The sequence below is a fragment of the Calypte anna genome, chromosome 13 (genome assembly GCF_003957555.1).
Source record: "Calypte anna isolate BGI_N300 chromosome 13, bCalAnn1_v1.p, whole genome shotgun sequence".
Taxonomy (NCBI): Eukaryota; Metazoa; Chordata; class Aves; order Apodiformes; family Trochilidae; genus Calypte; species Calypte anna.
The window spans coordinates 1,687,144-1,742,523 of NC_044259.1; the positions used below are offsets into that span (position 1 = coordinate 1,687,144).

At 51.7% G+C, this 55,380-nt stretch overlaps 5 protein-coding genes and 1 pseudogene across 5 annotated transcripts; all 6 read right to left on the reverse strand.

Annotated features, from left to right (window-relative positions):
- Window positions 1-3,074: 3,074 nt before the first annotated feature.
- Window positions 3,075-5,668, reverse strand: LOC103534309 (protocadherin beta-16). The gene is given in 3 exon segments (XM_008500257.2): window positions 3,075-3,539; window positions 3,541-4,070; window positions 4,073-5,668. Coding segments are annotated over 3 exon segments (2,508 nt in total). The 5' UTR covers window positions 5,586-5,668.
- Window positions 5,669-6,649: 981 nt separating this feature from the next.
- On the reverse strand, window positions 6,650-13,260 carry LOC115599045 (protocadherin beta-16-like). The gene is made up of 2 exons (XM_030458875.1): window positions 10,718-13,260; window positions 6,650-6,769 (listed from the first exon to the last, which is right to left on the reverse strand). The coding sequence occupies exons 1-2, from the start codon at window positions 13,175-13,177 to the stop codon at window positions 6,650-6,652; spliced, it is 2,580 nt and encodes an 859-aa protein (XP_030314735.1). The 5' UTR covers window positions 13,178-13,260.
- Window positions 13,261-17,238: 3,978 nt separating this feature from the next.
- On the reverse strand, window positions 17,239-19,799 carry LOC115599094 (annotated as a pseudogene).
- Window positions 19,800-23,080: 3,281 nt separating this feature from the next.
- On the reverse strand, window positions 23,081-25,689 carry LOC115599095 (protocadherin beta-15-like). Its single transcript, XM_030459376.1, has one exon. It carries the CDS (start codon window positions 25,604-25,606, stop codon window positions 23,081-23,083), a length of 2,526 nt encoding a protein of 841 aa, XP_030315236.1. The 5' UTR covers window positions 25,607-25,689.
- A 1,266-nt stretch (window positions 25,690-26,955) lies between these two features.
- On the reverse strand, window positions 26,956-33,524 carry LOC115599047 (protocadherin beta-15-like). The gene is made up of 2 exons (XM_030458877.1): window positions 30,991-33,524; window positions 26,956-27,150 (listed from the first exon to the last, which is right to left on the reverse strand). Exons 1-2 carry the CDS (start codon window positions 33,439-33,441, stop codon window positions 27,031-27,033), a joined length of 2,571 nt encoding a protein of 856 aa, XP_030314737.1. The 5' UTR covers window positions 33,442-33,524; the 3' UTR covers window positions 26,956-27,030.
- A 2,545-nt stretch (window positions 33,525-36,069) lies between these two features.
- LOC115599096 (protocadherin beta-16-like) lies at window positions 36,070-38,687 on the reverse strand. The gene has a single exon (XM_030459377.1). The coding sequence runs from the start codon at window positions 38,602-38,604 to the stop codon at window positions 36,070-36,072; it is 2,535 nt and encodes an 844-aa protein (XP_030315237.1). The 5' UTR covers window positions 38,605-38,687.
- Window positions 38,688-55,380: the final 16,693 nt, after the last annotated feature.

Here is a 55,380-nt window from a genome sequence, read left to right on the forward strand (position 1 = left end):
TCCGTCCCAAAGCGAAGCCAGAAGGGACTCGTGGAAATGTTTTTTCTCCGCGGTTCATACAGAGCCATTTCTTCCCAGGGTTTTCCTTTTTTGCGGTGTCGGCACTGAAAGTTCTGCCAGTTGCAGGGGAGGCATCCTGGGATTTTCTTTCTCTTCAGCACTCGTTAAGCAGCACAGTCCAGTTAACAAGTGGGGTCAGTCAGAGAAGCCCCGCTATTTAATGGGACATCTGGTGCCCGAGAGCTCAGAGAGAAGGGCCAGGGAGGAAACTACAACACTGACCCCAGCTCACCATGTTACACTCTAATAAGGACACACCATCCTAGTGCTGTTTCCTTGACCCCACCATCAGGTGTGTCACTCTATAATACATTCACCAAAATGTTTATGTACACAAACATTCCCATCCTGCAACCTCTTTCCATATTTCAGAGGGCTACAGTCCGTGCCCGTGGCAGGGGATTCGGACCAGATCATCTTTAGGGTTCCTTCAAACCCAAATCATCACAGGATTCTACAGTCCTTTCTACTCACTGATGTTACCACGCAGGCCTGGAAAAACTTGAGAGCTCCGTGCACTCAGAAATTAAACCTGAACCCCTCTTACTCTGTAAGGACAGGTGGCTGGAAACGATTTAGTATCAAAGGCAAGGAGAGGTCACCAATTAAACCCCTGGACACACAGGCGGGAAGGAGCAGGAGCTAATGAAGACAATAACAAACTCCAGGGATCTAACGATACTAATCAATTGGCATTAAATGAAGACTCAAGTGTGAACTGCAAGATTTTGATTCCACCAGAAGCACTGTTAACCATGGGATTACTACAAGTAACCATCAGCAAGTTTCTCAGAAATAAGTGCAACCTGGAAAACAAAATGGAGGAGGAAACACAATACAGGCTGCACAACTTATCTTCAGTCCAAGCAAATTTAATTCAACTTTTACCATACTAACCACACTATTTTTATAATGGGAGGTACCCTAACCTCATTTAACACCTCTACTTCCTTTTCTAGCTGTTGTCCCACTTTTTAATTTAACAAAAGCACTGACATAGTCACACAATATCCACCAGGTGAAGGCCTAGAAACGTGTCCATGACTTCATTTGTTTTAAAGTACTAACTTTGTGCCTGTACCAGCAGGAGGATCTGAACAAGGTGCAGAAAGAGGTGACTATATTGACTACATAGAGTACCAACAGGGTATCTGCCTTGTTGTCATTCCCCCTCACCCATAAGCACTTGAGATTAACACCACATTCACTCAGCTCCATATAATCAACACCCCCTAACACACACAGACACCCCAACATGATTTCTTCCTTTTCTTCCTGACTTTTCTCAAGAGCTTATAACCATCCATGGCATCGTTCTGGTCATCAGACTCATCCCACCACATTTCTGTGATGGTCACTAAGTCATAGATATCCTGCTGCACAATGGCTTTCAGCTCCTCCTCTTTGTTATCCATGCCGAATACACTGGTTAACATGCACCTGAGTCCAGGCTAAACATCTCTCTGCTCTGTTTTATTTCCAGCAGGAGTTCAGTAACTTGAAGTCCCCCATGAAAACAATGGCTAGGATTATATGACTTCTGCCAGCCACTTGTGGAATGTTTGATCTGCTTCTTCATCCTGGAGTGTGGTCTAAATAGGCTCCCAAGAGAACCTCTGCCTTGTAGGCCTTCCCCCCACCCATAAGAACTTGACTTTTTCAATCATTGAGCTCCATACAACCAAAACACAGAGAGCCACCCCACTGCTCCTCCTCTCCTGTCCTTTTTTAAGAGCTTATAGACATCTCTTGCAGCATTCCAGTCACCAGAGTCACCCCACCACGTTTCTGTGAGGAAGATTTAGTCACAGGTACCCTGCTGAACAGGGAATTCCAGCTCCTCCTGATGGCTGCCCACGTTGTGAGCACTGGTGTAGATGCACTTTAGCTGGGCTATCCATTTAACCCCAACATTGGCATGCTACCCATGGGTTCATCTATAATGAGCCTGGTTTTATCTCCCTCCCCCTCCCCTGATTTAAGCCCCCTTGATGAGCCCCACCACCTCATGAGCAACACTCCTTTTCCCTCTTTGAGACAGCTGAACTCCATCTGTCACCAGCAGGCCCAGTGCCATACAAACCTCACCATGACCAAAACAACCACAATTCCACCTATGGCACCATGATTCTCATCACTGCCACACTCCATATCCAGCAGAGGATATTTATCAGACTGCCATACCAGACCAGGGAGTTTCCTAGTAATGTTGCTAACCTAGGCACCAGGGAGGCAGCAGACATCCCTGTGGGATACGAGTCCCTATAAACAGATCCTCCCCAGCATTCTTGTACCCCTAAAACTACTGGCAAGTGCTATAAGATACGAAAAGAGGCTTCTCCACAATGAACAACAGAACAACCCCAACTTTGATATGTATTCATAGCAAAGGTCCTCCAGCCCTTGGATGATCTGCAGTTATGACCTCACCATCACCACTCTTCACACGCTGGTCCCTCCATGCTACCCCACCCCAATCACCTCACAGTGCTGAGATCCCTCACCTGTACAGCCTAAATCATCTTTCACTTTGTGAATGATCAGGACAAAAAGGACATCAGGAGAGCCAAGCAGGATCTGACTTGAATGAATTCATTTGCTGGCTTGGCCTGATTCCCTGGCTGTCCTGCACTTGTGGATGCACTCAAGATGCTCCTCTCCATAACCAGAGAGCTGCACTAGAGCAGTAGCATCCAAGTAAAGTCTCTAACGTCCTCCTAACCAGGGAGGAAGAAGAATTCCTCGTGAATGGGTCTGGTTGGTACCTCAGAAGGCAATTGCCTAATAAAGTTCCCCTCCTTTTCCTCTTACCAGCAGCAGTCACAATGCACAGGGCTGACTGATCAACCCTTTGCAGCCCTCTGGATGTGCCTTCATGTACATCCTGGTCCTCAAATTCCACACCTCTGTATATCTTATGTGAGAGCAAGTGGAGAAGTGAGGGAGCCTTCCCGTTTCCACATACAACAACAACAACAATCTCAGCCTATATTCCTAGCACAGATTCTCCAGGACTACCCCAACACCACCACCCTCGCCACGATACTCCTCCTCCCCGCACCACCGCCCCGCACCATCCCCCTCACCTGTGCAGCCCAGTCGCCTTCTTCCCCGAGGTTGGTCGCCTCCTGCGAGCACACGGAGCTGCGCTGCTCGCCCGGGCCCGGGGGCAGCCCGGCGGGGAAGCAGGGCAAGAGCGGCCTGAGGAAGCGGAACTCGCTGTTGACGCTGCCGCCGGCGAAGCAGATGTCGTAGACGTAGCTGCGGGGCAGGGAGCCCGCCGTGCTCTCCGACACAGCCGCGGGGAACGTGGGCAAGCTCTCGGACCGCGCCCCACGCACCTTCGCCACCACCGCCGCCACGCCCGTGGCCACCAACAGCGCCGACACGCAGGCCAGCGAGGCGATCAGGTAGAGGGTCAGTGGCCCCTCCGAATCCGACTCCGACCCCGCCGCCGCCGCCTCCGCCGCCTCGTCCTCGCGCGTCCGAGAAGCCGTCCACCAGGGCGATGCCCAGCGTGGCGGTGGCCGAGCGCGGCGGCTGCCCGCGGTCTCGCACCAGCACCACCAGCCTCTGCCGGGACGCGTCCCTCTCCGACACGGCCCGCGCCGTCCGCACCTCGCCGCTGTGCAGCCCCACGCGGAACAGACCCGGCTCCGTCGCCTTCCACACCTCGTACGACAGCCACGCGTTCTGACCCGTGTCCGCGTCCACCGCCACCACCTTGCCCACCAGGTAGCCCGACGGAGACCCGCGCGGCACCACCTCGCCCCACCACACCCTGCTCTCCGGCGACGGGTGCAGCACCACCGGCGCGTTGTCGTTCTTGTCCCGCACCACCACGCGCACCACCGCCTGCGCGCTCAGCGACGGAGAGCCCCCGTCCGCAGCCACCACCGACACCTCCAGGGCGCGCACCTCCTCGTAGTCCAGCGCCCGCACCACGTAAACCTCCCCGCTCGCCGAGTTCACCGACACGCACGGACGCTCCTCGCCCTCCTCGCCGACACCCGGTACGTCACGCGCGCGTTGCTCCCCGCGTCCGCGTCCCTCGCCGACACGCTCCCGACACGCACCATCGGGCTGTTGTTCTCCACCACCCACAGCGTGTAAACCTCCCGGCTGAACTCGGGCGGGTTGTCGTTCACGTCCGAGATCTGCACCGAGATCACTTCCCGCGAGCTCAGCCGCCTCCTGCCCCAGTCCCGGGCCCTCACGCTGATGTTATACTCCGCCCTCCTCTCCCTGTCCAGCGCCGCCGTTGTTCGCACCTCGTAGTAATTCTCAAACGTCGGCGTCAGGCTGAACGGCAAGTCCCCGTCGATCCAGCACTCCGTCCTCCCGTTCTCGCCGGAGTCGCGGTCCCGCACGCTCAACAGGGCCACCACGCTGCGCGGCGGCGCGTCCTCGGCGATGGAGGCGCTGACGGACGTCAGCGTTATCTCCGGGGCGTTGTCATTCACGTCCAGCACCTCCACCTGCACATTACAATGTGCAGACAGACCCCCGCCGTCTGTGGCTTTTACGTCCATCTCGTGGCTTTTCGCCTCCTCGAAGTCCAGGTTGCCTGAGATCCGAATCTCCCCGGTTTCGGGATTCAGCTCGAAGAGCTGCCGAGTTTTCTCGGATGTCTCGGTGAAGGCATAACGCACCTTCCCGTAGGAGCCTTCGTCAGGATCCGTAGCAACCACTTTCACCACCAGGTGTCCTTCTGGACTGTCCTCCGGCACCCGCACCTCGTAGACCTCCCGATCGAAGACCGGCGTGTTGTCATTGGCATCCAGCACCACGATGCGGACCCGAGATGTGCTCGACCTGGGTGGAGAGCCCCCGTCGGTGGCCGTCAGCAGTAAATTCAGCTCTCGCTGCACTTCCCGGTCCAGATGACGCTCGAGAACGAGCTCCGCGTATTTTTTTCCATCTTTCTTTGTCTCGAGAGAGAGAGCGAAATGTGAATTGGCCTCAAGGCTGTAGTTCTGCAAACCATTAATGCCCACGTCACGGTCATGGGCGCTCTGCAGACGGAAACGAGACCCGGGTGGTGTCGCTTCCGGAACCTCTAAAACCATCTCCTTTACTGGGAACACGGGGGAATTGTCGTTCACGTCACGAACCTCCACCTCCCCTCGCATCAGCTGCAACGGGTTTTCAAGGAAGATCTTAAAATACAGCGTGCAGGTAGCGCTCTGCGGGCAGATCTCCTCCCGGTCCAGAGACTCCTTGACTGTCAGGACGCCGCTGCTTGGATCGAGCCGGAAAAGCTGCTCCTTCCCCTCGGACACAACGCGGGCCTTGCGAGCCGACAGCTGGCTCGGAGCCACCCCCAGCTCCTCTGCAATGTTGCCCACAAACGAGTCCCTCTCCATTTCCTCCGCCACAGAATACCGCAGCCTTTCCGCCCCGCTCTGCCACACGCAAACGCACACAAGAAACAAGAGCACTTGCCTCTGCCTGCCTCCGCTCCGTCTCCCACACGCCAGCAGCCTCCAGAAAAGCCATCCACCCTCCTGCGGGGCTCCCACCATTCTGCACCGGCCTCCGACCCACAGCGCTCTTGCTCAGCAATCCCGCGGCCGGGGGGCTCAAACCTCCCGACCAACCCCTTCTCTGCCCCTGCCTCCTTCCCCAGCACCTCACAAAGCCTTTTGTTTTTTTTTTCTTGTCTCCCGGTGACTGCAAACGCGGTGCTGGGAGAGGAACCTTCCGCTCCGTGGCCAACACCCCCACCCAGTGTCGCAAGTGGGAATTGTTCCTCTGCCTAGTTCAGGGAAATGCTTCTGCTTTGGACTTTCCTGCTTGAACCTGTGGTCTCCGTCCCACAGCGAAGCCAGAAAGGTCCCGTGGAAATGTTTTTCCTCCAAGGAACATACAGAGCCATTTCTTCTCCTTTTCTGTGGTGTCGGCATTGAAAGTTCTGCTAGTTGCAGGGGAGGCATCCTGGGATTTTCTTTCTCTTCAGCACTCGTTAAGCAGCACAGTCCAGTTAACAAGTGGGGTCAGTCAGAGAAGCCCCGCTATTTAATGGGACATCGGGTGCCAGAGAGCTCAGAGAGAAGGGCCACGGAGGATACTACAACATTGAGGACCCCAGCTCACCATGTTACACTATAATGATAAGGACACATCATCCTGATGCTGTTTCCCTCACCTTGTGAATCACATCTCTCCCAAAGGGCACAGGACTCTTAAGCTTTTCTGTAGGATAAGCCTTTATCTCCTTTAATTGACTATAGGATGCTGCCCTTAGGGATGCTTAACCTTGACCCCACATTATGGAGTGTGTCACTCTATAATACATTGACCAAAATGTTTATGCACACAAACATCGACATCCTGCAACCTGTTCTCATATTTCAGAGGGGTACAGTCCCTGCCCGTGGCAGGGGACTGGGACCAGATGATCTTTAAGGTTCCTTCAAACCCAAATCATTCCATCATTCTACAGTACTTTCTACTCACTGATGTTACCACAACAGGCTTAGAAAATCTTGAGAGGTCCCTACTTTTTAGGTGAGTGTTTGCTCTTTTGTTCTCTTTTCCCCATGAGGACATCACCAGGGAGGACAGACACACTTGTGTTTCTCCTCACTTACTGAGGGGTCAGCCAAGTGTTCTGATCAGAACTGACACTTAGCTCCAGCCCCTGGTTTTCTGCACAAGCTGCTCCTGCAGCTCTGGGCCCTGGGTCTTCAGGGAGGGGAGCTCTGGCCTCCAAAGAACAGAGAGTGGAGGCTGTCATTAGGAGGTAAGCAGGCACCAGAGAGAACTGCAGAGGACATGTCTTACACCACTGGCTGTGTGACAATGCTCTTCTCCACCCAGAGCCCAAGAGAAGATTGCACCAGGTGGTGTGTGCCTGACCTTGATGGGGAAAATCTACAGCTGGAAAATCTCCTTCACTGTGAACATCACAACAGCACTACTAGAAACCTTTCATGACTCTGAGGCATTCATTTCAGATGGTAAGAGCCCAAAATAAAAGTACTTTCTCACAAACAGTAAATGGAGTATAATGATGTTTCAGGTTGCATTCTTGTCTCCCCTGAGGCTACTGGAGCTCTGAGCACCCGTTGTCAAGTGAGCCCATGTCACCAGTGGTCATGAAATTCAGAGGTTAAGGAATGACTATGAGATACAGTCTGTGGTTCTTCACCCTCATGTTTGCTCATTGTCCAAACTCCTGTGAAGTAATGGACGGATCTGGGGAAACCTGAGAGCAGCTTGGGCTCAGTGAGAGTGAAGAGAGAAGGAGCTCTTTCAATTATCATCTCAGTTCCCCCTTGCTCTTTGAGCTGAGGGAGGTTCATGGGCACCTCAGACACAACTCCTTTGACGTTTACAGCAGCACTGAGGAGAGAGGAGCTGGTACTGCCTGGGGTTAGATAACAGGTTCATGAAAGGACTGGGAGGGTGCATTGTAAAGTCACAGATTCACAGAATCATTATCAGTGGAAAAGATATCTAAACTTCCATCAACACAGCACCACCATGCCCCCCCAAAAAAGTACCAAAGTGCCACATCTACACATTTTTGAAACAGATCTCCATGGATGGTGACTCCACCAATACAGGTTGTGTTGGGACAACCTGTTCAATAGCTTGACCACTCTTTCAGTAAAGACATTTTTCCTAATATCCAATATAAACATCCCCTGGTGCACTTGAGCTACTTTTCTCTTGTTCTATACTTAGTTATTTGGCAGAAGGGGCCAACACTGCTTTTCAAGTGTTTGTAGAGAGAGACAAAGATTACCTGAAGCATCATCTTCTCCACACTGAACACATCCACTTCCCTCAGCCACTCAGGATGACACTTGTTCTCCAGAACCCTCATACACTCTCTTTCCCTTCTCTGGACACAATCCAGCAACTCCATGTATTTTTTCTAGCAGAAGAACCAAAACTGAACCCAGTATTCAAGGTGAAACGTCCCCTGCATTGTGTACAAGGCCACGATCACTTCCCCACTCTTGCTGACCTTTCTCACAAGGCAGCCACTCCTCCCCAGGCCTGCAGCTTTATTAGGGGTTGACTAGACAAAACCCTAAGACCTGTCTCTTGGCTACATTAAACATCATACAATTTACCTTACCCAACAACCTATCTTGTCCAGATCCTTCTGAAGAGCCTTCCTACTTCCAAGCAAATCAAAACTCCATCCCAAGTTAGGATCATCTGAAAAAACTCCTGAGGGAGCACTCCATCCCCTCATCCAGAACATTATTATAGACACTATTAAAGGCCTAAGTATTTCTGATAGAAACCAGCAGTCTCTTGGCCTTTTTGGACACCTGGGTACATCCTGTCTGTTGTCACCCAACACCCCCAGGTCCTTTTCGGCTAGGCATCTTTCCAGCCACTCCTCCCCAGGCCTCCAGACTGACTTGGGGTTGCTGGGACTGAAGTGCAGGACCTGACACTTGGCCTTCTGAAACCTCATACAACTGACCTCGGCCCATGGACCCACCAAGTCCACACCCCTCTGCAGAGCCCTCCTACCTCTGAGCAAATCCAAACCCCCTCCAAACTCAGGATCATCTGCCAGCTTCCTGAGAGTGCACCCAATCCCCTCATCCAGATCATTGATCAAGATGTTAAACAAGCCTGGCCCCAACACTGAGCCCTGGGGACACTGCTTCTGACTGGATGCCAACTGGATTTAACTCCAATCACCACAGCTCTCTGGCATCAGCTCTCCAGATAGCTTTTTACACAGCATAGAGCACACCTGGCTATGCCATCAGCTGCCAGGTTCTCTAGAAGAATGCTCTGATTACAGTGTCAAAAACATCAGTAAAGTCAGGGACACAGCAGCCAGAGCCATTCTGTCATCCACTGGAGGGGACTCACCAGGTCATAGAAGAAGTTGGCCAAGCAGCACCTGGCTTTCATGAACCCATATGCAGGCTGGGCCTGATCCTATGGTTGCCCTGCACAAGCTGTGTGAGCACAATGAAGGTGAAACACACTGTAAGCCCTGAGGATAACTGGTCTGAGTATTAACTTGACTGAGGCCAAAACAGGCATTAACACCACAGCCATGTCCTACAATCTCTGTACTCTGACTGACTTGCCTGCCCCTTCTGCCCAGGCTGGAAAACTCCTTTTTTCCCTGAGTCCCAGCACAATCTCCCTGTTGAGCCATGCCAGTTGTCTTCCTTGCCACTTCATCCAACACCACATGGGGACAGCCCTCCTGGAATGCTTTCACCTTTAGGACTCTTTCAACCACTGTCCTGAGGGGGCCAAAGTCTGCCCTCTGGAAGGCCATGGCAGTGCTTTTGATGACCCCCTACCTTTCTTCCCCCAGAAACAAGAACTCAATCATTTCATGGTCACTAAGCCCAAGATGCTGTCTGACCACCACATCTCCCACCAGCCCTTCTCTCTTTGTAAACACCAAGTTTAGAGAGGCACCTCTCCACATAGCTTCACTTATCAGCTCTCTCAGGAAATTCTCTCCCACACCTCCCAGGAACATCCTACACTCTTTCCTCTCTACTCTTTTACTTCCAGAAGAAGTTCAGTAACTGGAAGTCCCCCATGAAAACAAGGAGAAGCAATTGAGAGACTCCTGCCAGACACCTGCAGAATGCTTCATCTGCCTCTTCATCCTGGGCAGGGGTGATCTATATAGACTCCCAAGAGGATATCAGCATCGTTGGCCTTCACCCTCATCCTCACCCATAAGCACTTGAGATTAACACCACATTCACTCAGCTCCATATAATCAACACCCCCTAACACACACAGACACCCCAACATGTTTTCTTGACTGACTTTTCTCAAGAGCTTATAACCATCCACTGCAGCATTCTGGTCATCAGACTCATCCCACCACATTTCTGTGATGGTCACTAAGTCATAGATATCCTGCTGCACAATGGCTTTCAGCTCCTCCTCTTTTTTTTCTCCATGCTGACTACATTGGTACAGATGCACTTGAGTCCAGGCTAAATGTTTCATCTGCAATATTGCTACACCACCCCAAGGCTCATCTCTACTGACCCTGTTTTATCTCCACCACAACTTACAGAAATCCCACTTGATAAGCTGCACAACTTCATGAGTGAAAACTATTTTCACCCTTCTCAGATGGCTGGAACTCTACCCAGCAGACCAGGTGCACTGTATACATTATTAAAAAAAAAATAAAATACAAAACAACACAAATAAACAAAAATTAAATCCCACCAATAGTACCAGCTAGACTCAGCACTACCAATCTCCATTTTCAATAGCAGGTACATATAAGATTCCCATAGCAGACAAGGGAGATGGAATTTCCAAGTAGAGTTTTTACACCAGGCATCAAGGGAGGCAAACACTTCCCCATGGGCATGAGTGCTTATAAAAAGACTCTCTCTAGGTTATTGTAGGACACAATCAGGTACTGGGAGGTTCTATAAGGTCTCCCTAGAGCAGTTTCTTCTCAACACTTCAACAAACCCCTACTACTCATAATCCAAGCATCAGATCATCGTTAATGAATACCTCACCATCACCTTTCTCCTCAGGAGTTCGCTCTGTTTCCCTGCCCAGAGATGCTCGAGGCCTTGGATCATTCCCCCTGATGACCCCACCACCATTACCACAACGCTCATTCCAAGCTTCCCCACCCCAGAGCCATCACCTCGTCACACACACGTTGCCTCACCTGTGCAGCCCAGTCGCCTTCTTCCCCGAGGTTGGTCGCCTCCTGCGAGCACACGGAGCTGCGCTGCTCGCCCGGGCCCGGGGGCAGCCCGGCGGGGAAGCAGGGCAAGAGCGGCCTGAGGAAGCGGAACTCGCTGTTGACGCTGCCGCCGGCGAAGCAGATGTCGTAGACGTAGCTGCGGGGCAGGGAGCCCGCCGTGCTCTCCGACACAGCCGCGGGGAACGTGGGCAAGCTCTCGGCCCGCGCCCCACGCACCTTCGCCACCACCGCCGCCACGCCCGTGGCCACCAACAGCGCCGACACGCAGGCCAGCGAGGCGATCAGGTAGAGGGTCAGTGGCCCCTCCGAATCCGACTCCGACTCCGACCCCGCCGCTGCCGCCTCCGCCGCCTCGTCCTCGCCGCCCCGCCAACGCGCGTCCGAGAAGCCGTCCACCAGGGCGATGCCCAGCGTGGCGGTGGCCGAGCGCGGCGGCTGCCCGCGGTCTCGCACCAGCACCACCAGCCTCTGCCGGGACGCGTCCCTCTCCGACACGGCCCGCGCCGTCCGCACCTCGCCGCTGTGCAGCCCCACGCGGAACAGACCCGGCTCCGTCGCCTTCCACACCTCGTACGACAACCACGCGTTCTGACCCGCGTCCGCGTCCACCGCCACCACCTTGCCCACCAGGTAGCCCGACGGAGACCCGCGCGGCACCACCTCGCCCCACCACACCCTGCTCTCCGGCGACGGGTGCAGCACCACCGGCGCGTTGTCGTTCTCGTCCCGCACCACCACGCGCACCACCGCCTGCGCGCTCAGCGACGGAGAGCCCCCGTCCGCAGCCACCACCGACACCTCCAAGGCGCGCACCTCCTCATAGTCCAGCGCCCGCACCACGTAAACCTCGCCGCTCGCCGAGTTCACCGACACGCACGGACGCTCCTCGCCCTCCTCGCCCGACACCCGGTACGTCACGCGCGCGTTGCTCCCCGCGTCCGCGTCCCTCGCCGACACGCTCCCGACACGCACCATCGGGCTGTTGTTCTCCACCACCCACAGCGTGTAAACCTCCCGGCTGAACTCGGGCGGGTTGTCGTTCACGTCCGAGATCTGCACCGAGATCACTTCCCGCGAGCTCAGCCGCCTCCTGCCCCAGTCCCGGGCCCTCACGCTGATGTTATACTCCGCCCTCCTCTCCCTGTCCAGCGCCGCCGTTGTTCGCACCTCGTAGTAATTCTCAAACGTCGGCGTCAGGCTGAACGGCAAGTCCCCGTCGATCCAGCACTCCGTCCTCCCGTTCTCGCCGGAGTCGCGGTCCCGCACGCTCAACAGGGCCACCACGCTGCGGGGCGGCGCGTCCTCGGCGATGGAGGCGCTGACGGACGTCAGCGTTATCTCCGGGGCGTTGTCATTCACGTCCAGCACCTCCACCTCCACTTTGCAGTGCGCAGACAGACTCCCGCCGTCGGTGGCTTTTACCATCATCTCGTGGCTTTTCACCTCCTCGAAGTCCAGGTTGCCTGAGATCCGAATCTCCCCGGTTTCGGGGTTCAGCTCGAAGAGCTGCCGAGTTTCTTCCGGTGTCTCAGTGAAGGCATAACGCACCTTCCCGTAGGACCCTTCGTCCGGATCCGTGGCAACCACTCTGACCACCAGCTGTCCTGGAGGACTGTTCTCAGCCACTCGAACCTCGTACACGTCCCGACCGAAGACCGGTTTATTGTCATTGGCATCTACCACAATGATGCGGACCCGAGCCGTTCCCGACCTGGGTGGAGAGCCCCCGTCGGTGGCCGTCAGCAGTAAATTTAGCTCCCGCTGCTCTTCCCGGTCCAGATGACGCTCCAGAACCAGCTCTGCGTATTTTTTTCCATCTTTCTTTGTTCCGAACGCGGCGGAGAAATGCGGATTGGCCTCCAGGGTGTAGTTCTGTAAACCATTATTGCCCACGTCACGGTCATGGGCGCTCTCGAGAAGGAAACGGGATCCCAGAGATTCCGTTTCGGGAATCTCTAAAACCATCTCTTTCGCCGGGAACACGGGGGAATTGTCGTTCACGTCACGAACCTCCACCTCCCCTCGCATCAGCTGCAGCGGATTTTCAAGGAAGATCTTAAAATACAGCGTGCAGGTAGCGCTCTGCGGGCAGATCTCCTCCCGGTCCAGAGACTCCTTGACTGTCAGGACGCCGCTGCTTGGATCGAGCCGGAAAAGCTGCTCCTTCCCCTCGGACACAACGCGGGCCTTGCGAGCCGACAGCTGGCTCGGAGCCACCCCCAGCTCCTCTGCAATGTTGCCCACAAACGAGTCCCTCTCCATTTCCTCCGCCACAGAATACCGCAGCCTTTCCGCCCCGCTCTGCCACACGCAAACGCACACAAGAAACAAGAGCACTTGCCTCTGCCTGCCTCCGCTCCGTCTCCCACACGCCAGCAGCCTCCAGAAAAGCCATCCACCCTCCTGCGGGGCTCCCACCATTCTGCACCGGCCTCCGACCCACAGCGCTCTTGCTCAGCAATCCCGCGGCCGGGGGGCTCAAACCTCCCGACCAACCCCTTCTCTGCCCCTGCCTCCTTCCCCAGCACCTCACAAAGCTCTTTTTGTTTTTTTTTTTCTTCTGTCTCCCGGTGACTGCAAACGCGGTGCTGGGAGAGGAACCTTCCGCTCCGTGGCCAACACCCCCACCCAGTGTCGCAACTGGGAATTGCTCCTCTGCCTTACTCTTCACAGCGCTGCTTTTTTGCAATTTCCTGCTTCAATTTACAGTCTCCGTGCAAAAAACAAGGCAAAAAGGGCCGTGGGAATTTCCTCTATCATCTCCTCAGACAAAGGGCTCTCTTGGCATCACTTGCCAGCTCGCAACTCTTCATGCACACCTCTTGGTTTTCCCCTGCCTGGTGTCGGTTCTGTAACTTCCACAGGATGCATCACAAGATGTTTTTACCTTGGTAACTTGTCAATCAGCACAGGAGAGTTAAGATGTGCCCAGGGGCAGAGAAGCTTTTGAATATGAGAGCTGGTGCCAGCGAGTGCAATGTAAAAGCTCCAAAAGAAAAATTAAAAAAATCACACATACCCTTCCCTACCATAACTCCAGAATGTTAAGGACACAGAATCCTCCTGATGTGTGTGTGACATTGTGTAATCACACCAAAGGACTTATGACACAAAATCTTGTCTGTGCAAAAACCTTTACCTAGTTTAATTAATGGTCAGGTATTGAGGTTGGTCCTTGTCTCCCTGAGGCTACTGGGGCTCTGAGAATCTGCAGTCAAGTAAGTCCAAGTCATTGGTGGTTATGAAACAGAAATCTGTTTAGGGCTCTCCAAGATGGTCTGAAGTGCCAGAAGGATCCCTAGAAACTTCTCACGTTTAGAGGGGAGACTGAGAATAATTGTGTGGGGAGGTAGGAGAGAAGGAGCTGATTCAGTCATCACCTCTTGTCTCCTCCACACTCCTGGGACAGCTGGAGGTTCAGGAGCACCTTAGACATGACTCACTTGAAGTTCAGAGCAGCAGTGAGAAGAGAGGTGCTGCTTGTTTCCAGTAGCACCCCTCAGGTTCATGAAATGGCTGGAAGGTCATAGAATCACATCATGGTTTGGGTTAGAAGGGACCTTAAGGATGAGAGAATCCCAGAATCATTCAGGTCAAACAGAGCTCTAAGATCATCAGGTCCAACTGTCACCACAACACCACCATGCCCTCTAAACCATGTCCTGAAGTGCAACTTCTACACCTTTTGTGAACACCTCTGGGCATGGTGACTCTACCACCACATGGACAGCCTGTTCCTATGATTGAACACTCCTTTAGTAGAGATATTTTTTCCTACTTTCCAATCTAAGCATCCATCCTCTGGAGCAACTTGAAGCCATCCTATTACTTCTAACATGGGAAAAGAGAACAACACCTCCTTGTAGAGAGCTGCAGGGAGTGAGGTCTTCCCTCAGTCCACTCCACACTAAACAGTCCCAATTCCCTCACCACTCACAAACCATGTGCACCAGACCCTTCCCATCTGCCTTGCCCTTCTCTGGACACAACCCAAAGCCTCAATGTTCTTCTTGGAGTGAGAGGCCTAAATAACACAGGATTTGAAGAGAGACCTCACCAGAGCCAAGTACAGGGGCATGATCCTTTCCCTTCTCCTGCAGGCCTAAGTATTTCTGATAGAAACCAGCAGTCTCTTGGCCTTTTCGGACACCTGGGTACATCCTGTCTGTTGTCACCCAACACCCCCAGGTCCTTTTCTGCTGGGCATCTTTCCAGCCACTCCTCCCCAGGCCTCCAGACTGACTTGGGGTTGCTGGGACTGAAGTGCAGGACCTGACACTTGGCCTTCTGAAACCTCATACAACTGACCTCGGCCCATGGACCCACCAAGTCCACACCCCTCTGCAGAGCCCTCCTACCTCTGAGCAAATCCAAACCCCCTCCAAACTCAGGATCATCTGCCAGCTTCCTGAGAGTGCACCCAATCCCCTCATCCAGATCATTGATCAAGATGTTAAACAAGCCTGGCCCCAACACTGAGCCCTGGGGACACTGCTTCTGACTGGATGCCAACTGGATTTAACTCCAATCACCACAGCTCTCTGGCATCAGCTCTCCAGCCAAATTTATCCAGCAAGCAGCACACCTGGCTATGCCATCAGCTGCCAGGTTCTCTAGAAGAATGCTCTGATTACAGTGTCAAAAACATCAGTAAAGTCAGGGACACAGCAGCCAGAGCCATTCTGTCATCCACTGGAGGGGACTCACCAGGTCATAGAAGAAGTTGGCCAAGCAGCACCTGGCTTTCATGAACCCATATGCAGGCTGGGCCTGATCCTATGGTTGCCCTGCACAAGCTGTGTGAGCACAATGAAGGTGAAACACACTGTAAGCTCTGAGGATAACTGGTCTGAGTATTAACTTGACTGAGGCCAAAAAAGGCATTAACACCACAGCCATGTCCTACAATCTCTATACTCTGACTGCCCCTTCTGCCAGGCTGGAAAACTCCTTTTTTCCCTGAGTCCCAGCACAATCTCCCTGTTGAGCCATGCCAGTTGTCTTCCTTGCCACTTCATCCAACACCACATGGGGACAGCCCTCCTGGAATGCTTTCACCTTTAGGACTCTTTCAACCACTGTCCTGAGGGGGCCAAAGTCTGCCCTCTGGAAGGCCATGGCAGTGCTTTTGATGACCCCCTTCATTTCTTCCCCCAGAAACAAGAACTCAATCATTTCATGGTCACTAAGCCCAAGATGCTGTCTGACCACCACATCTCCCACCAGCCCTTCTCTCTTTGTAAACACCAAGTTTAGAGAGGCACCTCTCCACATAGCTTCACTTATCAGCTCTCTCAGGAAATTCTCTCCCACACCTCCCAGGAACATCCTACACTCTTTCCTCTCTACTCTTTTACTTCCAGCAGAAGTTCAGTAACTGGAAGTCCCCCATGAAAACAAGGAGAAGCAATTGAGAGACTCCTGCCAGACACTTGCAGAATGCTTCATCTGTCTCTTCATCCTGGGCAGGGGTGATCTATATAGACTCCCAAGAGAATATCAGCCTCGTTGGCCTTCACCCTCATCCTCACCCATAAGCACTTGATATTAACATCACATTCACTCAGCTCCATAGAATCAACACTCCCTAACACACACAGACACCCCAACATGTTTTCTTGACTGACTTTTCTCAAGAGCTTATAACCATCCACTGCAGCATTCTGGTCATCAGACTCATCCCACCACATTTCTGTGATGGTCACTAAGTCATAGATATCCTGCTGCACAATGGCTTTCAGCTCCTCCTCTTTGTTGTACATGCTGAATACATTGGTACAGATGCACTTGAGTCCAGGCTAAATGTTTCCCCTGCAATATTGCCACACCACCCCAAGGCTCATCTCTACTGACCCTGTTTTATCTCCATCACAACTTATAGAGATCCCACTTGATGAGCTGCACCACCTCATGAGTGAAAACTATTTTCACCCTTTTGAGATGGCTGGAACTCTACCCAGCAGACCAGGTGCACTGTATACATTATTAAAAAAGAATTAAAAGAAAAGAAAAAAAAAAACAAATAAACAAAAATTAAATTCCACCAATAGCATCAGCCAGTCTCATCACAGACAAACTCCATATCCAATAGTGGGTAGGTATAAGATCCCAGTAGCAGACAAGGGAGTTGGAGTTTCCAAGGAGAGTTTTTAAACAAGGCATCAGGGAGGCAAACACTTCCCCATGGGTATGAGTGCTTATAAAAAGACTCTTTCCAGGTTACTTGTAGAACACAATCAGGTATTGGTAGGTTCTGTAAGGTCTCCCTAGAGCATTTTCTTCTCAACTCTTCAACAAACCCCTACTATTCATGGTCCAAGTATCAGATCATCGTTAACTAATACCTCACCATCACCATCCTCATCATGATGCTCCAGCTTCATCTCCCTGCCCAGAGATGCTCGAGGCCTCGGATCCTTCCCCCTGATGACCCCACCACCATTACCACAACGCTCATTCCAAGCTTCCCCACCCCAAACCCATCACCTCGTCACACACACAGGTTGCCTCACCTGTGCAGCCCAGTCGCCTTCTTCCCCGAGGTTGGTCGCCTCCTGCGAGCACACGGAGCTGCGCTGCTCGCCCGGGCCCGGGGGCAGCCCGGCGGGGAAGCAGGGCAAGAGCGGCCTGAGGAAGCGGAACTCGCTGTTGACGCTGCCGCCGGCGAAGCAGATGTCGTAGACGTAGCTGCGGGGCAGGGAGCCCGCCGTGCTCTCCGACACAGCCGCGGGGAACGTGGGCAAGCTCTCGGACCGCGCCCCACGCACCTTCGCCACCACCGCCGCCACGCCCGTGGCCACCAACAGCGCCGACACGCAGGCCAGCGAGGCGATCAGGTAGAGGGTCAGTGGCCCCTCCGAATCCGACCCCGACCCCGGCGCCGCCGCCGCCGCCTCGTCCTCACCGCCCCGCCATCGCGCGTCCGAGAAGCCGTCCACCAGGGCGATGCCCAGCGTGGCGGTGGCCGAGCGCGGCGGCTGCCCGCGGTCTCGCACCAGCACCACCAGCCTCTGCCGGGACGCGTCCCTCTCCGACACGGCCCGCGCCGTCCGCACCTCGCCGCTGTGCAGCCCCACGCGGAACAGACCCGGCTCCGTCGCCTTCCACACCTCGTACGACAGCCACGCGTTCTGACCCGCGTCCGCGTCCACCGCCACCACCTTGCCCACCAGGTAGCCCGACGGAGACCCGCGCGGCACCACCTCGCCCCACCACACCCTGCTCTCCGGCGACGGGTGCAGCACCACCGGCGCGTTGTCGTTCTCGTCCCGCACCACCACGCGCACCACCGCCTGCGCGCTCAGCGACGGAGAGCCCCCGTCCGCAGCCACCACCGACACCTCCAAGGCGTGCACCTCCTCGTAGTCCAGCGCCCGCACCACGTAAACCTCCCCGCTCGCCGAGTTCACCGACACGCACGGACGCTCCTCGCCCTCCTCGCCCGACACCCGGTACGTCACGCGCGCGTTGCTCCCCGCGTCCGCGTCCCTCGCCGACACGCTCCCGACACGCACCATCGGGCTGTTGTTCTCCACCACCCACAGCGTGTAAACCTCCCGGCTGAACTCGGGCGGGTTGTCGTTCACGTCCGAGATCTGCACCGAGATCACTTCCCACGAGCTCAGCCGCCTCCTGCCCCAGTCCCGGGCCCTCACGCTGATGTTATACTCCGCCCTCCTCTCCCTGTCCAGCGCCGCCGTTGTTCGCACCTCGTAGTAATTCTCAAACGTCGGCGTCAGGCTGAACGGCAAGTCCCCGTCGATCCAGCACTCCGTCCTCCCGTTCTCGCCGGAGTCGCGGTCCCGCACGCTCAACAGGGCCACCACGCTGCGGGGCGGCGCGTCCTCGGCGATGGAGGCGCTGACGGACGTCACCGCTATCTCCGGGGCGTTGTCATTCACGTCCAGCACCTCCACCTGCACTTTGCAATGTGCAGACAGCCCCCCGCCGTCCGTGGCTGTCACCACCATCTCATGGCTTTTCGCTTCCTCAAAGTCCAGGTTGCCCGCCACACGAATCTCCCCGGTTTCGGGGTTCAGCTCGAAGAGCTGCCGAGTTTCTTCCGATGTCTTGCTGAAGGTGTAGAGCACCTTCCCGTTGGACCCTTCGTCAGGATCCGCAGCCACTACCCTGACCACCGGCTGTCCCGGGGGACTGTTTTCATCCAATCGCACCTCGTAGACTTCTCGATCGAACTTCGGAATGTTGTCATTGGCATCCAGCACCACGATGCGGATCCGAGCTGTGCCCGACCTGGTGGAGAGCCCCCGTCGGTGGCCGTCAGAAGTAAATTCAGCTCCCGCTGCTCTTCCCGGTCCAGATGACGCTCCAGCACGAGCTCGGCGTATTTTACTCCGTCTTTCCCTTTCCCAAGAGAGAGGGAGAAATGCGGATTGGCCTTAAGGCTGTAGTTCTGCAAACCATTAATGCCCACGTCCTTGTCTCGGGCGTTTTCCAGAGGAAAATGAGACCCGGGTGGTGTCGTTTCGGGAATCTTTAAAACCATCTCCTTCACCGGGAACACGGGGGAATTGTCGTTCACGTCACGAACCTCCACCTCCCCTCGCATCAGCTGCAGCGGATTTTCAAGGAAGATCTTAAAATACAGCGTGCAGGTAGCGCTCTGCGGGCAGATCTCCTCCCGGTCCAGAGAGTCCTTGACTGTCAGGACGCCGCTGCTTGGATCGAGCCGGAAAAGCTGCTCCTTCCCCTCGGACACAACGCGGGCCTTGCGAGCCGACAGCTGGCTCGGAGCCACCCCCAGCTCCTCTGCAATGTTGCCCACAAACGAGTCCCTCTCCATTTCCTCCGCCACAGAATACCGCAGCCTTTCCGCCCCGCTCTGCCACACGCAAACGCACACAAGAAACAAGAGCACTTGCCTCTGCCTGCCTCCGCTCCGTCTCCCACACGCCAGCAGCCTCCAGAAAAGCCATCCACCCTCCTGCGGGGCTCCCACCATTCTGCACCGGCCTCCGACCCACAGCGCTCTTGCTCAGCAATCCCGCGGCCGGGGGGCTCAAACCTCCCGACCAACCCCTTCTCTGCCCCTGCCTCCTTCCCCAGCACCACACAAAGCTCTTTTTGTTTTTTTTTTCTTCTGTCTCCCGGTGACAGCAAACGCGGTGCTGGGACAGGAACCTTCCGCTCCGTGGCCAACACCCCCACCCAGTGTCGCAAGTGGGAATTGTTCCTCTGCCTTGTTAGGGAAGTGCTTCTGCTTTGGACTTTCCTGCTTGAACCTGTGGTCTCCGTCCCAAAGCGAAGCCAAAAGGGACCCGTGGAAATGTTTTTTCTGCTAGGTTCATACAGAGCCATTTCTTCCCAGGGTTTTCCTTTTTTGCGGTGTCGGCACTGAAAGTTCTGCCAGTTGCAGGGGAGGCATCCTGGGATCTTCTTTCTCTTCAGCACTCGTTAAGCAGCACAGTCCAGTTAACAAGTGGGGTCAGTCAGAGAAGCCCCGCTATTTAATGGGACATCGGGTGCCAGAGAGCTCAGAGAGAAGGGCCAGGGAGGAAACTGTAACACTGACCCCAGCTCACCATGTTACACTCTAATGATAACGACACACCATCCTAGTGCTGTTTCCTTGACCCCACTATCAGGTGTGTCACTCTATAATACCAAATGTTTATGTTTATGTACACAATGTTTATGCACACAAACATCCACATCCTGCAACCTCTTTCCATATTTCAGAGGGATACAGTCCCTGCCCGTGGGAGGGGATTCGGACCAGATCATCTTTAGGGTTCCTTCAAACCCAAATAATCACAGGATTCTACAGTCCTTTCTACTCACTGATGTTACCACGCAGGCCTGGAAAAACTTGAGAGGTCCCTGAACTCAGAAATTAAACCTGAACCCCTCTACCTCTGTAAGGACAGGTGGCTGGAAACGATTTAGTATCAAAGGCAAGGAGAGGTCACCAATTAAACCCCTGGACACACAAAGGGGAAGGAGCAGGAGCTAATGAAGACAAGAACAAACACCAGGGATCTAATGATCAATTGGCATTAAATAAAGACTCAAGTGTAAACTGCAAGATTTTGATTCGACCAGAAGCACTGTTAACCATGGGATTACTACAAGTAACCATCAGCAAGTTTCTCAGAAATAAGTGCAACCTGGAAAACAAAATGGAGGAGGAAACAAAATACAGGCTGCACAACTTATCTTCAGTCCAAGCAAATTTAATTCAGCTTTTACCATACTAACCACACTATTTTTATAATGGGAGGTACCCTAACCTCATTTAACACCTCTACTTCCTTTTCTAGCTGTTGTCCCATTTTTCATTTAACAAAAGCCCTGACATAGTCAAACAATATTCACCAGGTGAAGGCCTAGAAACGTGTCCATGACTTCATTTGTTTTAAAGTACTAACTTTGTGCCTGTACCAGCAGGAGGATCTGAACAAGGTGCAGAAAGAGGTGACTATATTGACTACATAGAGTACCAACAGGGTATCTGCCTTGTTGTCATGCACCCTCACCCATAAGCACTTGAGATTAACACCACATTCACTCAGCTCCATATAATCAACACTTCCTAACACACACAGACACCCCAACATGATTTCTTCCTTTTCTTCCTGACTTTTCTCATCCATGGCATCATTCTGGTCATCAGACTCATCCCACCACGTTTCTGTGATGGTCACTAAGTCATAGATATCCAGCTGCACAATGGCTTTCAGCTCCTCCTCTTTGTTATCCACGCTGAAGACCCTGGTTAAGATACACTTGAGTCCAGGCTAAACAACTCTCTGCTCTGTTTTATTTCCAGCAGGAGTTCAGTAACTTGAAGTCCCCCATGAAAACAATGGCTAGGATTATATGCCTCCTGCCAGCCACTTATGGAATGTTTCATCTGCTTCTTCATCATGGAGTGAGGTCTAAATAGGCTCCCAAGAGAACCTCTGCCTTGTAGGCCTTCCCCCCACCCATAAGAACTTGACTTTTTCAATCATTGAGCTCATACAACCAAAACACAGAGAGCCACCCCAGTGCTCCTCCTCTCCTGTCCCTTTTTAAGAGCTTATAGACATCTCTTGCAGCATTCCAGTCACCAGAGTCACCCCACCACGTTTCTGTGAGGAAGATTTAGTCATAGGTACCCTGCTGAACAGGGAATTCCAGCTCCTCCTGATGGCTGCCCACGTTGTGAGCACTGGTGTAGATGCACTTTAGCTGGGCTATCCATTTAACCCCAACATTGGCATGCTACCCATGGGTTCATCTATAATGAGCCCGATTTTATCTCCCTCCCCCTTCACAACTGATTTAAACCCCCCTTGATGAGCCCCACCACCTCATGAGCAACACTCCTTTTTATCTTTGAGACAGCTGAACTCCATCTGTCACCAGCAGGCCCAGTGCCATATAAACCTCACCATGACCAAAACAACCACAATTCCACCTATGGCACCATGATTCTCATCACTGCCACACTCCATATCCAGCAGAGGATATTTATCAGACTGCCATACCAGACCAGGGAGTTTCCTAGTAATGTTGCTAACCTAGGCACCAGGGAGGCAGCAGACATCCCTGTGGGATAGGGGTCCCTATAAACAGATCCTCCCCAGCATTCTTGTACCCCTAAAACTACTGGCAAGTGCTATAAGATACGAAAAGAGGCTTCTCCACAATGAACAGCAGAACAACCCCAACTTCTTTGATATGTATTAATAGCAAAGGTTCTCCAGCCCTTGGATGATCTGCAGTTATGACCTCACCATCACCACCCTTCACACGCTGGTCCCTCCATGCTACCCCACCCCAATCACCTCATCGTGCTGAGATCCCTCACCTGTACAGCCTAATCATCTTTCACTTTGTGAATGATCAGGACAAAAAGGACATCAGGATAGCCAAGCAGGATCTTACTTGAATGAATTCATATGCTGGCTTGGCCTGATTCCTTGGCTGTCCTGCACTTGTGGATGCACTCAAGATGCTCCTCTCCATAACCAGAGAGCTGCACTAGAGCAGGAGCATCCGAGTAAAGTCTCTAACCTCCTCCTAACCAGGGAGGAAGAAGAGTTCCTTGTGAATGGGTCCGGTTGGTACCTCAGAAGGCAATTGCCTAATAAAGTTCCCCTCCTTTTCCTCTTACGAGCAGCAGTCACAATGCACAGGGCTGACTGATCAACCCTTTGCAGCCCTCTGGATGTGCCTTCATGTACATCCCAGTCCGCACATTCCACAGCCCTGTATATCTTATGTGAGAGCAACTGGGAAAGTGAGGGAGCCTTCCCGTTTCCACACAGAACAATAACAACAATCTCAGCCTTTATTCCTAGAATAGGTTCTCCAGGACTACCTCAACACCACCACCCACGCCACGATACTCCTCCTCCCCGCACCACCGCCCCGCACCATCCCCCTCACCTGTGCAGCCCAGTCGCCTTCTTCCCCGAGGTTGGTCGCCTCCTGCGAGCACACGGAGCTGCGCTGCTCGCCCGGGCCCGGGGGCAGCCCGGCGGGGAAGCAGGGCAAGAGCGGCCTGAGGAAGCGGAACTCGCTGTTGACGCTGCCGCCGGCGAAGCAGATGTCGTAGACGTAGCTGCGGGGCAGGGAGCCCGCCGTGCTCTCCGACACAGCCGCGGGGAACGTGGGCAAGCTCTCGGACCGCGCCCCACGCACCTTCGCCACCACCGCCGCCACGCCCGTGGCCACCAACAGCGCCGACACGCAGGCCAGCGAGGCGATCAGGTAGAGGGTCAGTGGCCCCTCCGACTCCGACTCCGACCCCGCCGCTGCCGCCTCCGCCGCCTCGTCCTCGCCGCCCCGCCATCGCGCGTCCGAGAAGCCGTCCACCAGGGCGATGCCCAGCGTGGCGGTGGCCGAGCGCGGCGGCTGCCCGCGGTCTCGCACCAGCACCACCAGCCTCTGCCGGGACGCGTCCCTCTCCGACACGGCCCGCGCCGTCCGCACCTCGCCGCTGTGCAGCCCCACGCGGAACAGACCCGGCTCCGTCGCCTTCCACACCTCGTACGACAGCCACGCGTTCTGACCCGCGTCCGCGTCCACCGCCACCACCTTGCCCACCAGGTAGCCCGACGGAGACCCGCGCGGCACCACCTCGCCCCACCACACCCTGCTCTCCGGCGACGGGTGCAGCACCACCGGCGCGTTGTCGTTCTCGTCCCGCACCACCACGCGCACCACCGCCTGCGCGCTCAGCGACGGAGAGCCCCCGTCCGCAGCCACCACCGACACCTCCAAGGCGTGCACCTCCTCGTAGTCCAGCGCCCGCACCACGTAAACCTCCCCGCTCGCCGAGTTCACCGACACGCACGGACGCTCCTCGCCCTCCTCGCCCGACACCCGGTACGTCACGCGCGCGTTGCTCCCCGCGTCCGCGTCCCTCGCCGACACGCTCCCGACACGCACCATCGGGCTGTTGTTCTCCACCACCCACAGCGTGTAAACCTCCCGGCTGAACTCGGGCGGGTTGTCGTTCACGTCCGAGATCTGCACCGAGATCACTTCCCACGAGCTCAGCCGCCTCCTGCCCCAGTCCCGGGCCCTCACGCTGATGTTATACTCCGCCCTCCTCTCCCTGTCCAGCGCCGCCGTTGTTCGCACCTCGTAGTAATTCTCAAACGTCGGCGTCAGGCTGAACGGCAAGTCCCCGTCGATCCAGCACTCCGTCCTCCCGTTCTCGCCGGAGTCGCGGTCCCGCACGCTCAACAGGGCCACCACGCTGCGGGGCGGCGCGTCCTCGGCGATGGAGGCGCTGACGGACGTCACCGCTATCTCCGGGGCGTTGTCATTCACGTCCAGCACCTCCACCTCCACTTTGCAATGCGCAGACAGACCCCCGCCGTCCGTGGCTTTTACCATCATCTCGTGGCTTTTAGCGTTCTCGAAGTCCAGGTTGCCTGAGATCCGAATCTCCCCGGTTTCGGGGTTCAGCTCGAAGAGCTGCCGAGTTTTTTCAGCTGTCTGGGTGAAAGCGTAACGCACCTTCCCGTAGGACCCTTCGTCGGGATCCATGGCCACCACTCGGACCACCAGCTGTCCCGGAGGACTGTTCTCGTCCACCCGCACGTCATACAGATCCCGGCTGAAGACCGGGTTGTTGTCATTGGCATCTACCACAATGATGCGGACCCGAGATGTGCCCGACCTGGGTGGAGAGCCCCCGTCGGTGGCCGTCAGCAGTAAATTCAGCTCCCGCTGCTCTTCCCGGTCCAGATGACGCTCGAGAACCAGCTCTGCGTACTTCACTCCGTCTTTCTTTGTTCCGACAGAGAGGGAGAAATGCGGATTGGCCTCAATGCTATAGTTCTGCAAACCATTAATGCCCACGTCACGGTCGTGGGCGCTCTCCAGAGGGAAACGGGATCCCAGAGATTCTGTTTCGGGAATTTCTAAAACCATCTCCTTCACCGGGAACACGGGGGAATTGTCGTTCACGTCACGAACCTCCACCTCCCCTCGCATCAGCTGCAGCGGATTTTCAAGGAAGATCTTAAAATACAGCGTGCAGGTAGCGCTCTGCGGGCAGATCTCCTCCCGGTCCAGAGACTCCTTGACTGTCAGGACGCCGCTGCTTGGATCGAGCCGGAAAAGCTGCTCCTTCCCCTCGGACACAACGCGGGCCTTGCGAGCCGACAGCTGGCTCGGAGCCACCCCCAGCTCCTCTGCAATGTTGCCCACAAACGAGTCCCTCTCCATTTCCTCCGCCACAGAATACCGCAGCCTTTCCGCCCCGCTCTGCCACACGCAAACGCACACAAGAAACAAGAGCACTTGCCTCTGCCTGCCTCCGCTCCGTCTCCCACACGCCAGCAGCCTCCAGAAAAGCCATCCACCCTCCTGCGGGGCTCCCACCATTCTGCACCGGCCTCCGACCCACAGCGCTCTTGCTCAGCAATCCCGCGGCCGGGGGGCTCAAACCTCCCGACCAACCCCTTCTCTGCCCCTGCCTCCTTCCCCAGCACCTCACAAAGCTTTTGCTTTTTTCTTCTTCTGTCTCCCGGTGACTGCAAACGCGGTGCTGGGAGAGGAACCTTCCGCTCCGTGGCCAACACCCCCACCCAGTGTCGCAACTGGGAATTGTTTCTCTGGCTTTGTCCATCGTTGCTGCTTTCGAGTTTGCTGCTTCAATCTGTGGTCCCCGTGTAAAAAACAAGTCAAAAAGGGTCGTGGGAATTTCCTCTATCATCTCCTCAGACAAAGGGCTCTCTTGGCATCACTTTCCAGCTCACAACTCTTCATGCACAGCTCTTGGTTTTCCCCTGCCTGGTGTCGGTTCTGTATCTTCCACAGGATGCATCACAAGATGTTTCTTACCTTGGTTACTTGTCAATCAGCCCAGGAGAGTTAAGATGTGCCCAGGGGCAGAGAAGCTTTTGAACATGAGAGCTGGTGCCAGAGAGCAGACCGGGAAAAGGCTTTGGAAGAGAAATAGTCCCACATACCCTTGATCTCCATGACTCCAGGGTGTTAAGGACACAGAATCCTCCTGATGTGTGTGTGACATTGTGTAATCACACCCAAGGACTTAGGACACAAAATCTTGTCTGTGCATAAAGCCTTTACCTCCTTTAATTGACTGGGAGATCCTCCCCTGCTGCCTGGTGACTCTTGAACTCACCATCACTTTTGCCACTCTCTAACACATTCCTGGAAGATATCCCCAGCCCCTGTGCCAACCTCCACCTGCTTCAACCTCCTTCCATGTTTTGGGGGTATAGAGTCCCTGCCCATGGAAGAACTTTGCAACAAGATGGTCATTAAGGTCCTTTCTAACCCAAACTATCCTATATTTCTACAGTCCTTTCCCCTCTCTGATCTCACCACACAGGCATGGAAATACTTACTGCACTCACAAGTCAAACCTGAACAACTGAAGCACTCGGCAGAAAATTTAGATAATATTTCAGAGCCCTCTCCATCAGAAAAATAACACAAAGCAAAAATAAATGCAGGAAATGTGATATAAGAGAAACTTTTCTGCCAGATTTGCTTCTACTTTTCAGCCTTTCCCTTGATATTAGGAACCAGCAGCACTCTCACAATCATACAGCAAGTCTCAGTGTCATCAGCATGCAACACAGTCCTCCTCATCCATCCAGATCACACCTGCAATTTACCTACAGGAATCAAATACTGCCCAGGAGGGCAGGGGGTTTCCTCCCTCACAGAGAAGCCTTGTGCCTCTTGCTACTACTTTTTAGGTGGGTGTTTGCTCTTTGTTCTCCTTTCCCCATGAGGACATCACCAGGGAGGACAGACACACTTGTCTTTCTCCTCACTTACTGAGGGGTCAGCCAAGGGTTCTGATCAGAACTGACATTTAGCTCCATCCCCTGGTTTCCTGCACAAGCTGCTCCTGCAGCTCTGGGCCCTGGGTCTTCAGACAGGGGAGCTCTGGCCTCCAAAGAACAGAGAGTGGAGGCTGTCATTAGGAGGTAAGCAGGCACCAGAGAGAACTGGAGAGGACATGTCTTACACCACTGGCTGTGTGACACCATCCTTCTCCACCCAGAGCCCAAGAGCAGGTTGGACCCTGCAGTGTCTCTCTCACCTGGATGAGGACATTCTAAATCTAGAAACCTTTCTCCACTACGAACACCAAAAGGGCACTACAGCAGGTCTGTTAGAAGTCTAAGAGACTGATTTCATAAGGTAAGATCCCAAAATAAAAGCATTTTCTCACAAATGTTAAATGTAGTTTCATGGTGAGGTATTGAGGTTGGTCCTTGTCTCCCCTGAGGCTACTAGGGCTCTGAGAATCTGCAGTCAAGTAAGTCCAAGTCATTGGTGGTTATGAAACAGAAAACTGTTAAGGGCTCTCCAAGATGGTCTGAAGTGCCAGAAGGATCCCTAGAATCTTATGTCATGATTAGAGGGGAGACTGAGAATAATTGTGTGGAGAGGTTAGGAGAGAAGGAGCTGATTCAATCATCACCTCTTGTCTCCTCCACACTCCTGGGACAGCTGGAGGTTCAGGAGCACCTTAGACATGACTTACTTGAAGTTCAGAGCAGCAGTGAGAAGAGAGGTGCTGCTTGTTTCCAGTAGCACCCCTCAGGTTCATGGAATGGCTGGAAGGTCATAGAATCACATCATGGTTTGGGTTGGAAGGGACCTTAGGGACGAGAGAATCCCACAATCATTCAGGTCAAACAGAGCTCTGAGCATCAGGTCCAACTGTGACCACAACACCACCATGCCCCCTAAACCATGTCCTGAAGTGCAACTTCTACACCTTTTGTGAACACCTCTGGGCATGGTGACTCCACCACCACCTTGGACAGCCTGTTCCTATGATTGAACACTCCTTTAGTGGAGATACTTTTTCTTAATATCCCATCTAAACTTCCCCTGGTGCAATTTGGGGCCATGCTTTTGCTTCTATCATGGGAAAACAGACCAACGCCTCCTTTCCTGGAGCTGCAGAGAGAGAGAAATTCCATCAGTCTCTTCCAGACCGAACAGTCCCAGTTCCCTCGGCCATTCACAAGACCTGGACACCAGACCCTTCCCAGCTCTCTTGGCCTTCTCTGGACACAACCCAAAGCCTCAATGTTCTTCTTGGAGTCAGAGGCCTAAATAACACAGGATTTGAAGAGAGACCTCACCAGGGCAAGTACAGGGGCATGATCCTTTCCCTTCTCCTGCAGGCCTAAGTATTTCTGATAGAAACCAGCAGTCTCTTGGCATTTTTGGACACCTGGGTACATTCCCTCTGTTGTCACCCAACACCCCCAGGTCCTTTTCTGCTGGGCATCTTTCCAGCCACTCCTCCCCAGGCCTCCAGACTGACTTGGGGTTGCTGGGACTGAAGTGCAGGACCTGACACTTGGCCTTCTTTAACCTCATACAACTGACCTTGGCCCATTGACCCACCAAGTCCACATCCCTCTTCAGAGCCCTCCTACCTCTGAGCAAATCCAAACCCCCTCCAAACTCAGGATCATCTGCCAACTTCCTGAGAGTGCACCCAATCCCCTCATCCAGGTCATTGATCAAGATGTTAAACAAGCCTGGCCCCAACACTGAGCCCTGGGGACACTGCTTCTGACTGGATGCCAACTGGATTTAACTCCACTCACCACAGCTCTCTGGGATCAGCTCTCCAGACAGCTTTTTACCCAGCATAGAGCACACCTGGCTATGCTATCAGCTGCCAGGTTCTCTAGAATAAGGCTCTGATTACAGTGTCAAAAACATCAGTAAAGTCAGGGACACAGCAGCCAGGGCCATTCTGTCATCCACTGGAGGGGACTCACCAGGTCATAGAAGAAGTTGGCCAAGCAGCACCTGGCTTTCATGAGCCCATATGCAGGCTGGGCCTGATCCTATGGTTGCCCTGCACAAGCTGTGTGAGCACAATGAAGGTGAAACACACTGTAAGCCCTGAGGATAACTGGTCTGACTATTAACTTGACTGAAGCCAAAAAAGGCATTAACACCACAGCCATGTCCTACAATCTCTATACTCTGACTGACTTGCCTGCCTCTTCTGCCCAGGTTGGAAATCTCCTTTTTTCCCTGAGTCCCAGCACAATCTCCCTGTTGAGCCATGCCAGTTGTCTTCCTTGCCACTTCATCCAACACCACATGGGGACAGCCCTCCTGGAATGCTTTCACCTTTAGGACTCTTTCAACCACTGTCCTGAGGGGGCCAAAGTCTGCCCTCTGGAAGGCCATGGCAGTGCTTTTGATGACCCCCTTCATTTCTTCCCCCAGAAACAAGAACTCAATCATTTCATGGTCACGAAGCCCAAGATGCTGTCTGACCACCACATCTCCCACCAGCCCTTCTCTCTTTGTAAACACCAAGTTTAGAGAGGCACCTCTCCACATAGCTTCACTTATCAGCTCTCTCAGGAAATTCTCTCCCACACCTCCCAGGAACATCCTACACTCTTTCCTCTCTACTCTTTTGCTTCCAGCAGAAGTTCAGTAACTGGAAGTCCCCCATGAAAACAAGGAGAAGCAATTGAGAGACTCCTGCCAGACACTTGCAGAATGCTTCATCTGTCTCTTCATCCTGGGCAGGGGTGATCTATATAGACTCCCAAGAGAATATCAGCCTCGTTGGCCTTCACCCTCATCCTCACCCATAAGCACTTGATATTAACATCACATTCACTCAGCTCCATAGAATCAACACTCCCTAACACACACAGACACCCCAACATGTTTTCTTGACTGACTTTTCTCAAGAGCTTACAACCATCCATGGCATCATTCTGGTCATCAGACTCATCCCACCACATTTCTGTGATGGTCACTAAGTCATAGATATCCTGCTGCACAATGGCTTTCAGCTCCTCCTCTTTGTTGTCCATGCTGAATAAATTACACTTGATGCACTTGAGTCCAGGCTAAATGTTTCATCTGCAATATTGCCACACCACCCCAAGGCTCATCTCTACTGACCCTGTTTTATCTCCATCACAACTTACAGAAATCCCACTTGATGAGCTGCACCACCTCATGAGGGAAAACTATTTTCACCCTTTTGAGATGGCTGGAACTCTACCCAGCAGACTGGGTGCACTGTATATGGTATAATTATTAAAAAAAATAAAAAAAAAAGAACACAAATAAACAAAAATTAAATTCCACCAATAGTACCAGCTAGACTCATCACTGCCGAACTCCATATCCAATAGTGGGTAGGTATAAGATCCCAGTAGCAGACAAGGGAGTTGGAGTTTCCAAGGAGAGTTTTTAAACAAGGCATCAGGGAGGCAAACACTTCCCCATGAGCATGAGTGCTTATAAAAAGACTCTCTCTAGGTTACTTGTAGGATGCAATCAGTTATTGGTAGGTTCAATAAGGTCTCCCTAGAGCATTTTCTTCTCAGCACTTTAACAAACCCCTACTACTCATGATTAAAGCATCAGATCACTGTTAATTAATACCTCACCATCACCACCCTCATCATGAGTTCCCTCTTTGTTTCCCTGCCCAGAGATGCTCGAGGCCTCGGATCATTCCTCCTGATGACCCCACCACCATTACCACACCCCTCATTACAACCTTCCCCACCCCAGAGCCATCACCTCGTCACACACAGGTTGCCTAATCTCATAATCTGAACGAACACAACTTAGTCCTCCTCTTTTCACAGCATTGAGGATCCAATCCTCAGATCATTGTTTTTCATGACCTCGTCACCGAAACCACCCTCCCCATGATATGCCCACCTCGTTTCCCCGCACCATTGCCACAGCCCCATCTCGGCGATCCCACTCACCTGTGCAGCCCAGTCGCCTTCTTCCCCGAGGTTGGTCGCCTCCTGCGAGCACACGGAGCTGCGCTGCTCGCCCGGGCCCGGGGGCAGCCCGGCGGGGAAGCAGGGCAAGAGCGGCCTGAGGAAGCGGAACTCGCTGTTGACGCTGCCGCCGGCGAAGCAGATGTCGTAGACGTAGCTGCGGGGCAGGGAGCCCGCCGTGCTCTCCGACACAGCCGCGGGGAACGTGGGCAAGCTCTCGGACCGCGCCCCACGCACCTTCGCCACCACCGCCGCCACGCCCGTGGCCACCAACAGCGCCGACACGCAGGCCAGCGAGGCGATCAGGTAGAGGGTCAGCGGCCCCTCCGAATCCGACCCCGACCCCGGCGCCGCCGCCGCCGCCTCGTCCTCGCCGCCCCGCCATCGCGCGTCCGAGAAGCCGTCCACCAGGGCGATGCCCAGCGTGGCGGTGGCCGAGCGCGGCGGCTGCCCGCGGTCTCGCACCAGCACCACCAGCCTCTGCCGGGACGCGTCCCTCTCCGACACGGCCCGCGCCGTCCGCACCTCGCCGCTGTGCAGCCTCACGCGGAACAGACCCGGCTCCGTCGCCTTCCACACCTCGTACGACAGCCACGCGTTCTGACCCGCGTCCGCGTCCACCGCCACCACCTTGCCCACCAGGTAGCCCGACGGAGACCCGCGCGGCACCACCTCGCCCCACCACACCCTGCTCTCCGGCGACGGGTGCAGCACCACCGGCGCGTTGTCGTTCTCGTCCCGCACCACCACGCGCACCACCGCCTGCGCGCTCAGCGACGGAGAGCCCCCGTCCGCAGCCACCACCGACACCTCCAAGGCGCGCACCTCCTCGTAGTCCAGCGCCCGCACCACGTAAACCTCCCCGCTCGCCGAGTTCACCGACACGCACGGACGCTCCTCGCCCTCCTCGCCCGACACCCGGTACGTCACGCGCGCGTTGCTCCCCGCGTCCGCGTCCCTCGCCGACACGCTCCCGACACGCACCATCGGGCTGTTGTTCTCCACCACCCACAGCGTGTAAACCTCCCGGCTGAACTCGGGCGGGTTGTCGTTCACGTCCGAGATCTGCACCGAGATCACTTCCCGCGAGCTCAGCCGCCTCCTGCCCCAGTCCCGGGCCCTCACGCTGATGTTATACTCCGCCCTCCTCTCCCTGTCCAGCGCCGCCGTTGTTCGCACCTCGTAGTAATTCTCAAACGTCGGCGTCAGGCTGAACGGCAAGTCCCCGTCGATCCAGCACTCCGTCCTCCCGTTCTCGCCGGAGTCGCGGTCCCGCACGCTCAACAGGGCCACCACGCTGCGGGGCGGCGCGTCCTCGGCGATGGAGGCGCTGACGGACGTCACCGCTATCTCCGGGGCGTTGTCATTCACGTCCAGCACCTCCACCTCCACTTTGCAATGTGCAGACAGACTCCCGCCGTCCGTGGCTGTCACTATCATCTCGTGGCTTTTCGCCTCCTCGAAGTCCAGGTTGCCCGCCACACGAATCTCCCCGGTTTCGGGATTCAGCACGAAGAGCTGCCGAGTTTTTTCAGCTGTCTCGGTGAAGGCATAACTCACCTCCCCGTAGGACCCTTCGTCCGGATCCGTAGCAACCACTCTGACCACCAGCTGTCCTGGAGGACTGTTCTCAGCCACTCGAACCTCGTACACGTCCCGACCGAAGACCGGTTTATTGTCATTGGCATCTACCACAATGATGCGGATCCGAGCTGTGCCCGACCTGGGTGGAGAGCCCCCGTCGGTGGCCGTCAGCAGTAAATTTAGCTCCCGATGCTCTTCCCGGTCCAGATGACGCTCGAGAACCAGCTCCGCATATTTTTTTCCATCTTTTTTTGTTCCGAGCGCGACAGAGAAATGCGGATTGGCCTCCAGGCTGTAGTTCTGCAAACCATTAATGCCCACGTCACGGTCATGGGCGCTCTCTAGAGGGAAACGGGATCCCAGAGATTCCGTTTCGGGAATCTTTAAAACCGTCTCTTTCGCCGGGAACACGGGGGAATTGTCGTTCACGTCACGAACCTCCACCTCCCCTCGCATCAGCTGCAGCGGATTTTCAAGGAAGATCTTAAAATACAGCGTGCAGGTAGCGCTCTGCGGGCAGATCTCCTCCCGGTCCAGAGAGTCCTTGACTGTCAGGACGCCGCTGCTTGGATCGAGCCGGAAAAGCTGCTCCTTCCCCTCGGACACAACGCGGGCCTTGCGAGCCGACAGCTGGCTCGGAGCCACCCCCAGCTCCTCTGCAATGTTGCCCACAAACGAGTCCCTCTCCATTTCCTCCGCCACAGAATACCGCAGCCTTTCCGCCCCGCTCTGCCACACGCAAACGCACACAAGAAACAAGAGCACTTGCCTCTGCCTGCCTCCGCTCCGTCTCCCACACGCCAGCAGCCTCCAGAAAAGCCATCCACCCTCCTGCGGGGCTCCCACCATTCTGCACCGGCCTCCGACCCACAGCGCTCTTGCTCAGCAATCCCGCGGCCGGGGGGCTCAAACCTCCCGACCAACCCCTTCTCTGCCCCTGCCTCCTTCCCCAGCACCTCACAAAGCTTTTTTGTTTTTTTTTTCTTCTGTCTCCCGGTGACTGCAAACGCGGTGCTGGGAGAGGAACCTTCGGCTCCGTGGCCAACACCCCCACCCAGTGTCGCAAGTGGGAATTGTTCCTCTGCCTTACTCTCTACAGCGCTGCTGCTTTCGAGTTTGCTGCTTGAATCTGCGCTCTCTACGCAAAAGCTGAGACTAAAAGGACCTTTGAATATTTCTCTATTCTCCCCCAATACACAGGGCTACTCTGTCATCAGTTCCTAGCTGGCCACCCGAATTTTTCATAAAGAGCTCTGGGTTTTCCTTTGTGTTTTGTCAGCATTTCAAGTTCCTTTACTTCCACGGGATGCATCGTTGCATTTTTCTTCTCTTCTCCATTTCTTAAACAGCACAGGATGAGTAAGAAGTGGGCCTGGTCTGAGAAGAGACGCTATGGAGAGCTGGTGCCAAAGAGCAGACACAGAAAGGCGCAGCAGGATAAAAAAATCATAATCCCAACTCAGCATAACACTACAGTGAGAAGGACACATCGTCCTAAGGCTGATTTCCTCACACTGTGTATCACACCTCACCCAAAGGACACATGGCTCTGGGACTATTCTGTGCAAAAAGAGATTCTCTTGTTTAATTGACTGGAGGATCCTCCCCCGCCTCCTCCATACAAATAAACAGTTCCTGCCCACGGAAGAGCACTGAAATGAAATGATCCTTGCCAAACATAACAATTCCATTATTTACCAGTCCTTGTCCCTCTCCGTTGTTACCAGAATTCCGTAGAGAAACTTTGGAGGTCTCTTCACTGAGAAATCAAACCTGAACAACTGAAGCTGTGTAAGGACACACAGCTAAAAACTATTTAATATCAAAGAGAAGGAGAGGCCATCATTTAAACCCCCAGATGTACAAATGCCAATGAGAAGAGCTAATAGAAACAAAAGCCAAGACCAGGGATCTAATGACACGAACCTGACGGGTCATTAAAGGAACCATTCATCTGTAAGCTGCAAGAGGCAAGGCCAGAAATGTTGCTATATAGGTAGGAAAATATTACTCTGACAAGTGAACTTCGAGATATCAGACTCACCTAAGAATTCCCAGGAAGGGTTTATGGTTTTCTGTCATCAGACATTTGGCTCTTGACAATGTGTGGGCAAAACAGCACAGACTACATTGAAGATCAGCAATGATTATGAAAGGAGAAGGAACAAGAAAGCTTCTCGATGACTTATGCTGTTCAGTGTCTATATTGTAATGCAAAAGTTTTAGACTACTATACTGTAATACCAATAACAGCACTGTAAATGCTATACTATGTTGTACACAAAACCCCAGAAATATAAGATTTAAATTTACTGTATGAAAAACATAAGAATGAATTGCTCAAAGCACACACTTTGCAGTAGGGACAACGTGTAACCTCCTGCTCAAATAAGCAAAGGGTGTCAACATCAAGCATTCTAAACTGAATCAGCTTCTGCTTCTTTTCAAGGAATTACTTTGCAAGCTTCATTTTGCTCAATACATGCTTGGCCTGGTACTGAACACTCTGCAGAAAGTTGTGACTGTATTGCAGAATCCTCTCCGTCAGGAAAATAAAATAAAGCAAAAACAAATGCAGAGCAAGTAATGTAGCAAAATAATATCTTGAAGAACTGCTCCCAATATGCAAGTTTTCCCTCGATATTTGAAAGCAGTAGCACTCTCACACTCACACAAACATCCTAAACTGTTGCTTCTCTACTGTTTTATCTCCCACACCTGCCAGGAACATCCTACACTGTTTTCTCTCTTCTGCTTTACTTCCAGCAGAAGTTCAGTAACTGGAAGTCCCCCATGAAAACAAGGAGAAGCAATTGAGAGACCTCTGCCAGACACTTGCAGAATGCTTCATCTGCCTCTTCATCCTGAGACAGTGGTTGGAGGATGTCTATACAAACTCCGGAGAGAGCATATCTGCCTTGTCGCCTTCACCCTCACCCTCACCCATAAGCACTTGATCTTAACATCACATTCATTCAGCTCCATAGAATCAACACTCCCTAACACACACAGGCACCCCCACATGTTTTCTTCCTTGACATTTCTCAAGAGCTTACAACCATCCACTGCAGCATTCAGCTCATCAGAGCCATGCCACCACGTTGCTCTCATGGTGACTGAGAAACACATAACCTACAACACAGTGGATCTCAACTCCTCGTCTTTCTTATCCATGGTGAATACTAAGGTGTCGATGCACTTGAGCCGAGGCTAAAGCTTTCATCTGCAATATTACCAAACCACGCCAAGGCTGATCTCTAGCAAGCCTGTTTTATCTCCTTCACAACAAATACAAATCACACGTGATGAGCTGCACCACCTCATGAGTGAAAACTATTTTCACACTTCTGACGTGCCTAGAACTCGTCCCAGCAGACCAGGTGCAGTATAAACTGTAAAATTATTAAAAAAAAATACCAAAGACACAAAGGTTCCAAGCCTGTGATCAGTGTTGATTACTACCTCTCCACCACCACCCTACTCAACATGATATTCCCTCCTCCTTTCCCCGCACGATTGCCACAGCCCCATCTCGGCGATCCCCCTCACCTGTGCAGCCCAGTCGCCTTCTTCCCCGAGGTTGGTCGCCTCCTGCGAGCACACGGAGCTGCGCTGCTCGCCCGGGCCCGGGGGCAGCCCGGCGGGGAAGCAGGGCAAGAGCGGCCTGAGGAAGCGGAACTCGCTGTTGACGCTGCCGCCGGCGAAGCAGATGTCGTAGACGTAGCTGCGGGGCAGGGAGCCCGCCGTGCTCTCCGACACAGCCGCGGGGAACGTGGGCAAGCTCTCGGACCGCGCCCCACGCACCTTCGCCACCACCGCCGCCACGCCCGTAGCCACCAACAGCGCCGACACGCAGGCCAGCGAGGCGATCAGGTAGAGGGTCAGTGGCCCCTCCGAATCCGACCCCGACCCCGGCGCCGCCGCCGCCGCCGCCTCCGCCGCCTCGTCCTCGCCGCCCCGCCATCGCGCGTCCGAGAAGCCGTCCACCAGGGCGATGCCCAGCGTGGCGGTGGCCGAGCGCGGCGGCTGCCCGCGGTCTCGCACCAGCACCACCAGCCTCTGCCGGGACGCGTCCCTCTCCGACACGGCCCGCGCCGTCCGCACCTCGCCGCTGTGCAGCCCCACGCGGAACAGACCCGGCTCCGTCGCCTTCCACACCTCGTACGACAGCCACGCGTTCTGACCCGCGTCCGCGTCCACCGCCACCACCTTGCCCACCAGGTAGCCCGACGGAGACCCGCGCGGCACCACCTCGCCCCACCACACCCTGCTCTCCGGCGACGGGTGCAGCACCACCGGCGCGTTGTCGTTCTCGTCCCGCACCACCACGCGCACCACCGCCTGCGCGCTCAGCGACGGAGAGCCCCCGTCCGCAGCCACCACCGACACCTCCAAGGCGCGCACCTCCTCGTAGTCCAGCGCCCGCACCACGTAAACCTCCCCGCTCGCCGAGTTCACCGACACGCACGGACGCTCCTCGCCCTCCTCTCCCGACACCCGGTACGTCACGCGCGCGTTGCTCCCCGCGTCCGCGTCCCTCGCCGACACGCTCCCGACACGCACCATCGGGCTGTTGTTCTCCACCACCCACAGCGTGTAAACCTCCCGGCTGAACTCGGGCGGGTTGTCGTTCACGTCCGAGATCTGCACCGAGATCACTTCCCGCGAGCTCAGCCGCCTCCTGCCCCAGTCCCGGGCCCTCACGCTGATGTTATACTCCGCCCTCCTCTCCCTGTCCAGCGCCGCCGTTGTTCGCACCTCGTAGTAATTCTCAAACGTCGGCGTCAGGCTGAACGGCAAGTCCCCGTCGATCCAGCACTCCGTCCTCCCGTTCTCGCCGGAGTCGCGGTCCCGCACGCTCAACAGGGCCACCACGCTGCGGGGCGGCGCGTCCTCGGCGATGGAGGCGCTGACGGACGCCAGCGTTATCTCCGGGGCGTTGTCATTCACGTCCAGCACCTCCACCTCCACTTTGCAGTGCGCAGACAGACCCCCGCCGTCCGTGGCTGTCACCACCAACTTGTGGCTTTTCGCTTCCTCGAAGTCCAGGTTGCCCGCCACACGAATCTGCCCGGTTTCGGGATTCAGCTCGAAGAGCTGCCGAGTTTTTTCGGGCGTCTGGGTGAAGGCGTATAGCACGTTCCCGTAGGACCCTTCGTCTGGATCTGTGGCTACCACTGTGACCACCAACTGTCCCAGGGGACTGTTTTCGGGCACCCGCACCTCGTACAGATCCCGGCTGAAGACCGGTTTGTTGTCATTGGCATCCAGCACCACGATGCGGACCCGAGCTGTGCCCGACCTGGGTGGAGAGCCCCCGTCGGTGGCCGTCAGAAGTAAATTCAGCTCTCGCTCCTTTTCTCGATCCAGATGACTCTCGAGGATGAGTTCCAGATAGTCTAATCCGTCTTTCCCTTTTCCGAGAGCGAGGGAGAAATGGGAATTGGCCTCAATGCTATAGTTCTGCAAACCATTAATGCCCACGTCACGGTCATGGGCGCTCTCTAGAGGGAAACTAGAACCTGGTGATTCCGTTTCGGGAATCTTTAAAACCATCTCCTTCACCGGGAACACGGGGGAATTGTCGTTCACGTCACGAACCTCCACCTCCCCTCGCAACAGCTGCAGCGGATTTTCAAGGAAGATCTTAAAATACAGCGTGCAGGTAGCGCTCTGCGGGCAGATCTCCTCCCGGTCCAGAGAGTCCTTGACTGTCAGGACGCCGCTGCTTGGATCGAGCCGGAAAAGCTGCTCCTTCCCCTCGGACACAACGCGGGCCTTGCGAGCCGACAGCTGGCTCGGAGCCACCCCCAGCTCCTCTGCAATGTTGCCCACAAACGAGTCCCTCTCCATTTCCTCCGCCACAGAATACCGCAGCCTTTCCGCCCCGCTCTGCCACACGCAAACGCACACAAGAAACAAGAGCACTTGCCTCTGCCTGCCTCCGCTCCGTCTCCCACACGCCAGCAGCCTCCAGAAAAGCCATCCACCCTCCTGCGGGGCTCCCACCATTCTGCACCGGCCTCCGACCCACAGCGCTCTTGCTCAGCAATCCCGCGGCCGGGGGGCTCAAACCTCCCGACCAACCCCTTCTCTGCCCCTGCCTCCTTCCCCAGCACCTCACAAAGCTTTTTTTGTTTTTTTTTTTCTTCTGTCTCCCGGTGACTGCAAACGCGGTGCTGGGAGAGGAACCTTCCGCTCCGTGGCCAACACCCCCACCCAGCGTCTCTTGAAGGGAATTTTTCTTCTTTCGTATTCTGTACAGCTCTGCTGCTTTGGTCTTTGCCTCTTGAACCCGTGTTCTTCGTGCCAAATCCAATACATAAAGGCTGTGTAAATGTTCTCTCTTCCCCCAGTACAGAGCTCTGCTTTTAGCATGTCTTCCCATCTCTCAACCCGAATTCTTAATGCACAGCTCTTGGTTTTCCTGTGTTGTTTGGGCATTTCAAGTTGTGTCACTTCCACAGATTGCTTTGTGGGATGTTTTATCTCCACTCGTTAATCACTACGGGACAGTCAATAAGTGGGACAAGTCAGAGAAGCTCCACTATGGAACATGGGAGCTGGTGCCAGAGAGACGACAGGCAAAGGCTCAGGAGGAATAAAAGCCCCAACCCCATCCCAGCATCACACTAGAATCACTATGATAATGAAACATCATTCTAATGCTTTCTTTACCTTAGCCAACACACCTTGCCTAAAGCACACAGGACTATTTCTTTACTTGGATTTAATTACTTGGATTTTTACTTGTCCTGCCCTGATGCCTGCTGACCCTTGACACCTTTTGGAAAATGTACACAAAAAATTGACATGCTGCATTTTTTTTTTCCATGTTTTTGAGGTATACAGTCCCATGCCCCTGGAAGGAGCTTAGAACAAGGTGATCTTTAAAGTCCCTTTCAACCCAATCCATTCCATGATTTTGCAGTTCTTTCCCTTCCCTGCTGTTACTCCACAGGCGTAGGAATACTTTAGAGGTCCCTGCACTCCGAAATCCAACTCCTGTTTCTAAGGACACACATCTAAAGTCTATTTAGTATCAAAGGCAAGAGGAAGTCACAAATGAAACCCCCAGGTACAGACGCTGAGGAGCAGGAGCTGATGGAAGCAAAGACTCTGGATCTAATGACACCGATCAATGGATCCATTCAAGTGCAAACTGCAGGAGATTCGTCCAGAAACTTTGGTAACGATATGAGGGGAAAAGAGAATATTACTAGGGGTTACTATCAGAAAGTGTCGTAGAGGAACATGGAAAACTGGGGAGAAAACCAAATACAGCTTCCCCCCCCTACGAATAATGTTAATTCAGTTTTTTTCATAAACGTAACCACTCTGTTTTCTTAAATGGGAAGTATCCCAACCTCCTTACCTCCTTTAACAGCTCTCACTTGAGAATACTCACCAGGTGAAGCCTTAGAAATTCGATGATATCTTCATCTATTTATTTATTTTTTTAGTAATACTTTCGTGACTTCGTGACTGTAGCAGCAGGAGAAAGTAACAACCAGGGCTGATTTTAGGATTCCCCAGTATTTTAGCAACTTGAGGATGGACTTTTCAGAACTGCATACTTTTTCGATGATTTCCCCTTATGGCCCTTTGACTTGCAAGTGTGCCAGCATCCTAAATCCTAACTTACCTCAAAGCCTGCATCAGCTTTCTTTCTTTCTTTCCTTCTTTCCTTCTTTCTTTTTTTTTCCTTCTTTCCTTCTTTCTTTTTTTTTCCTTCTTTCCTTCTTCTTTCTTTTATTTCGTCTTTTTTTTTTTTCTTTTCTTTCTTCTTTCTTTTTTTTTCCTTTCTTCCCTTCCAGGGACATGTCCATCCCTCGAGTTTCCATCATTATCACTAACACAGAAGCTGGATTGCAAACCAACCACAGGCAAAGCACAGCAGCAGATCCGTTGGAAACATGGCTTTTCTCCTCATCTGTGCCATGCAAAAATAACAGGGACACCTGGGATTCGTTTGGTTTGTGTCCTTACCCTTGTTCCTGCTCACCTCCCATAGAACGTGTGTTTGCCTCTCCATAACCTGATCCTCTACACCATTACCCAGCAGGGAGCAGAACCTGGGAAGTGCTTCCACAGACATTTTCCACCCTGACACCAGTAACCTGGCTATTCCCCCACCTCCTTTCAGAGGGGAAGTAGTGACCTTCAGCTTCAGGGGTTGAAGGGTGTAAGAGGAATGCTGATCCTGAATGCAGCTCTTGGTTATAGCAATAGCTTTGTAAATCAGAAGTTGCTGCTCTTCGATGGAAGCTCAAATCCTTTCAGGTTTTAGATTCTTTTCAGATTTTTAGAAAAACATGAAGTACAGAGGGTCACTTACCGTGCACTACTGGGTAGGCAGCCAATGCTGGTGTTTTCTGTCAGGTCACAACAATAAAATTGACACGGGTGAGTGGTGAAAAGGAGTATGTGTTATTCCAGATGAAGGTACATTGTGGGTTAGAACAGACGAAGGAACCATAGCTATGAGACTGCAATTTGCATAAACGTGTAGAGAATTCTCTTATCTCTTTGAGCACATAGTGATGCTGCAGGCTTCCTTGGTTTTTGGATTATTGATGATGTATTTATCCTAAGAATGCAGCTTAAAATACCGAAAAAACAGTTCTTTGTATTCTGAGATATATGTCTCAACGCTAGAAAACATTTACTACATATTCTGCTAAGTTCCTGGGGTATTTCCATCATTTGGAACATGGTGCTTCTGACAGAGGATTCTCCCCACACTTCTGCAGCATGAGCAATTTCAGTTTCCAAAATCCCCTCTTCTTGGTCTTCCATATGGGATTCAAATCCACCGAGTGAAGGCTCAGAGGCCCCATGCTGGGTGTTGCTCCTCCCTGGATACAGGCTACTTCCCCACCCCTGAGCATCCATCCCCAGCACACCCTGCGGATCGGATCCCTTGGGAGAAGCAGTTGCCAAGTTGCCCGCAGACCAAAGGACAGATGCTTTCCCCGAGTCGCTCTGGTTTCCATGCCCGAGTGCAAAGAGGGAGCAGCATTCCCGTCCTCATGGCAGGACCGGTTGTTTCTCTCCCCTCCAGCGTTCAGACAGCACCTCAGTTCCCAGCTCTCCTGCGAAACTGCTGCCCTGAGCTCTCCGGTGGATGCAAAGGTGAGAAAAGCCGGGAGAATTGTTCCCGGCGTTCCGACTCTCCCTGGAACATTTCCTAGTTGCTGTTCATTTTCCAAGAGATAATCCAGCCTCCTCTGTCCGCATTCACTCCATTTCACGCTTTCCTCATCCATCTGTTTAATGTAAACTTTGCTTTCTCGAGGGATTCTTAAATCGGTGCTTACCAATCAACGAGCTCTGCCCGAGTCACCCCATTCCTGCGGCAAAATCCTCCCATATCCCCCAGAGTTGGATCCGGGAGACCATCTCCCTCCTTCACATCCCTGCTTTTGCCTTGCTCGCGTTTCCAGGCGCTTCCTGATGCAGCAGTTCCCAGCACAACCCTTGGGAAGGCTTTGAACGGTGCAACCGGGATATTTCAGCTGCGCTCCCAGATCATGTCCGCCATGCAGCATCTGACTGCTGCTCGCTGCTCTCTCGCTGCTCAGGAGCTGCTCCTCCCCTCCATCCCCCCTCCCAGGAGCACCAACTCACGCCCAGCACTGTCCAACAGCGGCACTGGGTGCCAAATGCAGGAACTGCACATGGGTGTCCACCCCCCGTCCCCCGAGCATCGGAGCACAGCCTCACCTCTTCCTTAGGTTCTGTTTGTTGCTAGGAAAAAGGATGAAACATTTCCCGCCTGAAGCCTTTGGCAAGTGAATGCTCTCTCGTAGTCCTTGCTGAGACGTTTGATCAGACACTCATAATCCAGACAAGGATGAAACACCTGGAAGGAATCTTACACAAACCTATTAAATGTGTTTAACACAGATGGATGCTGTGGATCTGGGCAGCAAGCATGGCTCCTGTGTTGGGCATAGCATCCTCCAGAGGACAGAGAGACAATCGAGGGGTTTTCAAGCACAGGCTGATGAAATTTGGGATCTATCCTATTTCACAAGCAGATCTCTGACTCCTTTGTGTCCTCTCCTAGAATAAGCTGAAGTTAAGAACCAACTGAGTGTGTATAACAGCATGAACCTCCCTTGTAAAGAGCCTCCCCTCTGTTCAGATGCAATGGATTTTCATCTAACATCTCAAAGAGTGTATTGCAGATCCCAGATCTCCAATGGGTCCAGCAATTCCTTTACTGCCAAAGATCCTGGTGCTCTGAGGCAGAAATGTTGCTCTTTCCTCTCAGACACAGCATGGGCCACATTTCCTCTGGCAGAAAGCAAACACTGCTCCCAGTTGTGCACCAGCTTGTGCAGTTATCTGCCCTAAAATCCACCCTGCACACCTTCCAGCTTCCAAGACTGAGGGGAAACTCCCTGCTTCAGAAATCTATGTTTATATACCTTCTCAAAGACATTTTTTCACTCTCCAGGCTCCAAGATAACACTGGGCAGCAGATACCTGTCAAATGTGTATCCAGACCTTTTACATCCTACATCTTTTGAAGGCAACAAGTTGTTGCTCTCTTCTCTTGAGCCATGACAATCTCACCACTTTTCATTTGAAAATAAATCCTTTGCAACCTCAAAACCTTTCTACTACCAATACCTTTTGAAGCCACAAAATTATTCTCATTTTCTTAAACTTTGTGCTTAGTGGGATCATTTTTTTCCATCTTCAACTTTATTCCTAAGTCAAATACACAGCAATTCTCTTGCTATAAACCCTAACCCCATATGTTTTGTGCCACAATGTCTCAGATGGCCCAAAAATAATATTTTAATTTCTAAGCTCTAGGGTGATCTAGAGGAAATTTCATCAACTGGGATTTTTTTTTTTCATGTGTTTGTTTCCAACTGCTGTATGATCCCTTCCAGTTTCTTGCAGTGCTGTTTTGATTAAGAGGAGACAAATACAAATGCAAAAATCACATGGCAAACAGTCAAGCAACACAAGTTTGTCAGGCAGTTCGAGTCTGCTGTGTGGATAGTCTTGGCTTCCCTTGGATTTTTCATGAAGCAATGGGAGAATATGATTATTTTCTCAGTGAGATTAGGAGAGCCTTGAAAAAGAGACTTCAGGGACAGAAGTGCCATGCAGGGGTTTCAGGAACAAGGGCCAGAAGGTTCCAGCTTGAAGAAATGTTTCTACAGTTTGCTACCTGAAGATAGTGACTAGAAGTGGCTGATGGAAAAGAGTTGAGGAATATAATAAAAAAGTGAGAAACAGCCAGATTGTCTGATGTTCTGAGCACAAAAATAGGGCATTTTCTCTTTAATGAAGAAAAGAAAGGATGTGGGGAGAGGTTGGCCTTGGCCAGGTTAATTTTGGAATTCTAGGTGGTCATCTGAGAGGGATTCAACTGAGAAGCAGGTTGGGAAGTGAAGAAGTGAAAAGGAGCTCAGGAGTGGGGATAGCAATGGTTGGAGGAAGGAAAGTTGCTGTGCAAGAGGGGCCAAGACAAGGATGAATCTGTTTGGTTGACAAGGCTGATAAAGGAGGGTAAAGACAGAGAAAGACACCTGGGATTCATCCTGAAGGCAACTTAGGAGAAGCCTGCTGGTGTGGCATCTGTAAGAAAAGGAGCAGAAAAGGGAAAAGGATCAAATTAGCCAGAGTTAAAGGGGTATGGGGCATTCTGGAGAAAAGCATGAAGGGCAAGAGGTGAATTTTGAAGTCAAAATGGGTGCATGGATCAGAAAGGAGAGAAAAATGGACATAAATAAAATGGAAGAAACAAAACAGGCAGGAGAGAAAGGTAGAAGAAAGAAAAGCAGAGATACAATGCTTTAGGGTTTTGTCTTTCCCCCTTCTCAGTGCCTGGCTTAGGACCTAAATATCCTCTTTTCCATCTTTCTCACTAAACATGTGTCTCTCTCCTCCTTGGAAGTAAGAAATCTGTCAGAGGGTAACAGCAAAGCAAAGGGAACTCAAGTATCTCATCCAGTTAAGCAGCATGAAGCATTCAGAGAAATCCAGCATCAGTGCCCAATGGACTGTCTCCTGGTGCCAGGCTGGACCCAGCTTCAAACAAAGTTCCCAAACCTGTCACCCTTGGATGGCATCAACATTTTTAGAAGGCAGAAACACCTGGCCCAGTGCCACCTGGAAGGGAGGTCCATGGAGAAGTGATCCAAGCACAACTTCATGGCCAGTGTAGTCACTGCCTGGAAGGCAAGCAGAGCTTCTAAACTCAGGCTTTAGGAGGTGACACAGAGAAAGGGAGTTGTCACATTCACTAATGTCACATGTGAACAGTCAGGGGTCACCATGAGAGTACCATCCCCCTCTTCATGTCTCGTGCTTCTGAAGACACAGTGAGCAGCCCAGTGGTTCAGCAAGTGGCCAGCACTGCTCAGAAACCAAACCCAGCTAAAGGATAAGGGCTGCACAACCACAGCATAAGAGAAATCTGTCCTGTGCTTTACAGAACCAGCAGACTTCTTGTTTTGGAAGGATTCCTGGGAAAGCAAATGCTTTTAATGTCCTCTGTTTAACATCCTCTGTCCCCAGCTGTGGGTATCTTCCTCTCACATCATTGTTCCAGCAGTAACTGCAGACCAGGCACTCCCCAGGCTCACAGTTGTGTCTCTGACACAACTAAACCATCCCAAGAATGACCTGTGAATTTCCTGGGACACCTTTTATGCAAAGAGGTGAGATTTAGGCTCTCGGGATCCTACCATCCCCTTGTACCTTGACTATTTTGTTTTATACCTGTTATACCTTGCCCACGCTGAGCTGTCAAAAGCCACCTTTCTGTCTGATGATGTTTCCACATCTTTGGTACTATGACATCTGGATATCCTGGGTGAGAGAAAACTTCCAGAGCAGCAAACATCCCTCCTGTGGGGAGGAATATTTGCCCCTGTACTCAGCCCTGGTGAGGCCACAGCTTGAGTCCTGTGTCCAGTTCTGGGCCCCTCAGTTTAGGAAGGAGATTGAGGTGCTGGAGCAGGTCCAAAGGAGGCAACTGGGCTGGTGAAGGGACTTAAGCAAATATTCTATGAGAAAAGGCTGAGGGAGCTGGGGGTGTTGAGGCTGGAGAAGAGGAGGCTCAGGGGAGACCTCATCACTCTCTGCAACTCCCTGAAAGGAGGTTGGAGCCAGGGGGGGGTTGGGCTCTTTTCCCAGGCAACTCTCAGCAAGACAAGAGGGCAGGGTCTCAAGTTGTGCCAGGGGAGGTTTAGGTTGGAGATGAGAAAGAATTTCTTTCTGGAGAGGGTGATCAGGCATTGGAATGGGCTGCCCAGGGAAGTAGTGGATTCTCCGTGTCTGGAGATCTTTCCAAAGAGCCTGGATGTGGCACTGAGTGCCATGGGCTGGGAACTGCAGCGGGAGTGGATCAAGGGTTGGACTTGATGATCTCTGAGGTCCCTTCCAACCCAGTCGATTCTGTGATTCTATGAAATTTAGAAAGGGTTTATTAATTATTTAGGCAATAGCCATACACTCCCACCAGTGTCACATTAACAAAGGGGATGCACTGGCAATGAAACACTCAGGTTAAAGGTGGATTCACACACACAAATCCTGGTGAATAATGATAAAACACAGTTGTGAAAGCAATCCAGCCAGCAGGTACTGCTGAAAGTGCATGACAGCAGTTTACTTTTCAAAGAGTTTATACCTGAAGAGCTGCAGCTCACCTCTGATGGCAAGATTCCTCTACTGATGGGTTTGTCAATCTGGAAAAAAAAAGGTAATCTATTTTTTTATATTATTTTTATAGAGATACTGGATTCTATCAATGTTGGAAAGGTTAACAGGAAACAACCTGTGGCCCACAAGCACTTTCCCACTTACAAGTGTTACCTGCTCAAGCCCAATTTAAAAGGTGACGAGCCTTGGGCACACCTTGGGATCACTTAAATCCAGTTTTCTGTCCAGCAGCAAATCGGGCTCCTGCCCGGAGCTCTGCCTGGGGAGAAGCAGCGGGGTCGGAACCGGCTGCTCCGGACCTGGGTCAGCCGGGCCGGGATCTCCTCCTGCAATTCCCATGTCGCGACACCAGAGCGCAGCAGCCACCGCGCAACCAGGGAGCGGCGAATCTGCAAGCAGAGAAAGGAGGGGAAAAAAAGGGATTGGGAACAACCAGGCACGGCAGCAAACCGGGTTCCGACAGAGCAAGGGGCAGAGGCTCCCGGAGAGAGGCAGGTCTCTTTTTTCTTTATCTAGTTATGTATCCATCTATCTATTCATCCATCCATCCATCCATCCATCCATCTCTCCCTCCCTCCATCCACATCCTTGTCCAAAGGAGCTGGTTCTCATCGTGCTGCTTGTCTCATTGGGCAGGATCTAGAGAAAGCAGCTCAGATCAAGAGAGTTTTAGGCTCAAAGCAGCAGAGAAAGGGGAATTTCCGAGGTCCCCAGTGAGGTGGGGAGGTTGCAAGGGGGGATCTAGCACTTGGGTCTGGGTTGGGTTTGGGTGGGGATGTAGGTCACAGAACAGCCCCAGGGGATTGTTTTATCCCTTGGGGTCCCTGCTGCTGGCTTTCTGCCCTTGCCACAGATCAGAAACAAATTGCAGAAGCATCGAGCTGTGGGCTGGGTCCCCCCAGCACTGGGAACACAGGGCAAGTGAGGACAGCTGCCTGCTTAAAGCCCAGGAATCAGGGATTGCTGGAGGAGACACCAGGGATGAATGATCTCTGAAGTCCCTGCCCTGCTAGGCCAGAGTGCAGAAATAATGCAGAAAATATTTATATTGTTTTAAATAGGCTTAAAAACTGTGTTACCATTCTTTACTCTGTGCCTCTCTCCTGTTTTCATCAGGGATATGGACATCCATTTAGAAAGAGACACAACTTAAAAGAACCATTTAATGCACAGCTGTAAATCTCCCTTTTAGATCCTTCATATACAAGCAAAATACTTGTGTCCCTTTTTAAAAATATCTGTGCAAAAGAGAGAAAGGCTGCAATGCCCAACAGCAGGTGGTAGTTCACAACTCAGTCAGTATCTCTTTGCTTCCTCATTTCATTTCTTTCATTTATCTCAGTCTATTTCTTCACATCTTAATCAAGGGAGCTGAAATAAAAATGCTTAAAACCCACAGCCCACAAAAAACCCCAAAAAAGAACAACAACAAACCAAACCAAAGCCCAAATCAAAAGAAAAACCCCACCAAAATGAGTCCAAACCTGGCAGAGAGGATAAGGATTAACACAGGCTGCCTGTGAATAAGCACCACGTCCCTTAAGTGGAACTTGTGAATCCTAAACCCAAGTTTAAACATGTTTCCTTCTGAGAATCTGGAAAAAACAACCCATCTCTGTTCCTCCTTCCCAATCCCCTGCCATTCTAGGGGTAAAACCAGGGTATTGGGTACAGCAAGAGGACCAGATAAATGTTCATTACATTGTTGTTCAGCAGATGGAGCATGAGCTACTTCTAAAAATGCTGAAGCAAGAGACTCTCAGCTATCCAGGCTCTTTAGTTATTAACACTTTCCACTAAATGCAGATTTAAAATAAAATCCATCAGCAAAGCTTTTGGCAGAACCTTTAAGCTGAACAAAATAAACCTGTGCAGTGGTTCTTGCTTTGTATCTAACCTGCACCTAGATATTTATTTGTGTACAACCTTCATTTAGGCACGTGCCTCATGAGCAAAATACCAGGGGGATAAAAACCAGCAAAAAACCAAACAAAAAAACTACCAACCAACCAGCAAAAGAAAACCAAGATAGATGTTGCACTGCACAGACAATTGGGTTCCAGCATCACTAGGATACAGCAAAACATTTATTTCTTCAAGGCAGTGGTGCCTAAAGGTGACTACAGAGAGTAAAAAAAAAACAACAAACCAACCAACCAAAAAACCCAAAAAAACCCAAACAAAAACAAAACAAACACCTCAGACAAAAAAAAATCCACCAAACAAAAACCCATAAATAGCCATTCAGTTCATTTAGAATCCAGCCAAGCTGATTGGTGTTGCCTCTGAGAATCTGATATTTTTAATTTGCTCACTCTCCTTCTTGCCTCAATTGATAGAAAGAAATGTTCTCCAGATTTGAAGCACTGAAAATCCAGCTTCTAGAAACAAATATCCAATGTGTTCCAGGTGCTACAAAGGAGCAAACCAGGGAGGCCTCATACCAATAAAAAAAGGTGGATTTGACAAGCAGCTCTGTGGTGAGGCTGGGAAATGAATTTATCACCTTTTAAAACAACAAAACCCAGGCTTGTTCCTCGCTGAGGGGGAAAGGAAGAAATTCTGAGGAACACAAAATAACCATCCAGGTTTGTTCCTACTCTTGGTCTCTGTTAGGCAACTTCTCACACGTCCTTTAAGACCAGACAAATATTTTAGGATAAAAATAACAGATTCTGAAACATATTCAGTGCTTTCTGCTGATAACATAGAAGCCATCCATCTGCTGTCAAACTTGTCAATAGTTTGAAGCAGTTAGCATGATATTTGGCATAATTTTTAGGCAGATACAGGAGGTGTAATGACCCAAACATAAAGGATAATACCAATAAGCAGAGTTGGCTTAAATAATCCCTGCCTGAAAGATGCATCAGGTAAAACATCCTTTGAATGTGTTGTAGGATATTCCTAAAGCTCCTAAAGCTACAGAGAGAGCTTTGCTTTTATTATCAGTGTATTAAGATGCTGATTAATAATGCAATGTTGCCCAGCAAAGAGAAGACACTTAAAAATGCCAGAAAAAACAAGCAACAGGTCCTCAAGAGACATAAGAAGGAGATACAGGAGTCACAGTCAGAATTTTATCAGAGCTGGAAAAAATCAAATCCCCAAAGCTTTCCATGGGAATAAAGTGCCAAGAGTTGGCAGCAAATAGTGAAAATCAGAAAACCATTTCCTCCCCAAAAAAGCCACAAACAAACAAACAAAACCACACCAAACAAATCCTCCAGGCTTGTGTAACTACCAACCCACTCAAATATCCAAATTAAAATACTTGCCCTGAATGGTCAGATTAATTTCTTTAATTAGCCAAAGTTCTGTTCTAATAAAAGATCTTCACACATCATTTGGTATTTCAGATTAAATTGTGAAGGGGAAGAATCCTCCTTCCTCTTGGACAGACGTTTTCAGTTGCCTCTGAAATAAAACTGGAGATTATACACAGTTAAGAGTAAGACAGAAAGAGATTCTTTGGTCAGTTAATGAAACAACAAAAGATATTAAGGACATTTTAGAGGACTGCAGGTACTGGTTTCCTATCTCACAGGAACAAAACCTTAAGATTATTCTGAAGCTTTCCAAATTAACACTGTAATCTTCCCAAAATGTACCAGGCTACATATGCTGTACCCAGAGGAGAAAATGTATTCATAAGACTTTTTTTTTAATGTACATTTAAGGGGAACTGGAAATAACACTTTTTAAATGAGGAATTTCCTAAATTCTTCTGGTCCTTTAGCTTAAGACTTAATTATTTTAATTTTTATTTTTCAGTTTGCTGCTTGTTACTTTTGTTATCTGCATTAATAGATAAGAGAGAATGCAGGAAAACCTCTGCAAGAAAATCAGCAGAAACCACTGCACATTTCCATGTCACTATCTCATGTACAGATAACCCTTTGCCAAAAAAAAAAAGCCTTAAGAGCAATTCACAGATTTTCATTGAGTAAGGAATATCCTAAACAAGACTTGTAAAGGTTTTGCTCTGCCAGGACAGATGATCCCACTGGGAATCTCCTGTTCTTCCCAACAGATACAATGGCTGGTGAGGGCCAAGCCACTTTACCCAACATTTAACCACATTAGCAAATATGAGCTAATTTAATTAATTTAATTAAAAATGAGCATTTTGGCTCATCACTTTGTAGCTAAGTAGTTGAACAGTGCCAAAGACCAATTTTTGCAGTCATTCAACTACCTGACCAAAGTGAGGCATTATTTAAAAAAAAAATATAGAAATATGTCATTTTAAACTTGATCATTTGGTGCCTGGGCCAAAAATTAGGATCATAGAATCATAGAACTGGCTGGGTTGGAAGGGACCTCAGAGATCACCAAGTCCAACCCTTGATCCACTCCCCCCGTGGTTCCCAGCCCATGGCACTCAGTGCCACATCCAGGCTCTTTGGAAAGATCTCCAGACACGGAGAATCCACTACTTCCCTGGGCAGCCCATTCCAATGCCTGATCACCCTCTCCAGAAAGAAATTCTTTCTCATCTCCAACCTAAACCTCCCCTGGCACAACTTGAGACCCTGCCCTCTTGTCTTGCTGAGAGTTGCCTGGGAAAAGAGCCCAACCCCCCCCTGGCTCCAACCTCCTTTCAGGGAGTTGGAGAGAGTGATGAGGTCTCCCCTGAGCCTCCTCTTCTCCAGCCTCAACACCCCCAGCTCCCTCAGCCCTTCCTCACAGGAATTCTGCTGGATCCCTTCACAGCCTCCTTGCTCTTCTCTGGACCTGCTCCAGCACCTCAATCTCCTTCCTGAGCTGAGGGGCCCAGAACTGGACACAGGACTCAAGCTGTGGCCTCACCAGAGCTGAGCACAGGGGCAGAATCCCTTCCCTGGACCTGCTGGCCACGCTGTTCCTGATCCAGGCCAGGATGCCATTGGCCTTCTTGGCCACCTGGGCACACTGCTGCCTCCTCTTCAGCTTCCTGGCAATCCAGACTCCCAGGTCCCTTTCTGCCACTCTGTGCCCAGCCTGGAGCTCCCCATGGGGTTGTTGTGGCCAAAGTGCAGGAATGATGATTCCTGGGAACAACAGGTGTGAAAGTGATAAGGGAGCCATGCTGGCAAAGCTGGTGTATTTCACAATAAAAGCACCCTGGAGCTGTGGGGTTCCCCACTTGCTGCTCCATGAAATACTTATCTATAATTGTAAAACATTTAGGTGGTGTCAGTGCTGAGGACAACCCTGACCTTGCCTCTACTGCTCCTGCCCTGCCAGTGCCTTGGAGACTGCTTGGCTCTTGTCATGGATCCCTTAGCAATATTTACTAAAACACTGCACCAAGATTACCATTGCTCTGCTCCTGCCTTCCTTGCAGTGCTGGGAGGTCCCAACATTACAAGTGTCATGGGATTGCATCACCAGACTCAGATTCCTGAAGGGAATTGTGCAGGGAAAGCTTGTCCAGAGGCTTGGCTGGTGTAGCCCTTCCCACCTTCCCCAGAGGTGATGCCCACTCCCTGGGGATGCTGAGAGGTGACTGGGAAGGTAGGAGGGGACAGCTTGGAAGGTCCAGTCACCCCTGAAATGCCACCAACCACATGGCAGGTCAGGCATAGCTGTGATCTGGATCTTGAAGGGACTTGTGGGACACAGCTGCAGGACACTCAGTGACAGTGGGTGACATTCAGTGCTTGTACAGAGGTGCCTAAAGTTATTTAGGGTGAAACACAGCATGATGGAGCCCATGTGTATCTGCACAGTTATAGTGCCTGGCCTTGGCTTCAGTGCCAAGAGGAGGCTGAGCTGTTACTTCTAAAATTATTGGATTAAATGATTTGAACTAAAATTACTGGACTTTGATACGGGGTAAACAAGTAGCAAAAGTCATAAACAAGGGGGAAAAAAAAGCGCTTCCAGGAATAATCAACCCTCCAGTTCCTACTGGATCACATCTTATTGACTCCTTTCTCCTGGATACTCCTCTGGTTGTGGCACAACAGCTTAAACTCTCATCACAAGTCTAATGAGGAGAGTGCAGCTTAATGGAAAGCAGATTATGTCAAAGAGATTTGATAGCTTTCTCTGACAAGATTACAAATATGAACGATAAAAGAGACTCTCCTGCTGATAGAATCAGATTTTTGTAAGGCTTCTGGCATTCTGCCTCGAAGATTCAGATAAAAAGTAAAAACAAGAGCACCACAGAAAATCAGAATGGCACATACTGAATCAAATTCAATTTGCAGAGTTGATAACCTCCCTGCAATTCGTGTGGATGCATCAAATCATTGTGATTAGACTAGAAATATCCTACACAGACTTTCTTTTGTGCCCTTACATACTTCTAATCTTCTTTTGAGGTGATATAGAGATACAGTGATGGCAGTGCAAACTTACATTTGTTCTTGGAAAGTTTTCAGATTATGTATCAGTTGGGATGCTGACAAAGAAGAAAGCCAAGGAGCAGCTGACAGAGCTGTGGAATGCTTGGTAGGACACACCAAGGCACTTTTTAAGAGAATAAAATTCAATCTCAGTCCTGCAGCAACTAAGAAACATATGCAGAGAGCCAGCTTTGCACAGGCTGGAAATCTCTGTAGGCAAATCTCTTGAATGCTATTGGGAAGGCAAACAAATTATTTTAGAATGAAGCAATTCTTTGATAGAAACCATTGTAATACAGCCTCAGGTGTGCTTTTCAAAAATTCTGGGTAATTCACAGCAGAAAAGGGAGAGAGTTGGAAGGGACCTCAGAGATCATCAAGTCCAACCCTTGATCCACTCCCGCTGCAGTTCCCAGCCCATGGCACTCAGTGCCACATCCAGGCTCTTTGGAAAGATCTCCAGACATGGAGAATCCACTACTTCCCTGGGCAGCCCATTCCAATGCCTGATCACCCTCTCCAGAAAGAAATTCTTTCTCATCTCCAACCTAAACCTCCCCTGGCACAACTTGAGACCCTGCCCTCTTGTCTTGCTGAGAGTTGCCTGGGAAAAGAGCCCAACCCCCCCCTGGCTCCAACCTCCTTTCAGGGAGTTGGAGAGAGTGATGAGGTCTCCCCTGAGCCTCCTCTTCTCCAGCCTCAACACCCCCAGCTCCCTCAGCCCTTCCTCACAGGAATTCTGCTGGATCCCTTCACAGCCTCCTTGCTCTTCTCTGGACCTGCTCCAGCACCTCAATCTCCTTCCTGAGCTGAGGGGCCCAGAACTGGACACAGGACTCAAGCTGTGGCCTCCCCAGAGCTGAGCACAGGGGCAGAATCCCTTCCCTGGACCTGCTGGCCACGCTGTTCCTGAGCCAGCCCAGGATGCCATTGGCCTTCTTGGCCACCTGGGCACACTGCTGGCTCATGTTCAGCTTCCTGGTAATCCAGACTCCCAGGTCCCTCTCTGTCTGGCTGTTCTCCAACCACTCTGTGCCCAGCCTGGAGCTCCCCATGGGGTTGTTTTGTTGAACCTCAACCCATTGGGATCAGCCCAACTCTCCAGTCTGTCCAGGTCCCTCTGCAGAGCCCTCCTGCCTTCCAGCTGATCCACACTCCCCCTCAGCTTAGTGTCATCTGCAAATCTGCTGATGATGGACTCAATCCCCTCATCTAAATCATCAATGAAGATATTGAACAGCACTGGGCCCAACACTGATCCCTGGGGGACACCACAGCCGCCATTTTGATGCAGCCCCGTTCAGCACCACTCTCTGGGCCCGGCCCTCCAGCCAGTTCCTAACCCAGCACAGGGTGCTCCTGTCCAAGCTGGGGGCTGACAGCTTTTTCCGGGTATATATCCTGAAAAGCAGCATATCATCTGGCCTCTTACATCCCCTGCAATCCAGCTGCATGTTTTGGCAATTTCCTACCTCATTCCTTGCTGCTTGGTTCCTATATTTCATTATACCATGCACTATAAATTGAAAAGTTCAAACACACCCCTGCAACTTTGTCCTCTGTTTAGTACAAAGAAACTCCAGTAAGCTTCCTATTTTTCTAAACAGCAGACATAAAGCTTTTGTAATATTTTTAATTAACTGCAGGCCCTAGGTCCCTGTGTAATTCTGATTTATATTCTCTGTTCCTATAATATCCGCTTCATATTAAAGCAATGGCCACATCACACAGACAACTCAAATGCAACACGTTCATAAACTTAGCCTAGCCAAAAAAAAATAATAAAAAAATACCATCAGCTGATAAAAGGCTTGAAGGAAATTAAATGTGGGGGAAGAAAGTTAAAAAAGTGTAGCTGGGGGAGAAACAGATGAGGAAGGTAGATATAAGTCTACAAAAATCAAAAGTGTGTCAACAAAACTAAGTATGTGCAGAGGAGGACTTAGGGAAGGTGTAAACTGGATGCTAAGGGACTGCTGGGGTTTATTTACATGTAGATCCCTGCAAATCCAAACCAAATCTCCATATAAAGTGAGTTATAGCAGTTATTTTCGTGAATAATCTGGAGTAAAACTGAGAAAGAGGGACCATGAAAGAGAAGGATCAGTCTTCTCTACCTACTCAATGCTTTGCTTTCCAATATCTTTTCTCCAGCTGCAACTTGTGGTAGAAAAATATCAAGTTTAGAGGGCAGAACTTGTTTTTAGAGGAAGTGCTGTTACTGAGACAAATCAGCATTTGTAAATTCCAGGTTTAACTTCATTTGAATTTATCCCAGGGTACAAAGATAAGGACAGGTATGAGTAAAAAAGATGAAGTTGTGTCAGTGCCTTCTTGTATTATGGGCATCACTTGTTGAATATCATTATAATGCAAAGGAAGTTTGTGCTACCACCTGAGTTTTATTCCCAGGAATTATATAATATATTTGAGCAGGTTTGCTTTGGATCAGACTGGGTACATCTTTGACAAAGCATCCGTGGCCTGACTGTTCAGTAATAACCATGATATCATGATAACTGACAGCAACATTTCAGCCACACAGGAAACAAGAACACCCGTGGGATCCACTAAAAAAAACCAACACATAACCATTAGATCAAGCCCCTTCTCCCAGGAACAGATGATATTATTTTAGAAAACAAAGCCCACTGAAGGAACCTGGAATTTTGCCAGATATGGTGCTTAAAAAAGAATAAAAGAAAAAAAAAATTAGAGCACTTGAAGATTAAGCAACTGTGCAAAACAAGAAAGG

Excerpts from the sequence above, each read along its gene's own strand:
- LOC115599096 (XM_030459377.1), bottom strand. The coding sequence starts at position 38,604 with ATGGTGGGAGCCCCGCAGGAGGGTGGATGGCTTTTCTGGAGGCTGCTG.
- LOC115599047 (XM_030458877.1), bottom strand. The coding sequence starts at position 33,441 with ATGGTGGGAGCCCCGCAGGAGGGTGGATGGCTTTTCTGGAGGCTGCTG. Across the intron at positions 27,151-30,990 it reads AAGGCGACTGGGCTGCACAG|GCCAGAGCTCCCCTGTCTGA; the intron begins GTGAGTGGGATC and ends TGTTCTTTGGAG.
- LOC115599095 (XM_030459376.1), bottom strand. The coding sequence starts at position 25,606 with ATGGTGGGAGCCCCGCAGGAGGGTGGATGGCTTTTCTGGAGGCTGCTG.
- LOC115599045 (XM_030458875.1), bottom strand. The coding sequence starts at position 13,177 with ATGGTGGGAGCCCCGCAGGAGGGTGGATGGCTTTTCTGGAGGCTGCTG. Across the intron at positions 6,770-10,717 it reads AAGGCGACTGGGCTGCACAG|GCCAGAGCTCCCCTCCCTGA; the intron begins GTGAGGCAACGT and ends TGTTCTTTGGAG.